Source organism: Cyanistes caeruleus, chromosome 9, assembly GCF_971803275.1.
Source record: "Cyanistes caeruleus chromosome 9, bCyaCae1.hap1.1, whole genome shotgun sequence".
Taxonomy (NCBI): domain Eukaryota; kingdom Metazoa; phylum Chordata; class Aves; order Passeriformes; family Paridae; genus Cyanistes; species Cyanistes caeruleus.
The window spans coordinates 20,056,153-20,108,657 of record NC_141709.1 but is presented as its reverse complement, the minus strand read 5'-3'; the positions used below and the strand labels follow the sequence as shown (position 1 = coordinate 20,108,657).

The window sequence follows — 52,505 nt, the reverse complement described above, 5'->3', positions numbered from 1 at the left end:
AATATGCCAAAAATCTGGAAATGCTTTTAAAGAGCACAGTTGATGACTATTTGGATTAATCCTATTCCTTCTAATTTCCAATCAGGAAACTAAAGAGAAAATTAACATCAATTTACATTCTGAAGCATTTGTAATGGAGAGGATTTTCCTGCCTTACAAGACCAACACACAAAAACCTGTAATGGGAAGGAGCTGAGAGGAAAGGAGAGATGTTGTGGGTAGAGGGGACCAGAAGTCCTGGCTCACAGATCAAGAAAAATGGCATGGTGGAGTCAGGACTGAAAAAAATGCCAAGCCACAAATAGCTATATAGACTAGTGAGATTCCTTAAGATACTTAGTTAAAGCAAACAAGGGAATATATTCAGCCAGGAGCAAGAAACAGAAGAGAGTCCTAGAGAACCACAAGACAGGGTAGAGACTCCAGACCAAAAAACTCCAGCAACTCCAACTGGAAGGTGCCTCGCTGAAGCCAAGATACTTGCAATTGTTTGCAAGTCCAGGTATTATTCATTTTGGAAAGTCACTGCTACAGCAGAAACCCACCATGAATCAGAATAGAAACTCATGTGGAGAGAGCTCAAATAGGCAACTGAAGCAAAGCCTGCTAGAGGAATAAGCACACACACGCAGCCTCTGAGAAGCTATGACATCTTGTTCCAGTGATGGCACATGGTATGCCACACCAAGAATGCAGAGAAGCTCAGCCAAGCACACAAGGAACATTAAAGGAAGAGAGGAGCCCCAGAAGCAGTTATTAGGAAAGTAATAATGGAACACAAAGTACAAGAGCAAGAATGAGTGTAACTAGGGGACCATGGGAGCAGCTCACCAAATGAGAAAACTCTAATTAGCAAATAGGCCAAACTGCCAAGAGAGAAGCACAATAAATTTCCATGTTAAAAAGGGTCTCTGGAGCCTAAGAACAATGGTTCTAAAACCAGGAGAAGTTAGAGGAAACCCAGTGACTGTCATTTTTGGTTAATCTTTATCCCATCATCGATGGAGTGCTCTGCCATCCAGGCAGGAAGTGGAGACACCCACTCCTAAAGGCATGAAGATGTATGAGACATGAGGTATTTTCTGGGATAGTCATTGAACTGAAAAACCCCTTGTAGGCAAAGTCCATAAACACAGCTAGGAGCCCAGTTCCTACTATAACCACTGGGTTGTGCTGAGAGACCCACAGAGCAAGACAGGCCTCAGTGAGTGTGTTAAGGAGCATCCCCCCACCAGTAATCTCCTGCCATGGACATTCTGAGACCTGGGTGCCCTGTATCAGGTCTCCCCAAAGCCTCCTGTCTATAGCAGGAGCATTTCCCAAAGGGTCCTGGTTTTCTTGGTCATGGCATAAATCTTGCTGTTTTCATCAATAAAAGGAAGTAAAAGACTACTTTTGCAAAAGAATAAAGACTGAGATAAAAAACACACAGACTTATAGCACCCAAGGACACCCACTTAACCTCCTTGGTAATGCTCTGTAGCACCCTTTCACACTGGAAGGATGGGTCAAAAACCCTTTTGAGACATCGTATAGAACATCCTTCTGCAGGCTAAAATCTACAGGTGTTTCCTGAAAACCATCCTCTGCAAAATAAAAACAGAGCCCATTTGAAGTGAAACCAGCCACACTCATATGCTCTTAGCTGGCTAGCAAAATCTCAGCAGCACTAAAAATTGCTCACACATCTGGAAGAACCAGCGCAGTCATCTGAGAATTATTTCATTCCCAAGCCACAGAGAGCCCCTTTTTAGGCCAATGCTTTTTGAAGACATTCCCTTCCTTTTGTCAGCAGATGTGGGAGATGCTTCATTCTGCAGTTCATCAGTCCTAGAAAAGTCTTTCCTGATCATCTCTGCTTCCAGACCTGTGGCTGTGTGGGTTCTCACATTGCTGCCCTCCAGCCAACAATATGTGTTCCTTCTGCAGCAATTAAAAGTACAGTGTTAGCTTGCTTCTGCAAAATTAGCTTCTGGCAACTGCAAGGGGTGTTTGCAGAAGCCTTGGGCCTCTACCTTCTCGCCTGATGAGAGGTGAAATACTGATCCTTGGTGGCATGTTAAATCTCTGCCTTAGAATAAGAAGGCTTGTTCCCACATTAGAAATCTTGTCAGCATTTTCTCACCAATTACAAAAACAGAAAATTCCATGGGACTCTTGCTTATGACCTTCAAAATGATACAAAATGTAATTGTTTGAGACAGCCACAAGTCCATTTCTCCTGCTCAAACTGTGAAACTGAGGAATATCATCATACCATCAACAGTTTGATGTTCCATCTTCTGGAAGTAAGAAATTTAATTATAAGACATAAATAATTTGAGCAATTTCACCTCGTTGGCTTAACCATTAACAATAAATGATTGCTCTGATGTGTCAAAGTTTCCTCCAGCTCCCCAGCAATTCTCTCTAGTGGATTTTAATATCCTGAGTCTTTTAACACACAGCCTACCTAATTCATGTGGAACAATGGAGTAATCTAAAGCTTACAACAACTGTTGATTACATTCAACAAAACAGGAGTTTCCAGGCTATTTCCAAGGAAGGTATTAACATTACCAATGAAAACAGAAATTGTAGCACTTCCCACTTCTGCTGTCTCTCACATGAGTAAGTCATCATCGGACTTCTTCAGTACTCTTTAACTCCCAATAAAGGAAAAAAATATGATTTATTGTTGTCTGGTTTCATGGAATCTCTGGATTTAAGAAAGCCAAAAATAGAAAATGTCAATAACAACATGGTATTTATGTATGAGGAACATTTAACTTTCAAATCAAGGATTTCAGATCAGGCATGTATAATGGCAGGGGGAAAAAAATCTCTAGAGAAAGGTTTTAGATTGATTGCTTTTTCTGAAAATACCAGACAGATGAAAATGTGGAGTCCAAGACCAAAATACATTGGCGCTAACTTCAATGCTGATATTTTTACAATAGTTATATAATTAATTTTCATAAATCCCTTACAGCTGTACCACTAATATAGCATAGTATTTTTAATAGGCTGTTTCATCACTTTATTTTTAGAGATGAAATTTTGATTGTGTTCCTCAGTCTTTTAAAGTTGACATGTGAGGAAGAACTACTGTTGCAGGAAAGTAAAGGACTAAGTCTTTCACCAGGCACAGAATTATTTCAGATAACTCTTCCCCCTTCTCCTCCCCACTCACGTCATGTAAGAAACTGAATAAAATCCTCCTATAAACCCTCAGTTAAAAATTAAAAATTAGAAAAAAATATGAATACAGAGAGATGAGACTTATTTCTTCTGTTGGGATCAAAGTTGTTCGTTAAGCCAGATGTGCCTGGATTATTCTTGTTTCAGATAGCCATAAAACCCTCATGGCTCTTTAGTTATCCAGTGTTGGCTTAGACGTAGTCAAAAGTTGAACAACAGATGAGTAACTGCACCATGTTGACGCAAACACACATGCAACAGTTTAATGACTTAACTTCTTCAAAGCTGAGAAGTTCAGAACTTGTCAAAGAATCACATTTATTTTTGTCTGCAACCTCACATTGCACACTGGAGTCCTTACAGAGTCCTGGGTCACTTTTCACAGGCCTCCAACCTTCTTCTGGTGCTCCAGGTCCTCCAGATGGGTGTTGCACCTTAGGACCTCCAGGAAGTGTAGGGGGGAAGCCTGCAGCATCTCTCCTGAATGCAGCTGAGCCGCTGCTCTTTGAAAGGCTCCTGACCTCTGTGGGTTGTTTTGCAAGGCAAGAGACATCGGGCTGGCACAACCATCTGCTGCACCACCAGACTTCAGCTGTTTTCTTTGAAGCAGGAGATGCCAAACCTTACCTCAGCCTCCATTTTCAACCACAGGCCAAATATATTCCTTATCTCTCTTCAGAAACTACTGAGGCTGCTTAAAGTTTTCTGAACTATCCAGCCCAGACAGCCATTCATCCATATCAAAATGTAGACATCTCTAAAACCAATAAGAGGAAAAAAAAATCCTAAAAATTCTACAGTTTATTGTTTTTCTATTTTATTGTTTGGAGATCACCTTTTTATCTTGAGTACTTATGGCAATAGAATGTGCATATGAAAATTAGCATTCACAGTTATCAGATGTACAGCTTTAATGTGGTCAGCCAACACATGTAAGCTGACTGCCCTTTTCCAAAGATAAATATTCTCTCTTAAAAGCACACTTGCAATAATTGAATATTATATATGCAAATGCAATGGCATTCTTATTGGTGGGGGGAAAAAAAAGGTTTTAATAAAAATTCTCAACAAAATCAATATTTTTGAATCTCAGAAATTATTTATATAGTTTATAGTTTATATAATTTATTTATATAGTTTAAAAACACATTAAGTTGGGCAAATATTGTTGCTGCTGGAGACAAAATAGGTCACACGAACACAGCTTGAGGTGTGATGAAAGGGAGAGCTTTATTTCTTCTCTCAGAATTTATAGGTTTCTGACCACGGCAAGGGATTGGAGAGTCAGGATAACACCTTCCCAACTGCACTGGCCGTGAGAGATGTTCATCAAAGGACGTGTATCAGAAAGAATGTATACATATCTATGTTTACAGTTACTGTCCTGGGAAAGTCTTTAGAAAACTATGTCAGCAAGCTCAGAAAACTGAGTTTTCAGGGTGACAAAATACCACTAAATTTTTTTACAATATTTACACCATTCTTGTAGTGACCCCACATTTAGGAAATAATTTTCTAATCAATAATATTTTTACAAGTGTTTTTGTAATTTGTTTTTGTTTGGGGTTTTTGCCATTTACTGTTAAATCTGAGTCAGTTCATTTGGAGTGTTCATACAGCCTAAACATCTATGTTTGTTTAAACAGACTCCTGAACAAAGAACAGCAATCAAAAGGTGTTCAATATTTTTAGCAAAAATAACGACAAATAAATAAAAGCCTCTCTTAAATCCATCTGGATATTTCAGAGACAATTCTTTATATAAACATGACTTTCATTTTCAGAAATATCATCTATACCAGGTCCAGTTTACTTTAGCAAAATGACAGTGACTGTCAAATGCACACAGGGATGGGATTTTATGTTGTGATGTGGAAGGAGAGCATTTCACAAGTGCTTCTGACAGCCAGCACCACCTTTCAAAAAAGGTTTTAAACACCTTTGGTTTAGTAAGTTCAGGAGTAAGAGTTTTGGGCTCCATATGGATTGCTGGAAGAAATGACATGTACTAGCTACTGCCAGGGAAACACACTCTTGTCCTACACATAGAACTGGAGATGAAGTGTTAGTCCCAAGAAATGAAGACATGCATTAAGAAGATCATTTTATTGTCCTCATGGTACTTCTGAGGAAATGCTGGTGCCAGCAGAGCACTAGAAGTCTGATCCCTGCTGTTAGACTTATCAAGAAGGATCCAAGTGGCACCAAAGTGTCCAGTTTTGGGCCCCTCAATTCAAGACAGACATCGAGGGGCTGGAGTCTTTCAGAGAAGAGCAATGGAGCTGGGAAAGGGCCTGCAGCACAGGTATCATGAAGAGTAGCTGAGGAAGCTGGGAGTGTTTAAGCTGGAGAAAAGGAGGCTCAGGGGGAACCTCATTGCTCTCTACAACTGCCTGGAAGGAAGATGTCATGAGGTGGCCATGGTCTTCTACCTTGTCCCAAGTGAAAGGATAAGGGGAAATGGCCTTAAGTTGCACTAGGGGAAGTTCAGATTGAATATTAGAATAAAATATTTCACTGAGAATTGTTAGGCATTGAAATAAATTGCCCAAGGAGGTGGTGCTTCCATTTCTGGAAGCATTATTTCACTTAAAAGTCTGACAGGAAAAAAAAATGTAGCCATCACTTTGCATAGCAGCAGGTAACATATTACGCCAGATCCTTAAATAAATTTAACAGAATACTTATCAGGGAAATAACTGCTAGGACTGACAGTTGCTTCCTTGTTGATGTTAGGGGATTTATTTTCCATTCCTTCCTATGCCTCTCCAGTTCAGCTGCTTCCCTCATTTGACAGTCTTCCATAAAGACACAGAAGAAGATGATACCACAAGGCATTTGGAAGAGGGAGTGTTTACAAAGCATATAAATAGACTGTGCTGTATCCAGAATAATTAGCTGTAAGCAAAGTAATAAAAAATGTGGAGAAATTACAAGTATGACAGATGATAGAAAAATCCAACATTTACTCAAATTTTAGGGATAAGTTGCATGCTATAAGCACATAGGATAAATGCCACTGCATAATCTGAGGGGAAAAAAGTAAGCAATGAGCTGCATTCAGACCAAATGCATGCAATACATCTGAAATATCCATCTAGCCAGATGTTAATTTAGCTCATGACCCTAAAAATACATTTCTGCAATCTTATGCACAATGTGCAATGCAGGATGCATTTTCCAGACTATTTACTGAAAACTGAATTATTCTGAAATAAGAGCTTTAAAAACCTTAGAATTCTTCAGAACTTTGCCATTGCAATCCCAGTTTCTGGGGAGAATTATTTAGAAAAAGAACAGTAAGCACTGAAAAATATACCTCACTTCTATTGTGCAAGCAGCTAGTTCTCAGTGAAAAACCCTGTCCCTCCTTGCCCCCTGCTGTTATGTTTTAAAAATTAATGCAGGACTCCATCAGATCAATGTTTATTTCAGACAGGGAGCTTTTGGCTGAGCTGTAGCTGATGTCCTTGGCATGTTTTAAGCAGCATATCAGAATGAATCATCTGTTTTGGTAATACCACATTATATTGTTGTCTCTTGTTTGGAGAAGTAACATGTAACAAGGGAACCTTTAATAATTCAGTTTTCAGTTTGGGAGACAATCACATGTACTCCTGGTGTGACCTGACTGCAGTCCATTAAACAGCAGCAACCCTGAACTTACACACTCCATACATACACCTCCTATTGCCTAAAATATTAACCAATCCTCTCATGTTTCCCAGAATAATACAATACAGAGCAAACCCTCCATGGAATAATTTAAAATGCTTTGTTTTACTAAGAGTCTCAATGCCCACTACTAAGAGGAGCCTGCAGCACTTTCTAGCCACAGGTGAGGAGCTGGATGAAGAAGGAAGTGGACCCAGTTCAGAGGGCTACATCATCCTGTTATCCTTCAGCAGCCCTTGGTAGTTTCTAAACAGAGTATTACATGCATGCAAAACATAACAGATGCCATAGGTTGCCATAATGTATGGTGATCACCTCAAACTGAATGGCTTCTTGGGCCATTACTCTCAGAAATGTGCTTTTTGCAGGGCACATTCAGAGCTTGAGGCAAGTCTGGCAGCTGGAGATAGCTGCCAGCTGTGTTGTCAGCCTCTCCCCTGAACTGCTCACTTCAGGCACTGTCAGTAACATTGTGTTCTCAATGGGATGCAAGATTTATCTTATTCAGTGGCATCCTCTCCTGTAGGAACCATTCTCCCCAGTAATATCAGATAAATGTATCATAGCAGTCTGGCCCTTTGCAGCCTTTACAGTCCCTGGCATTGCAGCATGAAGTTTCTTTAGACAAGACTGCTTATTTTCCAGTCTGTTGTATAATTCCAAATACTGTAAAATCAAAAACCTCAATGGATGGTGGTTTTTCAAATTGCATTGGGCATTTTTTTTTGTCCTGTGAGTATGTAAAATCTGGAGAGATTACCCTCCCAAACAATACCAGTTCTGCTAGTGACTTTTTTAGCTGTCAGTTATTTGGATTGACATTTCTAACACCACATGGGAGTCCACAGCACATGTTTGCTATCATCTGCCTGAGATAACACATACAAAAGGTTGGCAAACAGCAGCATACTGCACTCTGATGATATTCCTGCCCAGTTTTAAAACAAAACCAGGAACAGTCTACTAATAGGAAGGTATTTAGTTTTCCCATTTAACTCAGCTGTACCTCCTGACCATGTCCCAAGAATCCCAGAGAATCCCATGCTTCTACATTTCATTTCTGCATGTGCACCTTGTCCCTTTTCCTGCTCTCTTCCGCTCAGTTTGTGCCCTGTGAAGCTGCAGCCAGAGTGTTTGGCACCTTGTTGGGCATTCTGCTTTCATTGACAGCTGAGCTTCCCTGTGCTCCCTGCAAAGGGAAGAACACACACAGAGGTAATTAGGGAGCCAAACAACGCTGCACTCCCAACAGCGAGTCACGAAGCTGTGTCTTGTACGCGGCTTTGTTTGTAACTTATCTGGTCCTCAGGCAGTAGCCTTCTTGAAGCACTTTAATAACCTCTCACAAAAGATTTCAGCATAATCATCAAAGGTTTCCTTGGCAAACCAAACCAGTATTTTATCTCTTGGCTGGATATAAGCATGGACTTATTTTCCATTCTGATTTTTCCACTCTCTCACTGTTGCATACCCATCTGTCATAAGGTTTCATCAGTACATACTAGGCTATAGCACTACATATAGTGATTTAAAATAGAAACTAAAAAGAATTTTTGGCAATATAATTTTCTTAAAATTTATTAAACATGCATACAACCTAACAATGTAATTCAGAGCTTGAAGCATGCCACAGCTAACTCAAAGGGAACTATGACATAATTTAAAAAATTTTCTTCACCCATCATATTGGGAAAAAATCTCACCCTTCTCCCTGTGAGCATACTTAGAGCAGATCAGCCAGCTGGATTATAGCAGCACAAAATGCTTTCAAACTGTTAGAAACACCTCTCTCCATTTGCTGGTTCTCATGACAGATGATAAAATAGCTTTATCCTGCCCTTGTACTTACGTGTTGTGGTTTTTATCTTTTTTCCAAGATGTTCTGACATTTGTTAAATTGCTTCTATATTGTTTTCTGACAGCATAATTCACCTCAGGAAATGTTATCACCAATTGTATGAAAGTCTTGAATTGCTTTCCCAACAGCAGGTAATGACATCTCACACCAGGGCTTTGCTTTGGCCTGCTTCCCTTTTTCAAATTTTCAGCTTTAATTTACCTTGCAATTGTAGATTTGTAAATGTTCTACAGTAGGAATCCACAGTGAGAGGAATAGTAAATCATTTAGAAATTTTCCACCAGACAAGTTGGATACTGTTTCATATGTAAAGGAGTAAAATAAGTACTTACAAATAAGTACTTTGCAGGCGATTAATTTCAGTCTCTCAGTAGAGCAAGTGAAGCCATTCTCTGTAATGATATTCAGAAGTATAGCTCATACTTTGCATGTCTTATCTTCAAGAGTGGTTAAGAAACTTTCATTTCCACTTAAAAAAGACACATTCATGAGTCCTTTAGTTCATACTGCATACAGTATTTCAGCTCCCTTAGCTGACAGTAAAATGCTGCAAGCTGTTGCTCCAGTTCCTTGTAAGACCAAGCCTGAAAATTCTTTATCCTGTTTCACTTAAAGTTTAATTGAGCTGAGCAAGTACATCCTCTTTTCTACAGAATTTTTACTTGCAAAAAGCAACCCATTGTTTAAAAATATACAAATATATAAGGAAACAGTTGCAGTCTATGATATTCTTCTCAAAGAGACAGATTTTAACTTGTTTTCTACAGAGGCATCTCACAGGGACACATCTCAACTCTACCAGTTTTAATTAAAATATTTACAATAAAAAGCAAATGCTCATGAGGAGTGAGTGTCCAGTGTTTTCCACTTGTGTTTTGGGTTGAACCTCAATAAAACCAAGCAGACAACTGCTTTCCTTTGTGCCATCGTGACTGAAGCAATAAATGCCAATATACATAGCAGCCACACCACCACACACCACCATGTAAAGCAGAATACATTTCAGGGCAAGAAGAGTCACAGATAATTTTCGTGAGATATTTGTGTGCCCATGACAGGAATAGGAAAAAAGCCCTAAGAAGCCATGGAGAGGGGAAATAGCACAAAGATGCTGCTTAAAAAGCTTCTTTGGGAACATCTCACACATTGTCTACGTATGCATATTTACTGAAAATATACTTTTCCTTCTCTGATTTTTCAGGTACTAAGACAAGATTTTATAGATGTTATGGTTAAATGTGACTGCTTTAGAGAACAGTTAACTCCATTGTTGGGTGTTACTCAGTACTAGAATGACTTTTCTGACCTTTCTATAGACCTGTCATACAAATGAAGAAAAATTTTGAGAGTATGCCTGCCCCAAACCTTTAAAAGTTTAGTTTATAAAGTCCATAGCTTTATACAAACAACTTCAACCCTTTTGAATCTGGTGGGAGATACATGCTTGACATAGAAGTTGCAGTCTCACATGTATTTAGGGCATGTTAGGCCATCAATCTCTTGCTGGAGAAGGAGAGTTTCTCACCCTGAACCCCACGGTGTGCTTTCTCAGGGAGAAAGAAATGTGGGCAGTTTATTTCCAGGACCTCGCAGTCAGGGCTGCCTCATGTGATGATCCAGAGACAGATGGACAACACTCAGCAGCCTCCAGCTTGACTGGGTCTGAACCAGGACTTACCCTTCACTGAATGTTAAAGCTGCTTGTGGAAAAAAGCATAAAGAAAACTCCACTAAACCCAAAATAACTGAGTCTTTAAAGACTTAGACATGATTCAGGTTGACATAATAGTGGGAATGAGAAAACTTGAGGTGTGAGCCTGGCATACCTTGCTGTGTCATGGGCTAATGGGAGTGAGACAGATTTGGTGGGGGGTTTCCAATTCCAGTCTCAGCTGAATCCTGTCATGCCCTCCTCAGGGTAACAGGTCAGCACTGTCAGAGTTGACACCACTACCAAGACAGCAGTTCTTCAAATTCAGTGGCACAAGTCCTACCTGAAGGACTTGTATTTATCTTCCAATAAGATAAATTTATCTTCCCCAACACATTCTTCATTTGAACTGACCAATGCGAGCACCAAGAAACTGTGCTGAAGCCTATTTTTACTGCTAATTTCAAACCCCACTGCAATGGAGTTGTCACACAGGCTCTACAACAGCACCAGTCCTGATGGCTGAGGCACTTCAGACTCTGCAGGCAGGTGTACAGGGCAAATGTTCCCTTTGGACAGCAGAATCAAAGGGAAATGTAATTGAAAATGCAGACACTACTCGGGTCAGCTGCTTATATTTCACATGTACAGTTCTGTCCTCGCTTAAATTTGTTTTCCACTAACTGTGCCAATTTTCATGATGCTATTCTAGATTTACACTAATGAGAAGAATGGAACCAAACCTGCTAAATTCCCTGAAAGTTGTCTTCATTTTGGTTTTGGCTTTTTTCAGCTCATCTAATAACAAGACATGTGACAGACTTACCCAGTAACACTTCTTCAGCCAACAACTGACAGTAACAAGAATAATTGAAGGAAGTATTGCTGCCCTTCACAAAACATTTGTAAATGAAGAAAAATTCTTTACATCTGGCATTTTAATTTAACAGCAGGTACTTTTCATAATTTTCTAGGATATTAAGTCCATAAGAGATATCTACAAAGCATATTAAAAACGCATGTCTGGCTTGGGATTGAAACAGAGCTGAACTGGTGACAAAGCAAAGGAGCCATCTCCCAAGATGTTGCATAGTAAAACCAGCATTAATCCATTTTCCATCTCATTTTCCATCCTGATTCAACAACCTTTTTAAAATGTATGAATGCATCTCCTTGATGACTTTTCCAGCCTTGTTTTACAAGAGGAAATGGAAAAGACTGTGGTTGATGCATTAAAAACAAGGGGAAAGCTATGTAAGCTTTGTCGTGTTTCCTCTTAGTTCTAGACAAGCTTGAACTCTTTTTTTTGTAGGAAGCTTATCAGAATGTATTACAAATATTCTGGAAATTAACAGTTTGGGGCTGGTGACCTTTAAGGGTAAAAGACTGTTCAAAGGGCCAGATACAATAGGAAGCTTGTGATAGGAAACATTGTAATTGACAATGAATAAACACTTTAAAATAGTTAATTTCTACTGGTTTATGCTTTTGAGGAGGCTCTCCCCTTTTATCCCTCTCAAAATCAGGATAAGCTGTATGTGTCCTTCACTATTATAAACATGACTTCCATGAGAAGCATCCCAGATGGGGAGGATGGAGATGATTCCAGTGGCTATATCTCAGAACAGGGCCATTGCACTCAGTGTTGGTCCTCTGAGGGGGTTTTCATTTCTGCCATTCACCCAGCATTGCTTTAGGAGACAAAACCATCATTCAGGCTTCAAATTCCCTTTTGCATTCATGTAAAGCAGCTTTACCATAAATAAGAATCAGCCCCAGATGTCTTTACAGGAAATACTACATGGAAAAGAATGCATAGTGCTACAAAGATAGAAATCTTTTCTCTCTCCATCCATTTTCAAACCTGAAATTTTCCTTAGACATAAAAAGACACATATAATTAAGGATGTTGAGCTGGCTGCAGGGATGCAAATTTGTAGCCCTGCTCTAAATTAGGCCATTGAAGCAGAAGTGGTAAGACAGACCACTAATCAAGGAGGAAACCATTTATAGAAGGAAGGAGGGAATATGTCTGCCCATAGATCATGAAGCAGCCTTGCACCTGCAGTGCCCCCATTACACAAGTGACACGTTCTCTCCCTCTGAGCATTGCCATATTTCTTGCCTGGAGCACATCTTCACCCAAGTGCCCTTGGCAAGGGTTGGGGGACAGGGAGAAACACCTTCTGAATTTAGATAGTGTGAGCAGAAGTTTCTGTAAGGCTGAAATGTCATATTCACAGCTTCCCAGCAGATTACAGCAAGGACATCCCAGATGGGTTCTAGGCCTAAGTGTACAAGGCTTCCCCGAGTTCATTCTGGAGTTTGAGCAGGAAAAGGGGGATCACTGGCCTAAAAACTTTCACTGCAATACAAATTACCATCAAATTAGCTGGTGTTTCATGGCAGAAGAGGAGCTGGTAAAGCAGCAGTTCCCCAGGGTTTCTCCCGAGCAGTGTCCAGCTCCTCGGTGTGCAGCTGGGAGCAGCAGAGGGGCAGTGACCCTAGCACGGTCCTGCTCAGCACCCACACATCTGCCAGGCTCCAAACCCCCTCTGCACAGAGCTGCTCTTCACTGAAACTTTGCTGCTGCTAGAGGAAGCTACGAAGAAACCATGTGAGCAGCCTTTTTGATACTCACAGAGCAGGCAAGGCTGACTCAGTGAGAAAGTAGAAATTGTGGATTTTTATAATTTTTCTCCTTTATGCAGGTGTAGGCTGACACTGCCAGTGAGAGCACCAGAGCTGAGAAAGCTTTCTTCTTTTACATAAAAGCCTGTACTATGTAGCTCTCAAACACATAGTTGGCAATATTGGAAGGAAATAGTTTGGATGAAAGAGGATCTCTGTGCATTTACCCATTTGCTGTAAAACCTGGGTTTGCCCCTGTTCCAGGAGTAAATCTAAAACCAGCAGAGAGCAATAAATGACACACCAGGCAGCTCCAGATCACCATGGTTTCAGAACACCAAAACTTTTGGAAGAGCCCACTGACAGTACAAGGAACATGGGGATATTTGTCTCCCGAAGCATTTCTAAACTGGTTAGGTGTGAAAAAGCAGGCTGGAAAAATAGAGATGGTAGCACACAGCTGAATTTCACTTCATACCTTTTGTTCTCATCTATAACCTTCTTACCTCTTCCTGAAAGGCTCACTCCCCTTCCCTCATCTCTCTTTTCTCCAAAGGCCACAGTCCTCCTTTCTCATGTCACCAAAATTATACTCCCAGATTGAATGTGTAATCTGGAGCCATACCGTAAGAGTGGGAATTCTTGCTATAATAGTGCTGCTTGCTGAGCAATGGGTTTAAAGGTGGATGAGGTAAATCCAGCCTTGTTTTACTGCCTGCAGTGGCAAGGGGTGGAAATAATAATGTTGCTACTGCAGAGTTAGTAGATTGCTATTTTGCAGTTCTTCGTTGGCTGTTTCCCCTGCCCTTTCAAGACCACAGAGATATTTTTATTACCAACTCAGTGAATGCAAATACTGCCAGAGGTGAGCACAATTACCTTAATGCACCTGCATGTCTGTGTTTTCACTCACATACCACAGATTTATAGGGCAAATCTCCTGAACCACCACTGAAGACTTCCTGTTCTATTGCAAGAGCAAGGAAGTAAAGATGTGCCTCAGGAAGTCTTGGTGAGATTGTTCTGACTGTCCCTCTGCAGCAGGCATGGCAGGAGACAAGGTGGGAATATTGTGCTATGTACCTTACTTTCACCAGCTGTTCTTGGAAAATTTTCTGCCCTAAAATGAGACATGGCCCTTACTTCTGTCAAAAGTTGTAAAAGCACATTAATACATTTTATCAATTTGTGGTATAGTTTGTGACCAGAATACTGAATGAAAATTATTGCTGTCTGCCTCAGCAGTACATTTGAGTTGCATATCAGCTTGCTGAAAAAACCCTAATATATCTTGCCTTTAAAGGCAAAAAAATTAAGTTTTCCTAATGCTATATTCACTCAAATATATTCCATACTTTTAGCATGGCAAAGAAAGTCCTTAATACATCAGAATGCTCTCAACTCCCAACAACCTGAACTGTTCAGCACCCAAAAGTGTAGTTGAGGGTGTGAGACATAGCCGAAGAAATATTTAGAGTTTTTAAACTAATTCCCTTTATGATGCTGGTTGAGGTAAATGAACTTTAGATACGAAAAGTGAGAACTATTTTCAGTAGGAAACAATCCAAATGCTTTGCACTTGAGAGAGAATTTAGGCAAATGGCTCTGAACCTGTAAAATCCCTTCATAGCATTAAATCTATGCTGAGACAGACACATCTCGATTTCTCCCATCTGAGATGAGTTTCAAGACAGATTGCTAGAATTTAGTTATAATATAGAATTGCAAGTGTGTGTCATGCAGCACAAGTGATTTCAGTGGTGGAAGCCCAGGGTACAGAGCTTGTGCACAGAATAAACAGGCTGTGAGCTATCCATATATAAGTATCATAGAATAATATTATCATATTAATATAAAACTATCATAGAAAAGAAAGAGTAGAGAGGAACCAAATAAGGTTCAAAGCCCCCATTCATATGCAACAGCAGCTTCAATTAACCAACCATTCAACCATTTCTCCCCAAAAAGACAGAAACAACCCTAATGCCATTCTGTAACTAATCAACTTTGTTCCAATATATTTTCCCCACTAAGCAGGACACTCCAGCCACAGCACATCATAACAGCCTTACTTACACACCCCTCCTTGGAGACACACCCAAAATAGCTCCCCAGAAGCAGCATTCACCCATCTAAAGAGCAGGAGCTCTGCAAGAAAACATCTCATTAGCCTCCCCCAACAGAAAGGAGGGCTGCTTGGGCCTGGTGGATATATAGGGACACCAGGCAATTGTTTGGGGATCATCATTGTAATTGGAGAGAATATATCTCAGCTGGAGCCTCATGTGGAAGGCCATAATGTATTTAATCATCAGTCTGTGTTTTATGTTTTTCATATCTATATTATTTATATTTCTCTGGCTTGTTGAACAGCAACCCACATACAAAAGGGTGAGGGAGCACAACCCTATGTCACCAAAACCATGTCACCTTCAAAAATTGCTAATATGGAGTTAAAGCTTTTACCCAAGCAGCCAGCTTCCCTTTCCCTGGCTGTTTTTGTTTTGGAGGGGGGGAGGATAGATATATTTAAATTTCTTTTGAACTTCTAAATCAAGCTGGAAGAAGTTCAAGTGCCCAAGAGCAATTCATTGTAAATGCTGGGGGATAGGAAATCTGCATACACATTCCTGTTAATATGAGTAAGCAAGAAAAGAAGGCACAAGAGCTCCACCTCTGTGTAAAGCACGTACACCTTTATGCTGGAGTGATTTATGTGGTAAAATCATTTGCCTGTAAGCATCTTTTAAAGTAATGTCAACCACTGATAGTAAACTAGCTCTTTAGAGAGATTGATAAATATGTTGATGTAAGCAGATGCAGCTCAGGGTCTGTCCACACCACAGAGGGACCCTGTATCAATGGTGAACATGGGTCATTGTAAATGGCACCTTCCAGAGGAGGTTCAGAACTATAGCCAGTGGTGGACACCATCACTCTATCTTCCAAAATTATATATGACACTGTTTTCTGTGACCTACAAAAATCAAACTGCTTCTCTTAAATATAGTGCACTTTACTGTGCTAAATGACAGCAAAAATTGTTCTTGCAACATGTCCTTCAGTCCTGGGCTTGCTTAGCTAAACCAGGTCTGGGGCCAAAATAGGACACTTGGTTGATAACCCAGGTTTGTCTCACTAGAGGTGAAATTGTTTCTCAAAACTTATTTTACGGAGAATATTTCTGAAATGGCAGGCCACTGTGGAGTGCCCAGTAAAGCCTGGAACACACGCTGTACATAAGAAACAGTTCCCAAACTTTTTTCCTGGATTTTTTGCACTTGTGAGCTGAAAGAACACGAGGTTATTCCATGCTGGGATGTTACCAACTTTACCAGACATGTTGTGAAACACAACTGTGCAAACCCTCCTCCCTGTGTCACCCACCCTCGGGGTCTGGCATCTGCTGTGTCTGCTGGCTGCCCTCAGAGGATGCCTTTCCAGCCAGATGCCTCTGAGATTTACACAGTGGTGTATATGACTTCCAGCTACAGACCCAATAATATCTAAACACCCACTTTTCACCTCTTTAGGTGAAATGGGTTAAGTCCATATGTTCAGCTTTTATTTCTCCACATTCTAGAGCACTTAAATCCACACCAGATGTGCACGAGAGGGGATGAACTCCTGTCAGACAGTGAAAAGCTGTGTCAGAGCCTGTCTTTACATCTGCAGCTGCTTCTGAGGATGCTTTTGCACGGGCTGGTACCAGCTGGTGGTTCCACTCATGGGGCCCTGGGGGAGCAGCTCAGTGTCCAGACGTGGTCAAGGGCTGAGCACCCTTTTCACATTTCACCACTGAAGACCTGAGAGCATCCTTCCAAAGTATGGTACCCCAAAGGTGTATTTCACTGCAGCTATGCCTTTTGGGATTCAGTCTACTAGAATTAACATACTAGTAAATTTAAAAAGTCAAATATAGAAGATGGAAGTCAAATGAACCTTTTAATCCAAGTGAAGAAGACATCACAGTCTTGCCTTGACAAGACTCACATGGCAATTTCATACATCATTCTGCTCTCAGTAATTAATAATGAATAGTATTAATGTATTTTGATAATTTTTTGAAAAACTCTTCTTTTTCTCTACTTCATAGATTTTTCTCTCTCTTTACAGGATACAAAATTCTTAAGGAACTCCTTCTGCTGTAAAGATTTATTTTTTTGTCAAGGGAACATGTGTCTCTTATTTCCAGAACATTATATATAGATATATTGCCAAGCACTAGATTTTTTTCACAATAGATAATAGCTAGAAAAAAAGAAAAAAGTGCTTTGGACTTAAAATTAAATCTTTTAAACCAGTAAAAAAATCAACAGGAGCTCATTTGTGCTGTTTATTAGAGTGATGCTACTAATACCAAATGGTCGGCAAAGATTCCACAGAAAAATATTCCCTAAGCACAGTAAATTTTAATGATAATTTCGCTGAAAATTGAATATTTTTAGATATAATGCCCAGTGCAGGTAATGGTTCTGCTTACCATAAGATACACTTAATCAAACAAAAGTACTCCCGAAACACTCTTTGAGTGCCTTTATTTGACTGAGTCCAGCTGGGAGCTCCACATATGTTAGGAATAAGATTTGCAGTTAATTGGCAAAAGCTTAAAATATTTGAGAAAAGTTCTTCTACACAGGAGGACATAATCCACATCCATAGAAAGTCATGTTTGACTCACAGATGCAGCTCCATCTTGAAGGCAAGCTCCTGCTGACTGTTTCCAGCAGAGCTGGAGCTGAGGTATCTTCGGTTGTCACACAACCATCCCATCTGCTTGAAGCCTCTCAGGGCTGGGGCTGCTCCTCCTGCACATGAGGACATGCAAGAAGTGCCACTACCAAGGAACCCCTCACAGCAGCCGGGTCGCTTTTCTTACATAAAACTTCTAAACAAAACAAACTCTTAGTAAATTAACATTTACTGGAGCCATTGGCTTATCCTAGAGTCAGCAGAAATTTGCTAAATTGCTCTAACCCAAGAGGATGTTTACAGCTTAATATTTGTTTAGCACTTACGGTACGATTTGTGCCATATGTTCTCTTCCTCAGAGTTTTCCCTGCAAAACATTTTCATTAGATGTGGAACACAAGGAACTCACACATTTTGCCACCTCATTACAGTGGCATCATCCTTCCAGGGCAATCTGTAACCAAGTAACATGCCCCTTGGATTTTTTATCTGGTTTCTGGCAGTAGAAGAAAGTTTCAACTGATGAGCCTGAACTCCTGAAACCTGATCTGATAGAATGGAGCATGTGTGGAATATGGAATATAATTGTGTTTTTTCATGATGGTCTGTATTCATCCCAGGAGAAAACCTCCTTTGGAGACTGTTTCCAGCAGATAGCCTGGGACACTCTGGAGCAAGTCTTTCAGTAAAAAGCAGCATGTTTTATGTTATTAATCCTAATGAAACTGCAGCAGCAGTAGTGCATGAGTGAGCATAGCTTGTCATGATCACTCTGAAGTGAAAGGATGAAGCTGTTAGTCACCATGGAAGGGGTTTTACATTCTTCTGAACCTTCTTGAAGGGACTGAGGGTTGATGCTTTGGCATAGAGTGGAAAATCAGGGAGTAAGTCACAAAGGCACAGAGGAAAAAAGGATCTGAAATGAAATAGTATCAGATTGACCAAAGAACTACTTTTCTTTTACTTCTGAGTGAGATTTTACTCACACAATACAGAAAATACTTTAAAATCCTTCTTGTGTCTGAAAAATGGCTTCTCCTTTACTGACAGAGGTATATTTCTGCTGACTCTTTCCATTAGTTAATACATTATCAAGAGGTATCCATGAAGGAAAAATAATGGAGAATTTATGGTATTTACACCAGAAGAATTTTTAATAATAATCCTGTAGGATATTTTCAAAATCACAGGTGGATATAGAAGCTGAACTTTTGGTTCATTGCGGGGAATAACAGGGAAACAATTAGATTTGAAAAGTCAGAGTGATTAAATTAGCCATACAATTCAGAACAAACACACATGGAAATATTTTGCTGTTTTTCTAACGTGGTTTTCAGACTTCCCCCAAGGGAAATGTTGATCATTGGATCGATGCCACTTAATGGCAAAAGTTTCTACACAGGTTCTATTGTCTTGCTATTGTACCTGATGATTCTTTGTCATCCAGTGAGTAAAGAGTGGCCCTAGCAGTGGCCAGACTTACAATGTTCCACTCGATATTTCTGCTTACACTTTTGCTGAATCTGCCATTGGTGTTTATGCATCATGTGTTCGTGCAGAACCTGCTTCATCCACACCCTTCTCCACCAGAAGGAAATGGGAGACTGCTTGGAATGGCTTTGCTTTATATTTTTAATATATATTATATTATATTATATTATATTATATTATATTATATTATATTATATTATATTATATTATATTATATTATATTATATTATATTATATTATATTATATCTTTATTTTTTATATTTATATTTCAGATATCACTGACCATAATCAGTAGTCAAGAAAGGGCACCTTTATTCTTTGGTAAAATGGAGTCAGCAGTGCCTGGCTCAAAGCACAGTTCAGCAGTAAACTTGATAATTGTTATTCCTTTTAATTTTAGCCTATTCTTAACACACTATTGGAAGTGTACATATATTTTTTGAGGAGCTTCACTAAAAATAGATCAAAGGTGCTAATTTGGTTGTAAACATGATGCATCTAGCATCTATGAAGTTGTTTAATGATTTCACTGAAATCAAAGCAGCTTATTAAGTGTTAATTAAGCATCTTCATCTGGTGGGTCACAGCCTATAGAACTAAAACTGTGAATAGTAAAATGAAAGAAATACAAAAAGTTTCTTTTGATCTGGAGATTTTCCCCACTAGAATGAGATCACAAATGCTTTATTATGTTTCATAAACTGATGGAAGTTCAAAGCTAACATGACACAGAAATTGGTTGTCCTTATTGGATTAAATATCAATTATTGAATAAGATGTAGTTAGTGGTTATGATAATTCCATAAGAGTGCAAGAGTGAATAAAAACAGCAAGTATGGTAATCATACACAGTCACAAAAACGTTTAGACTTTCCATGGAGCACCATTACTACTAGTGGAAACAAAATTCAGCATTTCACTATGCAATGCCAAAAACAAAATAAGCAAGATGCTGGGAGCATTTAAAAAGATGCAAGTTTTGTTTAATATGCAGCTGTGCCCAACTGATTGCCAAAAGACCAAGGATGTGCCTCTGCTTACTTAAAGCCCATTCTTGACTGTATTTCCAGTCAAACAGACTGCAAAAGCTTTCTGCATAGAGGAGCTGGGGGCTCAGGAGCAAAGCAAAGCACCTGCACCTGAAACTGTCCATGGCCAGGGTCCTGCTGCCACACTGCTCAAACTCTGAGACCTGAGAGAAATGAGTAAATAACAAGGAATTAGTCAGGACTATATTTAATTTGGTGTAAAAATGTATTCTTCATTGTTCATATGTGTCTTTAAAAACTGAGTGCTGCCAGAAATGCCTGCCAGTTTTGTAGCAGGAAATTTGCAAAAGCTCTTAAAAACATAATACATGTGTGAGTGCTGCTTTGAGTACTAATCCCAAATGGACACCCTACCTCTTCAGCAATTCTTTGATATCATTGTACTCTCTAGAATTTTTGGGAGAATTTTTTTCACATCAATTCCTTCCTTGTTTTATATAGAGAAAAATATGAATGAGCTCTGAATATATATATATAACTCCATGTGATGATTAAAGGAAATCTATAGGAACCACTCATTGATGTTAACTATACAATTTTTTAAAATTAACACCTGAATGAATATGACACAAATCACATACAGACTGAATGACTTGTTACTTACTATCAGAAAAATATTGATATACAGTGTCATGCAGAGTGGAGAATAACCAGAGTTTTTCCATTCATCTTGAGACATTTCCATGGATGTTACAGCTTCCAAACTTTTCACAGGCAAGACTTGTCATGGCCACTTTTGCAACTACTATTATCACAAGTTATTAAAAATATGGAACAACAATGAATTTGATTGGGTGCTGTGATACAGCAGCCTGGAGAGTTTAATTGTGATAGCCATAGGAGAGTAATGTTGGTTTAGAAATTTGAACAGAAACGACCCTCTTTGAGAGTTAAATCAGATAAAAGACAGAAATAATAGTGTGCTTTTTCATTCCCTATTCCCAGTGCTAGTACTAAAACAGTAATCTCCAAGAGTACTCTTGCCTAAGCCACCATATCACAATGATGTAAAACCTTATTGTGCAGAAAAATGAGAAGTATGCAAGCTAAAGACATAATAAATGCTTTCCTGAAATTTAATCAAACAACTTCCCCTTGAAGGTATTTAGCTGTTGGACTTCTATGGTAAAGTTGGTTGCTTTCATTAATCCTGCTGAGAATACAGGCTATCAACATCCTTAAAATAATTCTGCACATGCAAGTATTTCTGTAAGAGAAAGGACTGTGGACGAGGCAGGCTGTAGGGCTGTCCAGATGGACAGTAGCTTTAATGAGCAAATCATGACTAACAAGACATTTAAGTACCAGACTAACAAACAAGCAGCTATAGGCACTTAGTTTAATTCCTAACCTGTTGTATTTCTGCTTTTGGATGACTAGAAGTGCATTTTGAAGAGAGCTACTGATGCAAGCACACAGCTGAAGAGAGTGTAGAAACTTTTCCCAAGCTTGTATTGAATGACAATTTCTTTTTTTAAGAGGAGTTATCCCAACATTTTCCAAGGTATAAACCGAATTTTGAGTACGTGCATTTCTTGTCCACTGACCACCTAATACATGCCTATGATTGGGAAATGCAAAAAATTCCTCAAAATTTGGGTTTTCTTGGGAATGAGAAGGAAGAAAGCAAGGTTCTAAGTTTATCCAGGTGCTTAGTATTTAGTTTTGAGGGCTGATTCTTGGCTTTACTGATTGCACTGAACTCTTTGTGACTGAAAAAGAGCACAGAGCTATTTCCACTTTGTCTGGTTTTCTCTGGTTCAAAAGCCCTCCAGCCCTGAAAGTCTATTTGAAATTGTGAGGATGGCAAAGAAGCTTTTCATTCACAGGCAAACTGTGCTTCCTGGAGAAAAACTTCCCAACCACCACTGATGATGCAAAGGACAGAATATCCTGTGCCAAGGAAGAGCAAAGGGCTGCTCAAATGCTTCCAGCTTTTCTTGATCCTCAAGGAAGGAAGAAAAGCTTGGGGTTTTTGCTTACCATGGCTGGCTGTGCCTGGGGCACAGAGCATGTCTTCAGTGAGGCAGGACAGTTTCTCAAGGGTGAAACAGAGTTCAGCAGGGAAACAAGTGTTCATGTGTCTCCAGCACTTTTCCTGGACACAGTTTTCTGGTCTTTTTGCAGCACTGTCGTCCCTTTTATTCAGTTTGGAGCCCTGGTAGGAAACACACAGGAGATGGATGTGCTTGAGCTGCTAACACTGAAAGCTGCATTAGATGAAATTTTACTAAAATTAGGGTCTGTTCAGTGCAAGCACCACTTTACAAGAGTTCTTTGTCTGATGCATGAAACATAGATAGTCCCAAAGCAAATAGAGGCAAATTAGCAAAGTCTGATGCATAGTGAGTATTTAAGAATAAAGTAGAATAACAAGGAGGTCATTTCTTCCAGGGTATTGGCTGTGAGTCTGGGATTTTCTGTGTTCCTTATATAAAGCTTTACTGCTCAATGCGAGTAAAATTTTCACCTACTTTTACTAGGTCAAATCATTAAGTCCTCTCCCTTATAAAATCAATATACTCAATAAGAGGGGTTTCAGCTAATGAGTTCAATATAATTGAAGGCTATTCAACATCCTCTTTCTTGAGCAGATGCTCCAATGAGTCAACCCCAACCCATCATTTGGTTTCAAAGAGTTTAAGATTATGCTAAGAACTACAACCCCCCTGATTATTTGTTTAAAAGAATCCAAATATAGCCTCTTTTAATGTTTTAGTACCTAGAGAATAAAACAGCTGTCAGCAATATGTTCTTCTGAGTGGTTTTCATATGAACACTCAGTCTGTTGTTTGTAATTTCAAAAATACAGCCATAGTCAATTGTCACCCGCAGACAGGTGTGCAGTCCAAATATAAATTTTACATTTGCCAGCACATATGCAAATTAAATATGAAGATGGTAATACTGAATTTTACACAGTGGAACAGTAAGAGCTCTTAAATTAATATCAAATGCCTTGACACTGTCATATGGTTACCAGGTGCCTTACCCTATGAATTTCCCTTTATTAAGGACATAGTTAAGAAACATGATTTATGGTGCAATATGTCACTGAAATTGCCAAATTCAGACAATGAATTATGCAGGGTAAAATATCTTATGCTGGACAGATTTAAGTGGCTTAATGCATGGATATTTTTGTCCCATTGGCTCTGTGAACACTTAATACAGGTATTTTTAAGTGGGCAAGCCAAGGATCCCTGAACAGGGTAACTGAGTAAAAAGGTGTGACACCCTTGAATATGTTTGGGTTGAATAGATCCACAATTGTCTACAGTTTTGAATGAAACAAAGTCTCAGCTTTAGAAAACAGTTTTTTATTTTGCATACAGTGAATAGAAAAGTATTTGATAAAGTCTTGGCCGTGTTGATGTCACAGATGAAACCCCTATAGAGTTTTAATAAACCCCTGTCCACTGACTTTAAAAGTAACTATTATAAAACCAAAAAAATGTTTTAGATAGAGACCAAGCATAGGAGTAGGAGTTGCTTCATTTAATATACCATAACAATACAATATCACTCTGTGTGAATTAAAACTTATTTTTTGTCTTTGTTTCTGAGTAACTAACAATAATGTCTGAGGATGTGTGGAAGAAATTTTTAGAACTTCCAAGTAAAGATACTGAAGTTCCCATTGAGTTTCTCTTCTCATAAAATAGTGCAAAAACATTGTTTTTAAAGAAGAGAGGGTAAATTGAGGAATGTAACCATATGTTCTAAGATATTTCTATATGAGAGTATTACTTCATTTAGCCAGGAATAGTGGCCATGCCAGAAAAAAGGAGTGTATTTTGACATGAGGTCACAATAGCTTGCAACCACAAACACCCACACTCTGTCTTTGCCCACAACCCCTTCTTTTTAATGTTTCTGTCCCTGCCTGGGATTCATTACATGTCTGTACATTTCTGATGCAGCACACTCCTTATACAAGTGTGGGGCTGGGAATCACCAGCATGTGTGCTTCCATCTCTAAGCTCTGGAAAGAAGCTCCAGTCACAGTGGCTGGGAGCACCTTCCATGAGCACCACCACAAAAGCCATTGCAGAGACAGAGTAAACACAGCAGTTTACTGATAGCAGTTGATTGCTTTGAAGGAAATGCCTGAGATGGGTAAGTGACCCAGAAACCTCTATTACTGGCCTGTGATTTTTAATTTAATAAAATTTTGATAAGGCCAAGTTAATCTTGAGTAATGTACTGGTATGGAAACAATCAAGTTCAAAGGATGATTAATCTGTTCCAGTGTGATAAATGTTAAGCAAGGATAATTAATTCCAGATTTTTAGATTCAAGAACTTGAGCTTCTGCATGGCTAATCAAATACATAACGTGGTAAGATAATGCAGGAAGTCTGATCACATCTCTCATGCCCCACCAGAAGCCTTATCTATCATAAAAGAAATAATCTTATCCTTGAAGCAACCTGACAGCACAGTCAGACATTGCACCTAAAACTATCCACATCTAGCCATCCATTCAAAGCATACTGGTTGGACATTCACCTCAGGAGGACTTCTGTAATCCACATGTTCTTTCACACAACTTTGCAAGTGTATGTCAGTCTTCATTTTGATCTCTGGCTGGAAGTACTCAATTTATATCATTCTAGATCAAAGTAAATGTCAAATCATTAAAATCTGGAATCAAACTTGGCAACCTTGGACATAACTCTAAATAATTCATCCATGTTTAGTGTACAGTTCTTAGATGCATCTCTTCACATTTTGGGGAAGTGAAGTCTGGCATGCACAATGAAGTATGAGGTTCACTACTGTAAACCAATATTTATCCAGGAGGTAATAAGTTACACTAAAGTACATTTTTCCCATATTTAAGTAAATGATATTGTGAGACTAATAGGATTTTAAAACATAAGGTTTTGGAAAAAAAAAAAAAAAAGGAAAAGCCTGAAAGGATTTAGGATGATCCTGAATTAGTAAGGAGATTGGTAAAGAATACATTGTGTGTTGTAGTCTGCATGTAAGATCTGGGCTACTTGTGTTGAGTCAAAGAGGAAAATTATCACCACAGAACAATGAATGACTTTACCCTGAGGATTTTTAGGCATGATTGCCTTGTTTCTGATACTTGATTGGCCAAGTTCAGCTGTCATTGAAACGTGCCATTTTTGAGAAAAATGAAATGGTTGTTTGAAACAAACTCTTTACTGTAGAGTCATATAATACATCATCCAGAGTTTTTGAAACTTCCACAGCTGATGGAAATAGCGAGATGTAAAGCAAAGACAAAATGAAATTGAGCAACAGGTCTTGGAACCATGTTATATCTTCACTTGGACTAGAATATTCAGGCATAAGACTCTAATGTGTGCAAAGGTGACTCAAATGTGTACTCTGATCTTCCAAATTAGGTTTTAGAAAATTATTTAAATCTGTTTTTTTCTGCCTGGAAAAACTTTAGAAGGAAGGAAGCCACTTCAAGGGTTTCCATGTTGTTTAGGGAAAGCACAACCATATCACCATATCTTTCAACATGTCCTTTAAAAACTGTGGGGAGTAATTAGACCAAGTAATGTGAGTTTGCCAAAAGATTCCTATTATAACACGAAATTGTAGTTCATTAAATTCAGTGACAAGACAAAGAGAAATTAAAGATTTTATATTCACCATTTAAAGCCAGCTGTAATGCTAAAAACTGAGAAATTCTTAGGCTGCTAGAAAGAAAGGAGGCTTATTTTATAAAATTTGCCCTTTTTCCAGACATTAACTTGGGTTAATTGAAGCCAGAAGAGCTAAAATCTAGCAAGCAGTATTTATGAAAATACAGCAAGGAGCTGCAGTTGGTACCACTGCCCCCAGTATCCCTAGCAGATGGGAGTAGTGCTTAAACACACCAAGGTCATGAGTGGAACCATGCCAAGAATGCTATCAACAAACAGTACCTAGGAGGATTCAAATAATATCTTGCACTACACAGCCATATGGAGTTTTTTTTTCTGTTGCAGGGATTTATTCCATTCTGTTGAGCTTCTTTTTGGTTTGGATCTTGGAATGATGGGTCAATTAGAATCATGTCACTAGAAGACAAGATTTCCCCTCCATGATTATATGTGCACACTGAAAGAGAAATTCACAGGGCTGCCACCTCTGAATGCTCGTCTGGGGAAATCTCCCATGAAATACAAGCATGCAAAGAAAGATATAAATGTCTATTCCTGAATCACACGTGCTTCATAATATGTTGGTGCTTGACTGTAACTGCATTGAGTTACTAAGGATTGGAATGACAACAATAAATGTCAGAACAATATTTGAACACTCACAGAACTTGAATATTTGTCTATTCATAAATACCCATGAGAAATTTCTCCTGAACCACAATCTTAATAAATCAATACTTAATAAAATAATGAAATTTATTTGAAATGGAAAGAAACTGGAGAATTTTTTTTACTCTTGCAAAGGATTTGCACAAATTCTTGAAAGGTCCTAAATTCTGCTCTTCAGATTTCTCCAGATTTTTTCCTCTAGAAGGAGAGTGAAATGTTGATACAAACCAGTTTGTGCTTTGCAGCATATTAATATACTGTTTTTCTCAAGGAGAGAGAAGAAGGGGAAACCTTGCTGTAGAGGAACAGCGAATGTCCTGAGAACAACCTGAAATGCCAACTTAGCATTTTTGCACTTCAAAAACATCTTTGACTTTTATAAACAGCCATGATGGTAAAATTGAGGCTGTTAAAAATACATGGTTTACTTCAGTAGTTTATAATTCACAGTGGCATTTAGTGGGTGGAGTTGTAAATTAGTAAGTGGACTGTTGCCACAGCAGAGTAGGCTGCTGCTCTGCAAAGGAGAAGCTTTGCTAAGAATAGGAATGTGGTCATGATGATAATGAACAAGGGCTCCACATGCCTGAAACGTTGATGGGAGATTGGGAGATGGTTGTTGGATGTTTAACAGCTGCTCTAGAAATTAGATGTTATCAAAGGTCTGTTTGAAAGATTGAACTGGATGAAAAGCATGCAAAACTTAACCAGTAAGACCTGGTTTCAATTTTTAGTAGCACTACTGAAAGGCAGAGTAGCACATGAAATATTTATGTTGTCGATAAATTGGAAGGTACAGTTTTACAGCCAACAAAATGCTATGTTTATTCTGCTGCAAGAGTGAGGCAGGATTGCAGCAGTCTCTACACATAATAGGATCTTTTCCCCTATTTCTTTCAAATGAAGTAAATTAATGTGCCAAGAAAGCTTTACAATATGATAATCAGGTATTTGATCTGGCCTGTCAAACATTCAAAGAAAAAAGTCATTTACTTCCTGGAAACTATATTAATGTTCCAAATAAACCCAGCATTTTAAAGGCACTAGATTTCTCTGAGGGGAAATTATTTACTTATCACTAGGATGATTTGCCTTTGGACTCTTTACTTAATTCAAAGGTTGAAAGCAACAGCATTATATCAAAAATTCTGAGTGAAGGGTGCAGATAGATATGGATGGCAATATAAAACATGCCACCTTCAACTTTTGGAGGCTTTACTACTGAGTGACAGCTGCTGTATGATTGCTGTTCAGCCAGAAGTAGACAGGAAAATATTCTGAACCCAAATGCATGACCTGTGTGACTGCAATAATTTCATGGTTTTGACTGCTTAAATTCCCAGTTGGTGGACATCAACAGAGTGCTCTCAATTTTCTGGCCTTAAGATACGTGTTTGAGCTATGTTATCCTTAAAGTGATCCACAGGAAACTTGCACTGAAGAGAAAAAAAGAAAAAAAAATCTGTATGAAATCATTGTGTTTACTTCACATGCCACACAACCCTTTCCTATGCGGACATTCTTTGATCCCTGTTTGTGCTGGCCAGCTTTAGGCCCCCCAGAGCAGAAAGGGCTGCATACAGATGTTACACTGCTAAACAGCTCATCAGTGGAGGAAACCAGGTCACTTCTCCTGTAGGAAGATCACCAACAAAGGGATTTTGTCACAAAAAGTCTAATCTGGCTGTTTTCTGAGTCAGAATACAGGACATGTTCCTAGCAGAAGACATTTTGAGCTGCTGTCCCTCCCTAAATTTTCCCAGATACCCAAATATTGATTTTGTTCACTATTAAACAGACAAAAGAACTTCTCAAAAGGATTGCTGGGCTAGTAACCTATCACATCCCACTGAGGACTCATCCATATGGAGCTCAGTGATCGCTGTGGATCTTCTGTAAAGATATCCCTTAGAGAGGCATGTGTCTGGTACAAAATAATTGAGTATCTCTGCTCATACTGGAAAGACTTCATCTTACATGAGAATTTATATCATTTTTTTTTGACATAAACAGGAAGGAAACAGAAAAATATCTTTTTTCAAACTTAAGCCACTAATAAAATACTTGGCAGACAGGATTAAAGGGATAGGACTCCAAGTAGCCCTAAGACTTACGCTCTGGTTTACTTTCTGTGTTCCCACACATTAATAACTCGAAAGCATGTATGATTGCAGTAGGGAGTACAGAAACCAGGTCAGCTCTTTAAGATCTGCCAGTTTCAGGACTCTAAATGCTTACAATTTAACCTAATTAAAGCCATGAAATTATAATTCAATATGGAAATGTACTGGCTGGAAAGAAAGAATTTGTCACGACCTCAAATCACTTCATTTATTATAACTCTGAAATCCTGTCCCACTATGAAATGTGTGCAGCAGTGTATCCCACACTGACAAAGGGGCACCCTAGGGATTTAAATGTGGTGTCATCTCTGAACCACATTTTAAAATGTGGTTTTGAAAGCTACTAGCACCAGTGGGTTTGTTTCCCAGAGCCCAACTCTTCCTGCCCATCCTGCTGATGCCTGCCTGGCCAGCAGCAGCACATTGCTCATGATGGGGTTTGAGCACACTCACCCTAACAGCTCCTTAACTCCTGGCGACGTTCTGTGCGTGCAGACCAGCCAAGAGGAAGTATCCCTTTAAATCATACATATCCTGCTGGCAAGGTGTCTCTTCACCCAGCTATCAATGACTGGACCAGCTGCTTATGAAGCATATCCACAGCAATCACACTTAAGTAATTCCTGGAAAACTCCGCAGGGAAAAAAACACAAAAAAACCCCCAAACACAAACCAAACCCAAACCAAATCCTAATTAATTAACATGGGTAGAAAATAAAGCAATATACAGATAGAGGAGGGATATTATAACACTGCTGGTGGCTTTGCTTTGATTTACAAGAATTACCCTTGGCATCAGTTCAGCCATGGGTTCTCTTACATACCTTGGATCATACTGAGCCAGCTTCTGCAAAAAATTACTACAAAATCCTTTCAAAATCAAAAAGTTCTACAACACACAATGTACATTTGACTGTGTACCTTAGTAAGCCTACAGTAGAAATAGCTTCTTACCAGGAAATCTAAATAAACTGGGATATAGAATATAGTGTTTTAATATTTTTTTTCTTTTTTCTTTCTCTGCTCTGTTCTTAACCAGCTAGCATCTCTTCCTACTGGAAGAGCTCATCACTGAAAGCATGGTCAAACCTTTATACAGAATCTCTGGGTATTACTGCTTTTCTGGCCAAGGACTTTCTGCACAGCATAGAGAAATATTCCTGCTTGCTAAGGGCCCAGTGAAAGAACAGTATCTGACTGAAATTATAATCACAAAAGCAAGCACAGTATGGACCAGGAACTCTGGGTTTCATACTTTTTCTGTCCATACTTACAGCAGTAAGATGTTTCATCTGACTGTATTTGAAAACTGCAACAGCATATTCAGCATTTTTGGGGGGGAAACGACAAATTAAAATCACATTGGAAAAAAGGCTGAGAAGTGAGATACTGGCAACACCATCCATACCAAAGGCTTCTGAAATTGTCTAGATATGGCAACACCCTTAAAAGCATAATTAGTCTATTTCTTATGATAAAACTGTGTCACTTTGCTATGTAATGCAGACGGTAAAAATAAATTGCTTTAAAGAAAATGCAGTCAAATAAGTACAGCTGTATCCAAGAATTTTGTGGCACGGCACACAGATTTCTATACTGCAAAATGAAGAAGGCAAGAACTAATTTATCTATACATAACACAGTTACTAAAAATACAAGCAGCAATCTCAAGTAAATGCCAGATCCTTCAGTAGTTAAACAAATTTTTATTATTTTCTTTACTAGAAAGAAATAATCCACAATAACTTTTCCTAAATTAATTTTTAAGATGCAAAAACATGATAAGTTAACACCAGTTCAAAAAGGAACTGAGGAAAAACAAATGATTCTTATGACTATCAGCCCTATTTCTACCGTGCAAAAATAACCCCAAACAAACAAAAAGGTAACGGAGAATCATAAAAAGAAACAAAAAAAACCTAAAAATGTAAAACAAAAATATAATTTCCTGGACAGTAAAATATAGGCTGGAATCAAGTTACTGCACATCTTTGTATCATGTACCAGTGCAAAGTGTACAGTTTTTAGTATGAGCTTTGGAAAACCACTCATGCACTGGATTGAACAATTTATTTCTGAACTCTTTCCTTCATACATGGCGACATTTAAAAAGGTTTTGATATTTTATAAGTAGCACAATCAGAACTAAATGAATCCAAATATTTGTGTGTGTGTAATGCAAACCCCTCAAATTTAAAATAAATGTTTGCTACTAACTTGTCATATGGAATAAATGACAATTTTATTTTTTAAAAATACACAGAAGCAGATCATTAGTACACATCAATATTTGCTAAGATGGGTAAGCATTTGCAAAAAAAAAAAAAAGTCCATATTCAACACATTACCAATAACTAACAATTATATAGAATGGGTATTGTCTATGCATGAGAAAACTTACATTTCTGGTCAAAAAATACATATTATTTAAGTACACAATGTAAATCACATATATTTAACTGAATGTACTATTTTTAAAAAACATATTACAGCATATATCTACAAAACTAATTAGAATATAGAACTGAAACTAAATCCAGAATTCATTTTTGTATTAGTCTTGTATCAGCTGAATATTTACACGTGTTTTACCTGAAGCACAAGTCAGTGTTACTGAACAGCAGGTCTTGAACTCCAACAAATACTTAAAAATCTTACTGGAGCTGTGTCATTGGGATACATCAGCACATTCAGAGCTTAAACTATACCTGTATCTGACAAGTTTTCCTACTTATAAATATTACCATGGTATATTCCTGAGCATAATGAGATGTAGAGGAAAATGGCTGGATGGGACAGCCCTGTGGTGGCAACTCTCCCATGCAGTGCAGCAGTGTGGGCTATACTGCATGGGGGGGAAAGGGAAAAACCTAATGATCTCCATTTTTGCCTGTTTTAATAGGTGAGATATCATTGAATTGAAAGATAATCTGTGATGACCTGCATTTACCAAGGACTAAAAGGACTCATGTAAGGTTTTACAGCCCAGGACATTCACAGACCAATTTTGTGTGCATACCACACATCCACACCTGTTGCTGCTGCCATGCACTTGGCCTTTGCACTTCTGTGCCATGGATAACACAATGGTTTATACCAGGAATAACAGCTCTATTCCCCATGTGTGACCAGCCACTAGGATATATAGTAATGGCTGTTTCTCCTGCCACAAGAGATGTTTGCCTAAGGAAGAACTAAAATTATAGAACTCAAACTGGCAAAATAGTGTAAGGTCTCAATGGCTTTGCCTCCAACAAGACTGGGAGCCCAATCTTGACAGATTTCTTCACTATAAAATAGATTAAAGAATTCAGCCAAACATTGTTACATATGCATCTTTCAAAAACTGCACATAATTCTGGAGGCTCTGGTTCTCATTCTCTGACTTCTGTAGGCTGTTCTCCAGCTCTTTCAAACGAACTTCATGGTGCTTTTCATTCTAATGAAAAAAGAAAAATGCATAGAAACTTAGAAATAATATATAAATCAATCAAAATAATAATCTAAGACAACAGGTACCTATTTTTTATAGCTTTATTTACATGTAAAAGTTTTCAGAGGCTCCACAGAAGCGAAAGTGCTAAAAAAGGCCTCAAAAGATTGAAGCTTTTGTTTATGTTGTCAGAACTGAACTGAACATGTTGACATAAACTTAAAATAAAAAAAAAAGGCCTATAATAATTTATAATAATTGTAATCCAGATTGTTGTCATTAATGCAAGAAAAACAGAAGGTATCATGACATCATTATGGAATTGTTATATATCTAATCAAATCTAGATATGTTTACTAAACAATGTGAGGGAAATTACAACTTCATACATATTCTTTTATTTTTGTATTGCTGGGAAAACTGGACTGAGTAAGGGTTGTAAACTCAATACTATTCAAGTGATTTATTTGGACTGGACATCTACTACATCATCAACCATCCCACCTAGGTCGATGGGAAATGTCTATGTACAAATATATTGTCAAGCTGAATTAATTTACTGTTCTGAAAAGTATGTATCAACTGCATTTGTATGTTTTCAGTAAAAGGAACTTGTTTTTGTAAATGGTGACATGGTGAGTGATTTCTTAAATCACAAACAGCATTATTTACTCACATGGTGAAATAAGCAGAGGAGTTGGTTTTTTTCTTCTTGCCTCTTTTTCACTTCAGCTTCAAGAAGTAGCAGTTTTGTCTGAAAGGCTTTTTCCTTGTATGACATTTTTTCCTGTTCTTCAGCTACCTATAAAAGCAATGAAAGAGAAAGAATATATATAAAATGAATTTATAAATGAGATAGATATATTACATATATATTTACTCTTAAAGCCCAAATCAAATTATTTTCTTACCTCTTGGCATTAATAGCTTTATTTCCTATTCTTTAATTTAATACTTATTTCTCATGCCCAGGAATTAAAAAAAATTGAGAAATATTCTGGTTAAATTTGAAAGCTGTTTCAATCTAGAACAAAATGTAATATTACTGGGAGTGGAACACTTCTTACCTTATTTCCAAGTTAAGCCAAAATTCTATTTTTTTCAAAAACTAAAGAAATATCCTCAGGCAGTATTGAAAAAATCAGATGGTTATTTCTACTTTATTAATGTGAAATTACAATTTTATACATTTTTTCTGATTAAACTAATATAATTCACTACAATCTAAATTCCTACATTTCCTCTTGAATTTCATTTACTGTTTGCATAATTTCTACAAATGAAAACATTTGGCTTAATGTAGAAAGAATGCAATTTCTTCCTCTAAAAGAGAAGGTTTTCAACGCCTAAGTTCTTGTGGGCTTCTATAACAAAGAAAATAAAAGGTAAGATTAAGCTTTTGTACAGAAATTTTTAGCCATATGTGTGGGGTTTAATATAAGGTGGTTAAAGAATTTTGGTTTGTCAAGAAAAAAATATAATAAAACACTGGTCAACTGAAACTTGTTATTTATTTCCATAGGATCCAAACTTGACAAGGAAATTGAATAGTTCTATCCATATTTAAAACATGCAGAAATTCACAGTAACTTTTTAGTATTTCTCCCTGCATGCAAAATAGTCTTGTCCCATGAGTTTTTCTCAAGCTCATTTTTAATGCTATTTTTAAATAGAAAGTAGCAAACAAGATTGAGAGATGTATTAAATCACCAATACCATTTTTCTCCCTTCTTCCAAAGCAGATTCAAGCTGTCTGGTTAATGCATTATATTCTGCAGTTTTCTCTTCAAGCTGCAATTTACTGCTCTGAAGATTCTCATCTTCTTTTCTGAGCTGATAAGCAAGTTCTTCATTCTGATATTCCATCTCACCTAATTGCCTTTAACCAAAACAGATTAATGCATTGTAATTTACTACAGCAGAAAAGTGTAGGAATTAATTTCCATCAGATTTTTCAAGTTACCTTTGAAGATCTTCATATATCTTCTGAATGTTACAGATCTCCTCTTCTAAGCAAAGATTGCCCATTGAAGTTACACTATGGTTATCCTGTGAAAATGACAATTTGTTTCTAACTGAAGAGACCTGTATACAGGATCTTACTAGACTAAAGTAAGCCTGTCTATTAAAATCAATCAAAGAATATGACTGTAATTTCAGATAAATGTTATGCTTATTCAGACAAACATTTATATTATATTATATTACATTATATTACATTATATTACATTACATTACATTATATTATATTTCAAGTAAATGTTCCCTTGTATTATTGTACCTTGTATAATTCTCTTAAATTAATACAACACAGCCAGAGTAGGAGACACAAATTTTGTGTGAGCACTTTAAGGCTGAAAACCTGCTATGTAACAAAGGCCTGAAAAACTCCATGTGCTGCTCATGCAACCTTGTGTATTAGGAATTGGTCAGGTCTACCTGACCAGCAAAAAAGGCTCCCTCACACTACAGTCACAAGAAGCATAAAAATAACACTGCATATACATATGGTTATCACAGAAGAACAGTGCAGCACTGGCAAAGAATTTCAGAAAGAAGTGAATATCAAAAAAGACAATCAAGTCCATGAAAAGTGATATATCAGCAACAGAAGCTGAAGGAAGGAAGAAGTCTTGTGCCCAGCATCCGGAGTGCTAAACTTTTACACATCTTTCTTTCAAATCTCAGTAGCAATGAGATTATTGCTCCTTCTACCATCCATCAACAGCATGTTAGCCATAAATAGACACAACAACAGCCTGTGGGTGCCATCATTTAAAGGGGTGACCATTCATTGGACTACCTCAAGTAGTCTTATTCAGCAGTTTGAACTAATCTGCCTGATTGTGCTTATTAGAATAGCGGGCTGATCAGGTAACAGAGTGGTAGTAGCAGAAATTAGTCCAGCTGAACCCAGGAGAGGGTCTCCAAAATGAATTTTCCTAAATTCTGGTGATAGAGTCAAGGGTTAAGGACATCACCAAGAATTAATGTTGAAATTTAACTACTGTTCCACCAGGCTAGTGATTATATTCCCAATTACTTTGCTATACTTAAGAGGTTCCTTTGCACTTTTTCAGGTGAACAAGCAGTTAGATTAAAATTATATATTACATACACAATTTTATATGATACATAAATTTTACACCTCAAAATTAATTATTGCTTAAGTACTTTGCCAAACAATGATGGATTTAGGAGTATATGAACATTCCTGGAAGAATAAAAAATCAAGACCAATGTCTGTAGGACCACAGACTCACTGTGCTTCAGCTGTAGTTTTCCCACAGACACAGCAGGATGATTAAGGCCCTTTCCCACCCTTCTGACTTAAAAACCTTTGTAATTTGTGCTCTTCTAACTCAAAAGCACATTAAAAAAAGATGAAAAACAACAACAAAAAACTAAAAATCTACCAAATCTACCCTTTGAAACTGATGTAAGAGAAAAAAAGAGTCAAGGAAAATTAATTTTCAGGATTTATAGAATATATAAGCATTAGTGTTAAATACACCTAAAAATTGCAATAATTAAAATGTTACCTATCATCAATAATATATTTTATCTGAATAAATCCAGTATGGTTTATAAATTAGCCATTAAAACCAAAACTAATGTAGAATTAAATTATTCTACTAGATACAAACAATATCTAAACTAGCATTTATTTTCAGGGAAGAATTCTGCAACACATCTCAGGACCTAAGCATTCAAAAAGATCAAGAATATACTCACTCTAAAAGTAACAAATCTTGCCACATAATGAATTCACATAAATACAGTTGGCAACAGTTTTATTTGCATTGTGCTATTTCCACAGAAGCTTTTGATTTATGAAGAAAATAACACAGGAAACCTCACCACTGTCACATACGCCAATGGTAAAAAATGTCCCAGAGACTTTTTTCTACATATTTTCTCATTTATCTTTAGAAATTAGCATGTTCTAACCACCTGAAGCTCCAGCTCCCTAAGGGTTTTGCATTTCTGTGTACAGATCCTTTCCCAGGACAGAAGCTTTTGCTGGTTTTCCTCAGCTGCTTTCAGCAAGTCATAAACATGTTCTAACTCCTTTAACTCAGCCTCTGTTTTGTCCCTCACCTGCATAGTAGCATCACAGGAGAAAAATGTAAGTGTAAAACCATAAATTAATTGTAGTACTTAATGGATTTTCATGTAGGTAATAAAGCTAAAATTCTACACAAGTTGCATATCCCTTATTTTATAAAATATTGACAAAGATACAAGTTCTTTTCTGATGCTCAAGAATGTGCTGTTTCCAGTGTTCAGCTCCATCTGCTGAAAAATTTATAACACATATTTGTATGGAGTCTCCATTTTAACTGTTAGTTAAAAAAAAGCACCTCCAGTAGGTTTGCTTCCATATACAACTTTCACAGCTGTTCTGTCAAAAACATAGTTTCAAAATCATCAACAATAAAATCACATTTTTGAAAGTGATAAAAGAATTCTGAATTCTAAAATAGTAGCCAAACTGCTTAATCATTGCACTAGGAATCATTGCTCACTTGTTTGCAATTGTGTAGTATCCATAAACACCCGTTTTAGATAGCAGTTAGTGAAACTCTCAGAAATTTAAAACCAAGAGACAGTACCTTGTGACTTCTAATAAGACCACGAAAATGGAGAAAAGATCTGTATCCTTCAGAATTGTTTGGAAACATTCTTCATTACTGCAAAACTTACCTTATCTAATTCTAAGCATTTTTTTCCTGTTATTTTTTTGTTTTCATTTAAGACTGCTTCATATCTGGATTTCAATTCTTCTACTGCAATTTGTCTTTTTTGTACCTAGGACAACATACATTTTTCACATATATTTGCAAGGTCCTTCATTTAAATATAGAAAAGATAGAATCATTAGTATGAAACATAAAGGAAAACCTTTGACTTCTAAATGGTATCTTAAAGTTTGTCATTATTTGAAGTTATTTATTTTAATTATCCTACGTTTCACAGCAAGTATAAAAGGGTTACCAGGTAAAGAGCACTGCCATATCAGCAGTATGTTATCAAAAATGGAGAATGAGCTACAGCTGTGCTGTAGAAGCAGCCAGCATGACTCACACCTCTCCCCCCACATAACACCTATCACTGACAATTCCCATCTGGAGTCACTACAGCTCTAAGCTAGGGAATTTCACTCCACTTGCTGCTTAAGGCTGGCTGTGACCTGGAACTATATCTGCCATCATAAAGCTGGCAGTAACTTTAGTTGTGATGATACATTCCAAAGACAAGGCTCTGGCTCTACTCTAGATTTTGTATCATGTCTTTCTTTTGTCAACGATTTAAAAAAGAAATAAGTGAAGAATGTCAGTGAAATTGTGTCTATACTATGGCAGAAATAGATACATATTTGAATCAACGTTCTAAAAATTCTGTGTGAATAAAGCCAAATACAAAAAATGAATTTATAAAAAGACCATTTTAAGTTTGGTTTATTTGTTTCACTGGTATTTCTACATGGATTTACCTACTGAAATATAAGAACTCATATAACCCTATAGTCATAACCCTAATACATATTTCTTGAATGAACTTGAATTTCTTGGACTTACTTGAATACTGATATGCTCTTGGGAATATGAAGATAAAATATGGCCAAGTAGAGGTAAAATATCATTGGTATATCCACTGAAGACATAAGACTCCAACTTGTTAAATATCTAGTTTACTGGGGTCACTAATCTGCTTTTTAGGAAGAAAATCTTGTCAAAGCAAGTTTGCAATTGCTGGCTTCAATGAGCTTCTAGTGGGCTCCACACAATTCAGTATAGACAACATTTACTTGTAACAGTGTGGAGACTATTCTTTGATATGGTCTCTAATAGCACTTCCTTCTTTCATACTCAATATTAACAAAAATATTACAATCCCCATGACAACAAAATGGATTATTACAAACAAAACCTTTATCATTTCCTCAAAATGGCTTAGAAATTAAAAAAATATACTTGATTTGAAACATGTTAAGTCACCTCATTTTTGCGCTGTTCTACAAGGTTTTCCTGCAGCTTTGCTTTTTCTTGCAGATGTAGCAACTCATATTCAACAGACACTGTGCTTTTCTCCAACATAGCAAGGGAAGCCTGGACCAAAAATAGAAAATATAAAAATTTTAAGAGTGTTACTAAAATGACACATTCTACAGTATGATATTACCAGGAAGTGACTTACTGGCTCTAGGAAGACAGACATATTTTTCCTGTCAAACAAAACAGTCTATAATTCATTTGTCAGCTCATGAGAACACTTATATCGGATAATACATACAATATAAAACCTGTAAACTCTTTCAAAATTGAAATTAATAATTGAGGTAAACTCAGTTCTTTAATTTGAAAGAACAATTTCTACTTAAGCAATTGTACATCTATTAACAGTAAAATAAACAGCATCCTGATTAAGCAAATATATCACAAGATAACCCTGTTCCTAGCTTTGCCATAGATTTCTACTGGAAAATTTTCAATATCTCATTTGTTCTTACTATTATAAATGGATAGCAAACTTTATTCTGCAGGTCTGGATTCTCTAGACAGAAGGTCCAAAGAGAATTAACGTGGTTACTTCATTAATGTATGAGAAATGTAGAGCCATTCAACAATGATTTCTCATCTCACCTTTAATTTTCTGTTTTCAAGGTAAATCTTTTCATTTTCAGAGGTAACAGAAATTAGCTTTCCAAGAATTTCCTCTTCTGAGTTTCTTCTCCATTCCTCCCTTTTTTCCATGTCTTCCATCAGGCCTCTGATCTGACTTGTTAGACAGGTAAGAAGTTCTCTATAATACACAATGCTTCCAAAACTCACTATGAAAACTAAATCAAACCTTAACACATTCTCCTTCACTGTGTGACTGTGTGTGTATATATATATATATAAAAGGGGGAATGCATATACATATCCAAAGAAAGGATTACCTACTTATATTCTGAAACAAACTCTTTGAAAGAGGAGAGCTTTTAGTCCAAGGAAGGGGTCTTAGCTTAACTGTGGAACACCAAATCATACTTCCAATAGAAATATGCATATGAACACTGTACAGAATGTAATTGTATTGAATTTATAGGGTATATCACATAATATCCTACTAAGAACATTCCTTAGCTACTTTAGTAATGTTATTTCCATTATTAAAAGCAGAAAATTATGCCTCATTTTTTGCTTTTTTTTTTTTGGTAAATACAGTTCACAAAATTAGTTTAGCTGTTTAGTCAACCACACACTGCTTAGTAGAACAAATCTTGTTAGAATGGCACATTTCAAGCAAAGAGTTGTATTTTCAGCTGAAATGGAAACAGCAAAAAACAGCTTGAAGCAGAATGAGTATATATTCTTTCTTAGATGCCTTCTTATATACACTGGACTGACAGTGGGCTAGACAAATTTCTGGACTGATGTCACCTACCTGCACTCTGGTTAAACTTTAAAATCTACTGCAAGTATTTTCAGAAATGCCAGATTTTCTGGGACAAAACCAAAATATTCAAGACAGTTTAATGTGAGCTGTTAAATACTTCAGCATGAATCAAGTTCTTTGTGAAACAAACATTTTCTCAGACCTAGAATCTACCAGTTTCTTTTGCTGGTTTAAACTATAGTCCATATTTCTACCAACAGAAATGGTAAAAGGACATTTTTCATTGTCTGCCCAAAAAATAGCATATCCTTCATGTACATTAAGATTTGACTGTGTAGTTTGAATAAGGTTGGGTAATTTTGTTCTGCTTTTCCTTACATGAGTGATCTGTTTGAATGGCATCTGGGAGGAACCATTCTCTATCCTCTACTAAGGCGAGAGATTAGTGGAACTGAAATAATTTGGCCATCACTAGTCTGAAGTAGGACCTAGAAGACAAAGAACCTTTTTCTATTCTCTAAACACAAGAGTTAATACTTGAGCTCCTGAATCAGTTATTAAATAAGTGGTTATGTGGAGCTGCATAGGAGCCAGCAAGTTCAGGCTGATCAGAAGTATGCAGGAAAAAATAATATGTTCTTTTTGGTAAAGGGGAATAAAGCTTTAAAAGAAGTGAAATGCAACAGAGAGGAGGCTAAAAATCTTAAATGTGTTCTTATTTCCAACTTCCAAATTCTGCTCAGAATTTTAAAATATTAATAAACTCATTTACTTTGTCGACACTGAGTATTGCATTACTAAATATCAACACTGTGACTACAGAAATAAATAAACAAAAAATACCAACAGCCCAACTTACTTCTCAAGATCTTCTATTTGAACTTTTAGCACTGTCTTTCCTTCAACTATTCTATCATACTGGTTTTTCCAGACATCAGAGGCTGACAGTATCTCACACAGTTTAACTTCCTAGGGAATGCAGAAATTACAAATTATGTAACAAAAGAATGCCACTGAATAATGCTATTTAATTCTACAGTTTTTTATAAACACAAGAGCTCTTTAATATAAGACGGTTTTATTGTATCTCACTTGTAAAAATCAATATAAATCTTCTCTCATACCAAAATAAAATCAACAAAATTACCCACATTTTTAAAAAATCCAAGTACAGACTTTCAAGGAAGAAACACTGATACTATATATCAACTGTAGAATTCAAAATTTAAGGTGACAATCTTTTCTTACCAAGAAAATTGTCTTCAATACATCTGAACTACACATAAATTACATTGATTAATCACCAAAGAGAACTGTATAAAATATCTTAAGAATTTTTAAGAATTTCTAGGTAAGAAATAAAACATTAGGTAAAATTCCTTAAATGAATATGGATAACTAACCAACACATGCTATATTGAAAGTACACCAGGTTTTCAATAAGGAGGAAAACAAGTGTGATTACAAAACATCAGAAGTTGAGGAGGTAGTTGCTGTCCCTCTGTACTGCTAGTTTAATTAAAGATCCACTACTGTCACAAAGATCCAAGAATACAAAAACCATTATTAATCATCTCCTGGTACACTAAGTGGAAAAATATATCTTCAATACTTACATATCCAAAACTATTAAACACATCTAAGAGTATGAAAAATAATTCTTAATAGGAAATCCAAATAGGGCAATAAGCACAGTTCTGAGGTAACTGGCCTTTTTGAACAATTACAAACCATTGACAGGCAAAGCAAGATTCCAAGGAACAATTTGGATTAAGGAAGAAGTTTTATGCTTGGATTTTGGAAAGGTTCACAGCAAGCAGCTTAGAAACAGAAAGCTAAATAACCACATGAGACATCACATATTAATAAATAAAGAAAACTAACACTTCAAATCTTAGTCATGGATTCTCAGTTAGTACACTGTATTTCTGAGTTACTGCCTATCCGTAGAGACTAACAGGAAGGAAGACCAGGAGAGGTTTAACCAAAAGCTGATGACACTCTTCTTACTTCCTACAGCTTAAAATGTACAACCTCATGACTTAAGACAATTACTAAATTTTAACAAAACAAAGGCAGCTAATTGTAACAGCTTTCATGACCTCTACAGCAACATTTTCTTTAACAAACGAACAACAAAATAAAAAGCATACAAACACAGCATACATTTTTCTATTTTCCACAAGTGAAAGACTTTCAGTTGTTCAGTTTCAAACAATACAACACAACATTGCTCACAGCATAGTCACTCACATGGTCTCTTATTTTAGCAGTTATATCTTTCACGGATTCTTCTAAGTGTTGAGCTCTTTGTTTCTGGGACCTTATTGCTTTTTTCAGAGCAATCTTCCTTTGCTCAGTTGTTTCCTTTAAGGCTAACTTCCGGTACTTGTATTCACCAATTTGAAGTTCCCACTCTGCTATTTTATTTTCTAGAGTCTGCAGCATAATTAAAATCAACTCTTCAAATTCTAAACCTTACAGATAATTTTGTGCTAAAAAATAATTAGGAAGACTGTTACATTTATAATCTGTTTCCATATAATCTTGGTATCTCAAATCTTGTGGTTGATACAAGGAGCTAGCTAAGTACAACAGTAGACAAGAAAAATACAGAGAAAAAAGTCATTAAAAAGATGAAAAGAAGAGGCTGAGAAGGTGCAGGAGCAGGCAGCAGTAGGGGGAAAGACAGTAATCTAACCATGTCTGTGTGCTCTTGGAAATGGATGCAGAATTTCCATGTAGAAGGCATAGTATGGATGTTAAACCCATTTATGAGGAGGCTAATAAAATGGTTTCATCAGACTATTTCTGTAAAGAATATCACCTTAGTGATGCTACCAGTGATATGCACTGATGTATTAGAGTATGTGCTCTGAATCTAGACACACACCTACTAGTTCTGGAGATAGGCTGTATGACTATATATGAAATTCTATTATGATAGTTAATATCTTAGATTTGTGTTTTTTTAAAGTCAGGAAGCTAGGAAAGGCTGGGCTTTTTAGTTTATGTATTATGATGATATACTATTTTCTTGCAAGATCTCTGAATTTTTTCTCTACATAAAATGCACACTTTATTAATGACACAGTTTTATTTAGTGAAAAAAGTATTTTTTATAAACAAAGAAGCAGAAATGCATGTTAATGCATTTCATAATACTATGAAACATGTACAAAGCAGCCAAGATGGGAACTGGGCTCTACAACTGCCATTATATTATCTTTTCAATTGCTGTTATTATTTCTGACTAACTAGATGATTACATCACTCTGGTGGAGACTGATCCCATTCCACACAGGAAGCTGATCTCTCAAACTTCATGAGACATATTTTTCATCTATATACCACATAAATATGGATGGAAAACAACAACAGATGTTAAAACACTACATGATGATATTCATTAATAGCAGTACCAGAATCTGATTCAAGGAGAATCTCAGATCCACTTAGTCATCAAAAATGACCAAGCTACCAATAGATAATTATTTTCATAAAGACAAGTGTAAATGCTATTCATATCTCTCACTATTCTTCCACTGAACTCCAGCAATGCAGTTAAGCCAGCAGTGTCAACTTTCTCAGTTCAGTGACAAATATCCTAATTGTAGGAATGATTAATGCATTTGTTCCCTTCCTTTTAGCCTAGGGCTGACACTACATTATGTCCTACTAGTTAGCTACTGACTATGTGAATGTGCCAGCTTAATTCAAGATACTCATTGCCAGTTGTTATAAAATATGCATATGATGCATGAGGGGATATCTCTCAGTACAGCTCCTGCTAATGGCCCCAAAAATTTTACACAATCAAAGCAAAATGTATGTGGTTTTCCAAGTGAAAGATGATCTCAGGTACTGGGATTCACCAAAAAGCAAAAGTACTACTTTAAAAAAAAGGAAATTACAAAAAAACACCCAAATATATAAGAAGTAGTTTGCCTATATAAATGCTTACAGGGCACCTAATAACCAAAGATGTGAGTTGAGGTGGTGGAAAAACACCTTCAATAAACACAGCAAACAGTCTATGTACGGATTTCTTTATCTGTCGGTATAAGTAAACAGCTGCTATCCCCTATTATAACCACAGGAGGTCAGAATCACACTAAGAATAAGTGCTTTGGGTATTAGCGGCTGAGGTAAATTCCAATTGAAAACTAATTTCGTAGGGGTAATGCTAAGGTTTTGCAAGCTTTTATCTAGTTATTAGCAAAATCATCTCCAGGATTTAAGCTAGAAAATTACTTCGGCAATTTTTGAAAGAGAATAAAACTTTCAAATAGAGATTGAATCAATACAGTTGTATATCAAGTTATTTTATTTAATGAAAATGCTGGAATTCTATAATTGTAGTAGGTAGAACAAGAAAGTACTTTTTATTTAGAAGAAAACATGAAGCATTTATGCAGACACAGACATGTGATTTGAAATAGCCTATATATAGGTTAGGTAACAATCTCAAATGATTCAATTAGCAGGGGATATATGCTAGCAAAAAAGTTTGGAAATTAGAAATACATTGGTTTTAGCCAATGTTTTCTCATTCATGCTTATGTTCTTGACAAGTTTCATATATTCATATTCTGAGGCCACATACAGCTCCAGCCTTTCACACATGACCGCCTCTTTCTCTTTTTCTACAGCCAGTAACTGATATAAATGCCCAAATTTAACTTGTGCTTTTTAGAACAGAAAATAGAAATAATTTAACCTACCTTAAACAAAGTGAGACTAGACATTAGTCTTAAGTGTTTCACTTTCAGTCAGTATTAAGAGACTTATCGATTCCTCACAGACAATAAGAGGGAATAGGGTGTGGCTGTCACTGCTCCCTTAGAACAGAAAGTCACCATAAGGACTTGCTTATCTCTTGACCATATGGAGACTGTCCTCTAGACAGTGCGGTTAAATGGGTGAGCAAACACTTCTATGCATGTTTCACTTTTCTTCACCAGAACTTTACTAGTGTGCATAAGTGGAGAAAAGAAGAAAAGAAAAAAAACAAACAACCTTGCAAATAAAAGTGTGGTCAGGCAGATCTTGCAAAACATAAATACTTATGATTTTAACTGTTTTGGATTTTTCTTTTACCAATAATTTGAAATTCAAAACAGGCAACAGCAATGTTTTCCTTTTTTTGTTTTTTAATAAACTGAAACACAAGTAAAATTATTTTGACCTGTATTTTCACTTTTAATTCATCATTTTCTGCTTCTTTTCTTTCAATCTGACACTGCAGGTAAGCTTGTACTTCCTTTACTGATCTTGACAGGTGATCTACTTTCTGTGTATTGATCTAAGAAAGATAAACAAACACAAATTTATTGCACTATTCTGTATGATGCTCTCTGTATTTTTTCTACTATGCTGTAGTTTCTAACTGAATGTCCTCAAAACCTGGAAAAGATAAAACATGCTCTACAAGTATATTCACAAGCAGTAACTTGATACTACTGTATTAACAGAATTGTTAATTTATTAATTGTATTCTAACAGAAATCACCAACTTGAAACAATTTACATATAATTATTGCATCATATTTAATCTGAGTTTAAGTGGCAGGAATAAGGCCTGGAAGCATGGACTCAGAAATCAAGGCTAAGCAAAGGCATCCAGCTGGCAGGATGACCAACATTCAGCCACACTCATCAGCTGTGCTCTGACTAGTTAAACCCAAACTGACCTTCATTAAATTCCATAGACCACCATCTCCTACTAGAACTATTGATACATTTAATTCAAACTCTCATTTTGGGGGAATACCTAAATCATACGGGAAAAGAACTTATGTCACCAGAACTCAGACGATTCTATGAGATTTCTTTCAACTTGATTCCTTTGGCTCATTCTAAGTAAGAAGTAATAATGTAGAAAATATCGTATTATCAGTATAGACTGAAAGAGACTAAAAGAACATACCAATGGAAGTGTTCATTATAGATACCAGTAAGAAAGAAAGATTCAGTCAAGTATTGATGAAAATGCCATTTATTGTAATTAATGTAAGAAGGGGCAAGGGGATAGCATAGAAAATTATTCATCCTTTCAGATGCTAGGCATCCTAAATTGTTCAACATTAGGTAGTCTCTAGCTGAGGCATGGTATGCCACATAGATCCCATCAACATTGAGGTCTGCTGGCATTAGGGTCTTCAGAATTTTTGTAGGCTTTTCTGTTCAGCATTTCTATTCTCCAGCAAAAAGATTTTTCCATGAAAATGTGCTCCTTCACTTCAAGATAAAAACATGACAAGAGCCCCCATAGGCAATTATGACCAGCTGGTTAAGTTTATCCCAGCAGCCAAGTGATATGTTCACTTGGTTAAGCAAAAACAAAAAAACTTCTAAAAAAGAACCATGGCTCTTAAAATCCCACAAGGAATTAAAAATATCAAAGTACACTGCTGTCCCCTTAAAGGTGTAACTGAGCCCACGCTGTCCCTCACTAATGTTGAACCACACACACAGAGTGCACCGGAGGTGTTTGGTCTGTAACACAGATTGCCAGACTACCAGTAAAGTAACTTTCCAACTTTTACAGTACCCTCTTATACAGGACAATTCTTCCCTTCCTGTGTCGTTCTTGCACTGAGCCCCTTCTTTAGGTGCAAACAATGAATGAGCTCTTGCCAGACTTGTCAGCCTTTGATGAAATTAGCTCTGCTGGCTGTACTACCTTTCCTAAAAGAGCCAAGGAAACCAACTGTGAACAGAACCTGTTTAGGTTTTACTCCATATTTTACTCCATATTATTCTTTACAAGTACTTTTTCCCCAAAATATTGCAAATCAGTAAATGAGAAGTCAAAAGCCACCTTAGGATATTAGTGTTAAGGATAACTGTATCCTTAGTTGGTTTGAATACCATTTTAATTGTTTTAAGATAATTCTGTAGGAAACACCTTTCAGGATTTTACTTTTTTCATAGGTCTTTTAAATAATTTTTTTACCCAAAATTAATATTTTTTATTTAGGAATCTAGTATGTTGGAAGAAAATATTCATTCTAATGGAACTGGTCACTCACTTTTTCACACTGAAGCATGGATGAAAGTTCTTTAATCTGTTTCTCCCTTTCAAGTACTTTTTTCCTGAGATTCTTCATGGAGAAAAAATCAACAAAGAAATTATTTTAATGTCTGTATACAACAAAGCATCAGCAATGCACAGTGATGAGCATTTCAGATGTAAAACTAAGATTCCATATTGTGATGGTAAATCACAAATACTCCCACTTTTCCACTCTTATTGGAAATTGTATGACTCTATAAGTTAGCAAATTTCAGATACTTAGCACAGAACAAAGAGAATCAAATTTTAATTTACTTACAGTATTCTGGATTTCCCTTTCACTTAGCTCCTGCGTCCAAATGTCAATGTTTTTACTGTTTAACTGCAACACAGGAAACATTGAAAATTTCTGATTATAACTGATTTTGTATTTGTCAATGGTTTTCAATCAGTTACATATAGTTTGCTACATTTTCAATCCTGGTACATATGACCAGAAAAGTTCACCTTCTCAAAAGCTACTTATTTGGTGGTTAAAACCCTAAAGATTCAATTTATTTTGTGCATGGACTTTGTAGCTGAAGAAAAAAACAGTGTTATTCCATATACCTATTTATTTCTTCATTTTATCTAGAACGGCTCTACATGCCATAGATAAGTGTTATTTAAGCATGTAATTAAAGGGTAAAAGTATCTGTAGAATTCACAATATTTCAAAGACTCTTATTAAGTGCTAAAGCCTTTCAGGAGCCTCAGCTAGTTAGGAGAATTTGAAGACTGAACCAAAAAGCATTAAGCTGGAGGATCACAAAAATTAATTTCAATTAACTCTGAAGAATTTATGTGCCTGTGATATTGTCAACTAAACTTTTTATTTTAAAGTGTACAATTGCGTGTGTGTGTGTTCATAACTTTCTGTTTTAAAAAGGGAGATTTGTGTGGCTTTCAGACTGTAAATCCAAAATATTTTAATTTCACTAATAAGAAGATAAACCCACAAAATCAAGCTGGAAACTTTGGTATCAAAATTTGACTACATCTTATTCTGGCCTGCATGTAATTCCTCATAATGTTCTGTAATCTCGATCCCATGCCTATCTGTAAAGTCAGTTCATGGACCTCAATTCTGCATCAGGTTTCCACCTTTGCATGCACAGCAAACTTATAAAATTGTATTCAGTAGAAGTCCTAATCTTTCCTGACTACATTGAGTCAGATTTTCTGACAGCAAAAAATAATATATAAACAGGAATGGTGTTTTGTGACCTGACACTGATTTATCAGCAAAAATACTTAGAAGGCATCCCAGAATTGAGAAGTGACTGGAAACCTAAATTACTCATACTATCTTTCCATTCTCAGGAAATAGTCTTCCCCGCAGTTTGTTCTTTATGAACTTTTTTTTTTGTTGAATGATCAACAGAATGACTCATGCTTGTAATACAACTAGCAATGTCTATGAAAACCTGAAAATGAAGATTAAATGCAAAATCAAAAAATAAACTTCAGAATAAACACCCATTTTGTTAACTTCTGAAAGAGAGTTTAAAAAGTCAGTAATGACAAATCACATTTAATTTTAAGAGAAATCTACATTCTTCACTCCATCAGGTTTCTGTGTGAGTTCCACATGTCCGTTCTTATACAGGAATTCACTCAGGTCCACCTCCTGTTTTAACCAACATTGTTCAACAAACTCCTTCCAAATTTTTAGGAACTTTCCTAGTGCACTGGACATAACAGAAACATCTTCCCACAATATGTCTAACAAAGAAGATGATATGACTAAACATTTCTTTCAGACTAGTGTAAGAAACGTACATTTCCACTGATTCTATGTTCATGCCTTACATATTTTCTTTTTTTTATTATAAATATATTTTATTAATTATATCTATATTATTTTATATATGTCTGTGTCTTGTTTTATTACAGGATTAGATTTCCTGTCAAACCTCAACTTGTGTAACACAGTGCAACTCTCTGTATCTTTTTCCTGGACATACAACTAAAACCAAGTTCGTGAACTTAATTACCTCCAGTGAAAACAACACCTTGGAAGATTAAATATCATGCTTCATTTATCGTAATTAATCAATGTAAGCAGAAATGAACAAATAATAATTCCATTATAGTTTCAGTATACTGTTGCTATGCCCAGCAGTGTCACTTAACCATTTTTTGAAATACCACCTACTTCACATCTGTAAGTAGGAAGTATATTTTTAACCTTGTTAACAAAACAAATACAATTTAAAAAATCAAGCCTAACAGGAACAGAATGAACTTGCCTCAACAGTGTGAAGAAGAATAAACTTTTCCTGAAGATCAAAGTTCAACGAAGGAGCAGTACAGTCATGTACAGGTAGAGACAAGGATGGTTGTGATGATGATGACATTTTGATTTAATGCTGTATAACAAGACAGTATATGTTAATATATATTGATGTTCTGTGAATCAGTAACTGGAACATTACTGGCATGCCAGGTTGTTCCCACTACAGTGGGACTACTGGACTGGACCAAGTAAACCCCAGTCACAGAGATGTAACACAGCTAATGTGCCTGAAATCTTCCACAAGAATTCACAACTTGCAATTGCTTAGCACTGAATTCACAAATACAGTGCGCAGAAAGCAAATCCTTCCACAGCAGAAAACTGAATACACTCAAAGGACAAAGTAAAGCTCGCAATTGCTATTTCCCACTTCCACACTCCCCAGCACAGAGCGGGAGGCTGAGGGGCACAGGTCACTCAACGCCAGCCCTCGCCCCGGGCCCACACTCGGGCTCTCACCTCACCAAAGGCCTCTGCGCCCGCTGCCAGCAGCTCCCGTCCCTGGGGTGTCCCGCGAGTCAACCCCCAGCACCGCTCCTGTGGGGCAGTGTCCCCCCAGCACCGCTCCTGTAGGGCAGTGTCCCCCCAGCACCTTTCCTGTAGGGCAGTGTTCCCCCAGCACCGCTCCTGTGGGGCAGTGTCCCCCCAGCACCGCTCCTGTAGGGCAGTGTCCCCCCAGCACCGCTCCTGTGGGGCAGTGTCCCCCCAGCACCTTTCCTGTGGGGCAGTGTCCCCCCAGCACCGCTCCTGTAGGGCAGTGTCCCCCCAGCACCTTTCCTGTAGGGCAGTGTTCCCCCAGCACCGCTCCTGTGGGGCAGTGTCCCCCCAGCACCGCTCCTGTGGGGCAGTGTCCCCCCAGCACCGCTCCTGTGGGGCAGTGTCCCCCCAGCACCGCTCCTGTGGGGCAGTGTCCCCCCAGCACCGCTCCTGTGGGGCAGTGTCCCCCCAGTACCTTTCCTGTGGGGCAGTGTCCCCCCAGCACCGCTCCTGTGGGGCAGTGTCCCCCCAGCACCGCTCCTGTGGGGCAGTGTCCCCCCAGCACCGCTCCTGTGGGGCAGTGTCCCCCCAGCACTTCTCCCGCGGTTCCCACCTGCGCCCGCCGCTTTTTTCCTCCGGGAGCCGTTGCCGGAGCAACGCGCCGTTGCCGCTGCCTCTGCCGCTGGCATTGTCGGTGCCATTGCCGGTGCCATTGCCGCTGGCATTGTCGGTGCCACTGCCGGTGCCATTGCCGGTGCCGGATGCTGCCCTCCCCGGGCCGGCCTTGCCCGACGCTCCCCGCGAGCACCCACTGCCTCGCCTGAGGCCGGTGGGGCCGGAGACCCTCGCGGGCCCGGCGAGGCGGCATCGGCCCTTCCCCGAGAGAACGAGGGGGTGCGGTTGGGATGCAAAGATGCCTCAAGACGCGGCTGTGCTCCTTACTCGCCCGTGACGTGCCCAGGAGGTTGCTGTCAGACCCAGATGGACAAGAAACTCGGAAACTTCTGGGGAGCTTTAGGTCCTTCAGATGATTTCTTTCTGGGTGTTTCCATTAATTTTTAACATTTTTTTCCCCCGAGGTTAAACGCTAAGTATTCATGTAACCTGACCGTATGTGAAGATGTTTCGGCAATACGTTCCCAAACACTGTAGAAAAGCCAGATATTTTTAAACAACCACGTTTAGATGAGAAGGAAATTCACAGAATATCTGAGACACTGCAACAGACATACAGAAAGATCACTTTCAGATAATAAATTGTGGAAAATTGAGGGATCATGTGATACAAACATGATCATTTGTACAGATGCATATGAATATATGTGCATAGACACATATACATAATTCTAATTTGCACATTTTGTTTAAAAAAATCATACTGATAGGAATGTTACTTTTTAATATTCTGAGTAATAGCAGTGTCAGCAACTTACATTAAAAGAAAGCTTGACATAAATAATAATCAAAATAAAAATCAAACATATTCTTTGGCATCCTTTGTAAACATGCCAATGTGTATTTTCTTCTATTGCTGGTGATGGAATTTCAGAGAGCAGTTACTCACTTTATATTCCCTCTGGAGAATATTGCCTAGCTATGTGTGCCTGGTAATGAAAATGAATGCTAAATTTCAACCTTTTAAGTTCAAGTAGATGTGAAATCACTTCATTATCCATTGTGGAGTGAGCACCCGATTGCACCTGAATTCCAAAGGAGATTTTGTCTTTGCACATGCAAAAGGCCTAAGGCTTTGTTCTGTATAGGACCCACAGCCTAGAACCGAGAATTCACCATCTCTGACAGACCTTTGCTTCAGCACCACAATTATGAGCTGTTGCTTTGGTATCCTCTAGTCACCTCAGACAAAATTCTTAATTTTAGCTGTCCAGAACTTGCTATAAGATTGGTTTATTAAAAAAAAAAAAAAAAAAAAAAAAAAAAAAAAAAGCAGTAACTTTTTGCAATTTTCTAAAAATCTGGTCATAGTTTATAAAATAATGCAGGCACTATGCAGCAGTGAGGGCTAATTAGCATGATAATTAGCATTGCACTCTGGACCTCCTAAACAAAGAATGAATTACAAGTTTCAGTCCTCAAAACCACATTTTAATGACAGTGGCACAATCCACAGAGTGGAAAATAATTAAAGGAAATAAGACATGCAGTTCCACAATGACATAATTACAGGCCTTATTAAAAGAGATGTGCTTGAGAGAAGCTTCTTTAGATACTACAGGAACGCTGCTGAGTGTTTGTCACAGTTCATGACTTCATCTACTCTAAAGGTATAATTGAACCTTTCATTTCCATGTCAGAAATTCACAACTCCAGTGTGTTTCTTTGTTCATTGGTTAATTTTGGCAATACTCTGCTATGGCAAAAGCTGCAGATTTGCTGTGACCCTGTTAATACACTGTTCCTTCCCTATCCTTGTACACACTGCTTGATGCAGTACTGACCAGATTTAATTTCTCCTGAAACCCTTAGACACTCTCTGCCATACACAGAAGTGGGCATCCAGCAGAGACAGAGTACTGTGTTTTCAGATCTAAAATTTCATTTTCCCAAGCAATAATCAGTGTTGTAATTTCAGTTCATATGGAAGCTAAAATAGGTGTCACATTTTAGAGGAGAAAGAGTCCTTTTCTCCTTTGTAGAAAAGAGTCAGAGATGAAGCATTATCTGCTAGTACCAGTTGCCTCTAATTGCTTTTAGGTCAGTGAATGCCCTTTCAGTCAGAAATATCTCCTTTTGTTTGCTTCTGATAAGTCTTCTTATTCCATAAAGGAGTTCTGCATACAATTTCTTTGATAGAACTACATCACACAATTGGAATAAATGTGTTTCAGCATTGTTCCTGTAACTATTTCCCCGAATTATGTAAAAATATGATATTATATAGACAATCCCTGTGATCCAGGACAACTCACTCACTACTCTGGGACACCCAGTCCCACCTGCCTAGCAAGCAGAGCTGCAGTAGTCTGTTGTGTGGAGGCACTGACATCTAGTGGGCTCCAATTACATTTCCAGTTCTTCCAAATGTTCCAAAAATCTGTCACAGCATCTCTTTTTGAGCTGCTATGACCTTGATATAAATGCATATTTAAAATTACAATCAAATATGAATAGTTGGAAGTTGAATTTATTAATTAATGCTAACTCTTACTGTAGTAGAAAGAGGAAGATAAGATTCGTTTCAAT

At 37.4% G+C, this 52,505-nt stretch overlaps 1 protein-coding gene and 1 long non-coding RNA gene across 20 annotated transcripts; both read right to left on the bottom strand.

Annotated features, from left to right (window-relative positions):
- Positions 1-5,271: 5,271 nt before the first annotated feature.
- LOC147651659 (uncharacterized) lies at positions 5,272-15,181 on the bottom strand. Its single transcript, XR_015290351.1, has 3 exons — positions 15,072-15,181; positions 9,046-9,105; positions 5,272-8,044 (listed from the first exon to the last, which is right to left on the bottom strand). It is a non-coding gene; the product is annotated as an uncharacterized LOC147651659 (long non-coding RNA).
- Positions 15,182-30,869: 15,688 nt separating this feature from the next.
- On the bottom strand, positions 30,870-51,121 carry ODF2L (outer dense fiber of sperm tails 2 like). Of its 19 annotated transcripts, XM_086841554.1 has the most exons (16): positions 49,477-49,564; positions 49,284-49,416; positions 48,778-48,897; positions 46,806-46,868; positions 46,503-46,574; positions 44,657-44,773; positions 41,722-41,907; positions 40,328-40,437; positions 38,730-38,865; positions 38,085-38,195; positions 36,790-36,894; positions 36,037-36,183; positions 34,046-34,131; positions 33,799-33,961; positions 32,759-32,884; positions 30,870-32,088 (listed from the first exon to the last, which is right to left on the bottom strand). In XM_086841554.1, the coding sequence occupies exons 3-16, from the start codon at positions 48,883-48,885 to the stop codon at positions 31,960-31,962; spliced, it is 1,659 nt and encodes a 552-aa protein (XP_086697680.1). In that variant the 5' UTR covers positions 48,886-48,897; positions 49,284-49,416; positions 49,477-49,564; the 3' UTR covers positions 30,870-31,959. The 19 variants fall into 19 exon arrangements, with proteins under 19 accessions (XP_086697680.1, XP_086697674.1, XP_086697678.1 ...); XM_086841548.1 differs by lacking the exons at positions 49,284-49,416; positions 49,477-49,564 and adding an exon at positions 49,915-51,121 and having other exon boundaries at positions 38,730-38,889; XM_086841552.1 differs by lacking the exons at positions 49,284-49,416; positions 49,477-49,564 and adding an exon at positions 49,915-50,268.
- Between the last annotated feature and the right edge of the window lie 1,384 nt (positions 51,122-52,505).

Coding starts and splice junctions, on each gene's coding strand:
- ODF2L (XM_086841548.1), bottom strand. CDS start 48,885: ATGTCATCATCATCACAACCATCCTTGTCTCTACCTGTACATGACTGT. Junction 41,908..44,656: donor AATTAAAAGTGAAAATACAG/GTCAAAATAATT, acceptor ATTATGCTGCAG/ACTCTAGAAAATAAAATAGC. Junction 38,196..38,729: donor TTGAAAACAGAAAATTAAAG/GTGAGATGAGAA, acceptor TTTTTGGTCCAG/GCTTCCCTTGCTATGTTGGA.